General features: G+C 43.6%; 2 protein-coding genes across 3 annotated transcripts in view; one reads left to right on the top strand and one right to left on the bottom strand.

Moving 5' to 3' along the window:
* The window catches only part of LOC137304424 (complement C3-like), a 94,211-nt gene extending 71,864 nt beyond the window's left edge, over positions 1-22,347 (top strand). The window contains exons 30-41 of the mRNA XM_067973017.1: positions 320-478; positions 2,304-2,363; positions 3,626-3,716; positions 6,207-6,258; positions 8,402-8,489; positions 9,400-9,489; positions 12,689-12,794; positions 13,308-13,397; positions 15,217-15,306; positions 18,118-18,201; positions 20,010-20,136; positions 21,803-22,347. Coding sequence (XP_067829118.1) covers positions 320-478; positions 2,304-2,363; positions 3,626-3,716; positions 6,207-6,258; positions 8,402-8,489; positions 9,400-9,489; positions 12,689-12,794; positions 13,308-13,397; positions 15,217-15,306; positions 18,118-18,201; positions 20,010-20,136; positions 21,803-21,944 — 1,179 coding nt within the window. The 3' untranslated portion in view covers positions 21,945-22,347. The remainder of the gene's footprint in view (positions 1-319; positions 479-2,303; positions 2,364-3,625; positions 3,717-6,206; positions 6,259-8,401; positions 8,490-9,399; positions 9,490-12,688; positions 12,795-13,307; positions 13,398-15,216; positions 15,307-18,117; positions 18,202-20,009; positions 20,137-21,802) is intronic.
* Positions 22,348-33,213: 10,866 nt separating this feature from the next.
* Positions 33,214-69,937, bottom strand: LOC137304423 (nuclear receptor subfamily 5 group A member 2-like). Of its 2 annotated transcripts, XM_067973015.1 has the most exons (7): positions 69,701-69,937; positions 59,436-59,551; positions 53,963-54,104; positions 51,487-52,139; positions 38,545-38,664; positions 37,230-37,377; positions 33,214-35,004 (listed from the first exon to the last, which is right to left on the bottom strand). In XM_067973015.1, exons 1-7 carry the CDS (start codon positions 69,774-69,776, stop codon positions 34,760-34,762), a joined length of 1,500 nt encoding a protein of 499 aa, XP_067829116.1. In that variant the 5' UTR covers positions 69,777-69,937; the 3' UTR covers positions 33,214-34,759. The 2 variants fall into 2 exon arrangements, with proteins under 2 accessions (XP_067829116.1, XP_067829117.1); XM_067973016.1 differs by lacking the exon at positions 59,436-59,551 and having other exon boundaries at positions 69,701-69,788.
* Positions 69,938-72,089: the final 2,152 nt, after the last annotated feature.

Raw genomic sequence — 72,089 nt, 5'->3', positions numbered from 1 at the left:
AAAACAAATTAAAATAATTATTTAGAAACTAAATCACTCACACTAATTTCCAGACTCAATTGTTTTTTTGTTAAATTTGCACTTTTTAGAATTTTTCCCTCCACTCTCAAGTTGAAGCTTGAAGTAGCTGTGGAATTGCTACGAGTTTTTCTGAAATTTCTCGATTGTTCTCACAGGACTTCAGTTGAAACCCCCAAAAGAAATTGATTACACATTCTTATTTCATTTACAAGCAAGTTTGGTTCATGTTTCGTGTTTAGTCTGAAAATTCGACTTGCTTCTCAAATATGCTTAACAATAACTTTTTTTTTTTCCCTAGGCGACAATGGTTGGCTTACAAGCTCTAGCTGATTACATGACCGCAATTCCCCCAATTAAAGATGTTGACTTAGAAGTCCTTCTAAGCATTCCTGGTCGATCCAGACCTATTCCTTGGCATTTCGATTCAACAAATATGTATATAGCAAGATCAGAAAAGGTTAGTTATTATTTAAGTTTGAAAGTTTATTTTAAAGTGTTTTTTTAGATGTGTCCCTACTGTATCTATTCCCACTTCCTATTATTCTTGACCATAAATTTTGTTGGATGATGTAAATAATAATTTGTCGCTGTTTGTCAGTGCAATTTTCTGCGTCACCAACCTGCAGAAGTGAATTCCACATCTCGTTATTTTTCCATGTGAATCGTAAATCGCCCTTGGTTATGCTGCCTAGGGTAATGTAAGGTTTACTTCTGTCATAAGGTGGGTGCTCTATGCTAACGATTTCACAAGTGTCCAGTTCCATTCACAACTCCTCCAATAATGAAGCAGTCCATGCCAACTTACACCAACAGCCAGGCTGGAGTTGACAAACGGCAAGTAATGTTTGCGCCATGAATGCCAGTCAATGACCATCTCCAACAAGAAAAATCCCAGTATCAGCCCCTGACCTTCTATGGCACCACTATTGCTGAGTCCTCACCGTCAACATCTTAAGTGGTTAGCATTGGCCAGAAGCTTATAACTGGACTAGCCATATCAACCCTTTGGCTACAAAGCAGGGCAGAGACTGGATGCCCTGCCACAAGTGGTTCACCTCCTGACCTTTCAAAGCCTCACCACTATCTACAAGGCTCACGTCAAGATGGAATAGTCACAGAAAATGCTGGAAACGCTCAGCAGGTCGGGCAGCATCTGTGGAGAGAGAAACAGAGTCGACGTTTCAGGTCGATGACCTTTCGTCAGAACGGGAAGAAGTTATAGAGATTTAATAGTTTATAAGCAAGTACAGAGCCAGGGAAAAAGAGGAAAGAACAAAGTGGAAGGCCCGTAAGAAGGTGGAGGGGCAGGAGTGATTAAATAACAAAAGGGATGATGGTGCAAGGCAAAAGGTAATGGGACAAACAAAGAAACAAAAGATGGGTCCAGAGGAGATGTAAATGGCAACAGCAGAACCATTACCGGCACCTGCTGACTGAGAAAATGGGAGCACTGGTTGTGATCTGAAGTTGTTGAACTAATTGTTGAGTCCGGAAGGTTGTAAAGTTCCTAATTGTGTTCCTTGAGCTTGTGTTGAGCTTCATTGGAACAGTGTAGGAGGCCAAGGATAGAGAAGTGGGAGTGGGATGGAGAATTAAAGTGGCAAGCAACCGAAAGCTCAGGGTCATGCTTGCGGACTGAACGGAGATGTTTAGCAAAGCGATCACCCAATCTGGCGTGGAATGCTCACATTCGCCTCAATGGTTGCAGCCGCAACAACACTCGAGAAGCTGAGTGTCCAGGACATCGCACTTTGCTTGTTTGGCACCGCTGCCACTGGACTCATCATCCACCCCCCTCCATTACTGGTGCACTGTGGCTGCAATATGCATTATCTACAGAACGTATTGCAGCAACTCACTCAAGTTACTTTGGCAGTAGCTCCAGGCCCCGCGACTTCCACCACTGAGAGGAATATGAGCAGCAAAGTCATGGGAACACCATTACCTCCAAGTTACACTCAATCCTGACTTGGACATATCAACGTATGATCACCATCACTGCAGCATTGGAAGAGAAGCCCCCCCCGCTACCCCCGCACCCCTACCGAGAAGCCCCCCCCGCTACCCCCGCACCCCTACCTTGTCACCCACATCCTGAGAACAAAAAAATGAAAATCACCAGATGGCTTTGTTGTTTTTTTTCTCATTTTTATGATGCTTGAATGTTACAAAATGAAGCCACTCTCATATTGCACTTGTTTTATAATCTTTTCCTGAGTTTTTGTTATATTACATTGGTGTTACATAAGGTTACTGGCTAATCTGTGCTGTCTATATTTCAGATCAATGCTGATCAAAAGTTCAATGTGACAGCAACTGGAAAAGGACAAGGAACACTAAAAGTAAGCGTTGGTTCCAAGTACTTATTGTTCCAATGCTGTAAGCAGAATTCAGTCAACCATCTACTGATCACTTGAATCATTGCAGATAAAGTATTAAATTGTGTCATTGTTACAAGGTTAACCACCTACAGAACAGAATAAGAAGCTCCATCAGAACTACATGGAATGGACAGCACAGAAACAGGCCATTCGGCTCAACTGGTCTATCCCGGTGTTTATGCTCCACATGAGCCTCCTCCCACCCCTCTTCTTCTCACCCTATCAGCATATTCTTCTATTCCTTTCTCCCTCATGTGTTTATCTAGCTTCTCCTTAAATGCATCTATACTAGTCGCCTCAACTACTCCTTGTGTTAGCGAGTTCCACATTCTCACCACTCTCTGGGTAAAGAAGTTTCTCCTGAATAACCCTGTTGGATTCATTAGTGACTATTTTATATTTATGACCTCTTTTTTTCTCCCCCACAAGTGGAAACATCTTCTCTACTTCTACCCCATTGAACCCCTTAATAATTTTAAAGACCTCTATTAGGTCACCCCTCAGCTTTCTTTTTTTTAGAGAAATGAGTCCCAGCCTGTTTAGCCTTTCCTGATAATTATATCCTCTCAGTTCTGGTATCATCCTTGTGAATCTTTTTTGTACCTTCTCCAATGCCTCTATATCCTTTCTATAATATGGAAACCAGAGCTAAGACCAACCATCCCATTTCCTGCTGAAAATTATTGTATTACCAAAAAATCATATCTAACATAGTTATCAGTATAGTCTCAATTGGCAAAAGCATAATGCAGAAAAGCCTCAAACTACATGGAACTTATACAGGAGCTTTTGCTTTTGGAGGAAACTCAGTCTGTTTCAGAAGTGTTACATCTTTTGCATCATACAAAATGCAGCGAAACAAGTGGACACTTGCAAAAGATAATGATGTAAGGTGAATACAATATGCTTTCTCCTATTCATAGAATGATACAGCACAGAAAGAGGCCATTTGGCCCATCTTGCCTGTGCTGGCTCTTTGAAAGAACCCTCCAATGAGTTCCACTCCCCTGCCCTTTCCCCATATCCCTGCAAATTTTTCCCCTTCGAGTATTTATCCAATTCCCTTTTGAAAGTTACTATTGAATCTGCTTCCACCGCCCTTTCAGGCAGCGATCATAATAACTCTCTAGGTAAAAAAAATTCTCCTCTGCTGGTATTTTTCCCATTATTTTCATGTGTATTGATTTTGATAAGTAATCTCTACTTGTGTTTTAACTATATAGGTTCTAACAAGTTATCATACTTTGTTGTCTGACAAAGCCAAGGAGTGCAAGAAATTCAATTTAGATATAACTGTTGAAGAGGTCCCTCAAGGTGAGCGGTACACAAAATATCCAGGGAGCATTATTTCTCATTGATAAGCTTCTCATAGTTACTTATAGCACAGCAAGCTCTGCAATACAACCACGAACAAGAATCATTCTTGCATTTCTTTTTGTTTAAAGAAACATGACGGGAAATTTTAGCCTCGCTCAGTAGGCAGTTAAAATAGCATCGGGGTCCTGTCTGAGTGATGGGAAGGGAATTCCAGAGTGCAGCTGCATGACAATTGGGTAACAGGGATCAGGCTGCTAGGTCTAACCCTGCAACCCATTGGCCTCTCCTCTCCATTGTCTTAATTCCACATTTGAAATTATTCCATTTCCAAGATCGAGAGTATGTTGCCCCTCTTTGACCATTCTGCAGCCTTTTCCGTCCTTTAGCCCCTCCCCTCACTGCTAACCCCCTCTCTTCATTCTACTGCTACCATGTCCCCTCTCCTGAGCAAAATCTCATAAGAGACGTTTGTTTCCCTTGCTCTAAAATTGAGAGCATGACACACGTACCAATTTTAGATGTTTCACTTTATTCCAACTCCACTAGTTATTTATCTGGTGTTGAGATTCAGTGATAAAACCAAGTTGAAATGTTCTGTTAAAAGAGCCAAGTTTAGATGTTTCACATTATTCTAACATTTATTTTATTCCTAAACATCTACAATTATATTAAACCATCCAATATACAATTTTGTCTGTTTTTAAAATGAATTTCAGTTTCTATATAATTTCTTTCTACCAGTTACTTTATTTTATACTAATCTCTTTTTGCCAGCATTCCTTTTATTCTGAACAACATGTAAAATATATTACCAAAATAATACATTCTCCATTGCACTACATAATCCTATTATGCTTGTTGAGCAATGTATCTTTCAGCTTCTGGTAATCAATTCCCTGGGCGATTTATGAGTGCTCTACATTGTTTTGGGTGGACGGATCAGGACTGCAGTGGGAGATGACAGGTTTTGGGGGGGTGGGTGAGCGGATGGGTGGGGGTGGTAGATCGAGTATTGGGCAGGAGATGGCGGATTTGGAATTTGATCATTCAGGACCTGGCTCTTTAAACACCTGCAACGTCCTCCCAGAACATTTCAACTTGGTTTTATCGCTGAATCTCAACACCAGATAAATAACTAGTGGAGTAGGAATGGGAATTTTAAACTTCAAAAGAAAAGGTTTGCAGGAGTGTGAAAAGAAAGGTATCAGCCTTGGTTCAGTGGTGGAACTCTTGCCTCTAAGACAGAAAGTTTACTTGAGGTCAGGTGGTCCTGTTTGGCTGAGTATGAAGATGAGATTTGGTATGGAGCTAAAAATCCTAGACGTTGACAAGTAGTTTAAGCCCCACTCCAGAGACTTGAGCACATAATCTATACTGACACACCAATGCAGTACTGAGGGAGTGCTGCACTGTCGGAAGTGGCGTCTTTCGGATGCGACGTTAAACCAAGTCTGCCCTCTCAGGTGAACGTGACAGGTGCAGAAAATAATCAAGAAGGCAAATGGAATGTTGGCCTTTATATCTAGAGGACTAGAGTACAAGGGGGCAGAAGTTATGCTGCAGCTATACAAAACCCTGGTTAGACCGCACCTGGAGTGCTGTGAGCAGTTCTGGGCACCGCACCTTCGGAAAGACATATTGGCCTTGGAGGGGGTGCAGCGTAAGTTTACTAGAATGATACCCGGACTTCAAGGGTTAAGTTACGAGGAGAGATTACACAAATTGGGGTTGTATTCTCTAGAGTTTCGAAGGTTAAGGGGTGATCTGATCGAAGTTTATGAGATATTAAGGGGAACAGATAGGGTGGATAGAGAGAAACTATTTCCGCTGGTTGGGGATTTTAGGAGTGGGGGCACAGTCTAAAAATTAGAGCCAGACCTTTCAGGAGCGAGATTAGAAAACATTTCTACACACAAAGGGTGGTAGAAGTTTGGAACTCTGTTCCGCAAACGGCAATTGATAGAAGCTCAATTGCTAAATTTAAATGTGAGATAGATAGCTTTTTGGCAACCAAAGGTATTAAGGGATATGGGCCAAAGGCAGGTATATGGAGTTAGTTCACAGATCAGCCATGCTCTTATCAAATGGCGGAGCAGTCACGAGGGGCTGAATGGCCTACTCCTGTTCCTATGTTCTTATGTTCCTAACCCATGGCCCACTTTTCAAAGAGGAACAGGGGAGTTCTCCTGATGTCCTGGCCAACATTTATCCCTAAACCAACTCCTAAGAATGGCTGACCTGGTCATTTATTTCATTGCTGTTTGTGGGACCTTGCTGTGCCCAAATTGGCTGCTGCGTTTCCTACATTACAACAGTGACTACACTTCAAAAGTAGTTCATTGGCGATAAAGCGCTTTGGGATGTCCAGAGGTCGTGGAAGGCATGCTATAAATGCAAGTTCTTTATCTTTTATGCACGTCAGAATATATAATTGTGAACTAAAGTGTTTATGATTGCAATAACTAATCTTGTTTTGCATTGTTACAGCCATTCGACCAAAAGACACTTTTAATTCTATCAAGCTAATTATCTGTGCAAGGTAAGTAGCTCAAATTTCAATAATTTTTGAGGTTCATTTGTTATCTGATATCATCAAGGTAATTGGTTTAGAGAGGTTGCTGAGTGTGAGCTGAGAGGGAACATAATTAACATGCACATTTGAAAGCTTGGATTAATGTTTATTCAGCCCTTTCAAGTTGTCAGCTGAATCATTCCTAATAATATCTGCATTCAGTATTCAAGTAAGAAGATTAAAAATATCTACTGAAATAGAAAGCAAATTAAAAAGCTGCTGAAGTTCATGCTAATCCTCTGTAAGTGTTTGGGAGCAGAGATGGTGTACAATTAAACTCTCTCCCCTGCATACTCACCTCTAACAAGTGCGAGGAGCTCATGGATTTCTTTGTCACTAAGATTGAGGCCATCCATTTAGCTGGCTCTGCTAGTTTCCCTCCTTCCCCTTGCCCACCAAGACATACCTCCCATGGTCCTAGCCCTGAACTCGCACCGTTCTCTAGTTCCTCTCCTTTCTCCTTTCATGCCCTTTCTGAGCTCATCTTTCCCTGTGAGATCTATCTGCTACCTTGACCTCCCATTCTCATTAAACTGCTGACCACCGAACTTACTTTCCTGGTTCCCATGTTAGCTGACATTGTAAATGGTTCCCTCTCCTCAGGTAATGGCCTGAGGAGAGGGAACCATTTACAATGTCAGGGCCCTTTAAAACTGCCATCATCACCCCTCTCAAAAAAAACTACCCTTGACCCCTCTGTTCTTGCAAGCAACTGCCCCATTTCCAAACTCCCTTTCCCCTCCAAAGTCCTTGATTGTGTTGTTGCTTCTGAAATTTAGGCCCATCTTTCCTGCAGCTCCATGTTTGAATTGCCCCAGTCAGCTTCCCACTCTTGCCACTGCACTGAAACAGCTTTAATTAAAGTCAGGAATGATATCCTCAGTGACCGTAACCATTGTGCATTTTCCTCCTTGACCTCTTTGTAGCCTTTGACACAATTGACCACACCATCCTCCTCCAATGCCTCTCTTCCATCGTCCAGTTCACAGGGAATGCCTTCGCTTAGTTCCACCCTTACCTGTCCAATTGTAATCAGAGCATCTCCTGCAATGGCTTCTCCTCGAGTCCCTGCACCATTATCTCTGGAGTCCCCCAAGGATCTGTCCTTGGTCCCCTCCTGTTCCTCATCTCCATGCTGCCACTTGGCGACATCATCCGAAGACGTGGAGTCCATTTTGATCCAACCCACCCAACAGGAAACTGTGCAGGTGTGCAGTTAAAGTCATCTGGGTGACTTACCCGCCGATGTCTCACATGGATCCCTCCATCATCAATTTTAACCTGTTCTTCTGAGCCGGTGAGGTCCTACTTTAAATATGCAGATCAGGGTCTGATGATGTATTCGGCCCCTTACCGTGATTTTAACTCTGACTTGAGCAGGGAAGCTGCCGCGGCTTTCCCATCAACGAAAGTCAAACTAGGGGATTGGAAGAAGAGGCCGTTCAACGTAAGTGTTTTTTACTTTCCTTTGTGGCTCCTTCGGGCCCCAAAAGAAAAGCTTAGACCGTCCTGGAACCCCTGTCCCCATTTTTACCTGAGTTCCAGGAGGCAGCCTAGGGCCGTTCAAATTTTCACAGGCTGGCAGCCACTCGGCCGGCAGCATATTAATATTAATATTGCTGAGGCCTCGTTCTGCTGCGGGCAGGCGGGAATCCACCTGAAACGTGAGGTCTCCCAATTAAAATTCCCCTATGGAGTCAGCTTCCACATGTACGCTGATGACCCTCATCTCAACCTCACCACCACCTCTCTTGACTCCGTCGCACTGCTTGCCTGACGTCCATGGGGTAATACTGCCCGTTTTGTGGAACAGCCCAAGGCAAATGTTTACCCCTCAGTCTTTTTATCTCCAAATGGAAGTTACTTTTTCTGTCAATGAGAATGCAAAAAATATGATTATGGTATTATTCAGCTTTAAAGAAATGACATTAAGGCAATTTTGTTGCCAAAAGGAATGTTTTTAAAGGTCAGAGTGAATAATTAGCTGAGGAAGTGAATGCAGATGTGTTTCACAATATGCATACTTCACTTAGTAAAAGCTCACAAGATGGGATGGTTGTAGTTTTCTTGCTACTTTTGTAAGTAAACTGTAATAACTTGCTGTTTACAGATATCTTGACCAAGCAGATTCCTCAATGGTCATTGTAGATATTTCTATGCTGACAGGATTTTCTCCAGATTTACAAGATCTTGAATTGGTAAGACATCTTCTTCAATAAGAAAGACTTGCATTTATAGAGCAACTGTATCATGTCTGAGAAATATCTCAAAGTCCTTCACTCACAATGCATTACCTTGAGGTAACATGGAGCTGTTACGTAACCAGCTACTTGCACACAGCAGGATCTCTCACAACCAACGAGGTGAATCATAGAATCATACAGCACAGAAGGAGGCCATTCAACCCATTGTGTCTGTGCCAGCTCTTTGAAAGAGCTATCCAGTTAGCCTCACTCCCCTGCTCTTTCCCCAGAGCCTTGCAGATTTTTTGCTTTTCAAGTATTTATCCAATTCCCTTTTGAAAGTTACTATTGAATTGCTTCTACCACCCTTGAATGACCAATTAGTCTGTTTTTGGTGGTGTTGGTTGAGGGAGGAATGTTCAGTTGATCATGGCTCCAAATGCAAGGCTAGGAAAATATTTTCAGTCATGGCTGAATCCAGTTTGGCTATCCCATTGGAGAGCACTGACCTTAAGAAGTTCCATGCCCTCTCTAGTGGCAGAGGCATGCTTCCTCACCTGACATTAAAATAGAGCAGTGGTAGGTTGACAACTATATCTCTTGAAAGTTCAATTAGTAGTCAACATGTGATCACAGTATCACTTTTCTATCTGGTACTAAAATCTGAGAAGAAACTCTCCTTACACTGGTAAGCGAATATTAAAAATGCAACGAGCAATTTTCTGTCGACAGGTTTCATAGTACAAGGTTGGCCATTGATCCAAACTCTGTGGGTGCCCGAGTCATTGGTGGCTGCTTGGTTGGTCAACCGCATTCAGCTCTTTTACAATATAACGAACCCTCTGAAGATTTTGAGACATTCTATATGTAGCATTTGCCATTACTTGGCCCAACATCACCTAACATAAACCTGCTTTGTTTCCAGATTTCAAAAGGTGTAGACAAGTTTATATCAAAATTTGAACTAGACAAGGCATTATCAGTCAGAGGATCACTCATCATTTATTTGAATTCGGTAAGAAGTGCCTATATTTTTGACAATTATAAGATATAAAAAAGTCTTGTATTTATATAATGCCTTTCATGACCACAGGACGTCCCAAAGCGCTTTACAGCCAACAAAATACTTTTGAAGTGTAGTCACTGTTGTAATCACAGCAGCCAATTTGCGCACAGCAAGATCCCACACACCCATGATAATGACCAGATAATCTGTTTTAGTGATGTTGGTTGAGGGATAAATGTTGGCCAGGACACCAGGGAGAACTCCCCTGCTCTACTTCGAATAGTGCAATGGGATCTTTTACATCCACCTGAGAGGGTAGACGGGGCCTCAGTTTAATATCTCATGCGAAAGACGACACACTCCCACATTGCAGCACTCCCTCAGATGCTGTGCTGGAGTGTCGGCTTAGATTTTGTGCTCGAGTCTCATCGAGTGGGGCTTGAACTCATGACCTTCTGATTCAGAGGTGAGAGTGCTACCAACTGAGCCACAGTTGACACTATCCTAACTAGCTATACTCATTAAAGACTAATTATTTAAGGTTACCCAAATGGTGGCCATACACCAACATCATTATATAGCTACATCATTAAATAAATTAGCTACATCATTAAATAAATTTAAAACAGAAATAGACAGTTTCCTAGAAGTAAAGGGAATTAGGGGTTACGGGGAGCGGGCAGGAAATTGGACATGAATTTAGATTTGAGGTTAGGATCAGATCAGCCATGATCTTATTGAATGGCGGAGCAGGCTCGAGGGGCCGATTGGCCTACTCCTGCTCCTATTTCTTATGTTCTCATGTTCTTAACATGGACACTCTTTTCTAGACAACTGGACTGATGTGTTACACTTGGGGACAGAATGCGTGTTGAAAGTTTTAATGGTGGATTTGTTAGATCTGACTTTCTCTTTTTTTTTAGCACGTGGCAAAGCTCAGTGCCAGTTGATAAGTGCGTGAGGGAACTTGAAAGTTATTTTTTGGTCCACAGTGTCGTTTCTGCACACAGGTGGACTAGCTGAATGAAAATGGTACCGCAAAGGTTTTCAGGTGCCCCAATTCCTGGAAAACCAGCAACAGCTTCTTGAGATGTGCTGACAGTTTTCGGGTCACTATTGCCAGTCTGTTCATCACATCACATCACAGAATGTGGTCGAAATTACTCAATTTGGGTTTGCCTGGGATCAGCCGTTTCTCATTAATTTTTTTTTATTCGTTCATGGGATGTGGGCGCCGCTGGCGAGGCCCGCATTTATTGCCCATCCCTAATTGCCCTTGAGAAGGTGGTGGTGAGCCGCCTTCTTGAACCACTGCAGTCCGTGTGGTGACGGTTCTCCCACAGTGTTGTTAGGAAGGGAGTTCCAGGATTTTGACCCAGCGACGATGAAGGAACGGCGATGTATTTCCAAGTCGGGATGGCGTGTGACTTGGAGGGGAACGTGCAGGTGGTGTTGTTCCCATGTGCCTGCTGCTCTTCTCCTTCTAGGTGGTAGAGGTCGCGGGTTTGGGAGGTGCTGTCGAAGAAGCCTTGGCAAAACAGTTTCACAGATAGAACTAATCCTTTAGTGACCCACACCATACTGTGGCAACGGTACATCAGCAGGGAGGGTTGAATGAAAATATGGTCAAAAAATAGAACCAATCGTTGCAATCAGAGGTTGCATCCGACAGAAATTTACCTCATTTAAGTTATTAATAGCAGTGAGGTTTGAAGTTTACAATAAATTGAAGGCATATATTTATTATTTCTAAATTTCTGCTGCTCCTTCCTTTCATTGCAGTGCTCCATTAATGATGTCATGGGTTAGTGGGGCGGATTTTAACTGCCAGCGGATTTTTAGTGGGAAAGTGCTGATTTCAGTTAGGTTCCCGTGTGCCTGACCGCAACAGAAAGAAGCCACAATGATTTTGATCACTGGGCCTCATTACGGTACCACCGGCTCCCCGCTCAACTTCTTGCCAGTCTGAAACTCGGTTACCCCATGGCTGGCTGCCCGCCAGCACTCGGGTAAGTACGGAGGCCAGTGTCCCAGGGGCCACTACTGCTTCTTCTGACCCCAGAAAGGAAAGTAGAAATCTTAACGTGAATGGCCTCTCCTGCTCCCAATCCTCTTCTCACTTGACTTTACCTGACTGGAAGGCCACAGCGGTTTCACTGCTCAGGTCGGAGTTAAAATCGCGGTCGGGACCCAATGATGTTATAGGATCCTGAAGCGCATATTTTAAAGAAGGACCCTACGGGCAGGTGCCCTTGCTGCCTGCTCAGAAGAGCAGGTTAAAATTTAAATATGGTGGGGCGTTGGTGGGTGAGTCACCCGGTCAATTTTAGTTGCTTACCTACCTGGTTTCCGCTGGGCAGTAGGCTTAAAATTGACTCCAATCTTAACTCTGCTCCTTACATTATTAATCCAACTTGTCACATCATCCAATAGATCAATCAATTTGGATTGAGGCGAGCAACGTAATTTTGGCAATATTAATATGTAAACATTGTTCATTCGTTTTAAACTGGTCAATGCGAGAGGCTTCATTACTCAGTAATAAGATTCTTTTGACATAGACTATCCACGTCAAACAATCCCTAAACAGCCTAAGCAAACGCAGAGCAAATTTCCCTGCTCCAGCACCTTAAGAAAGCCGCACTAGTGTATTTAACCTTTCCCGCACTAGCTGTTCTCATGGCCTTGCCGAGGAAAAGTGCTAACTTATGCCAAATGATGCTGTGAATTTGTTTCCGCCAGAAGTGGGGTTGAGACTGTTAAACAGCATTTCACTTATAAAACGACCGAGAAAGACATGTTCATCCCATCCAACTTCGCTAAATTCAAACCCAACCCCAAAGGGAAAAAGACAAAGAGTCCTACCACCTAATGCCTGAACTAATGAGTTTTAACTTTTCCTCACTAGATTTTAAGAAGTCTTCTAAATTTAATTTGAAAGTGGGATTTACTTCACATTGAGCTAATCATTTATTTTTTCATGTCGAAGACTTGTACATCTCATTCATGCCTGTGAGATTTTTTTTTTGTCTTTGACACTTCTGAAGCAACCACCTTATTGAGTATCTTGAGGTGAGTTCTATCTCCTAGAGTGCTGTACCCATTTCTTTATATCTCACAGATGCAAATTAATCCTTTTAGCTAATCTGTAACTGATCAATTTTGTTCTGATATTTACGCTTTGATTATTCTTTCAAATTGCAAACAGGTTTCTCATGTAGAAGATACTTGTTTTGGATTTAAAGTACATCAGTCCTTCAAAGTTGGACTTGTCCAACCAGCATCTGTCAAGATTTATGAATATTACGATACAGGTGAGACAGTCTTGCTGATTTAGTTTGACTTCTCTTGGGAATATAAGATGAGAAAGAAAAAGTGTTGCTTGAAAATCATGTGACATGAGGAAAATCAGTGCAGTGGGCACAGGATAGCCCTAGGAAAGATATGAATTAAAGATTTATAAAATAATAATAATCATGTTCAAGTGTAAAGCTTAAAATAATTATTGACTTGACAACATAACAAAACATTGGTAAATACTCAAAGGGGATGGATCTCCTTAATGTATTCATTGCCACGATTAGTATTTTAATTTGGTAATTTTTTTCTGCTCGTGGACAGTTAACATAACAAACAGTAATTTCTGGGCTAATATTACAAAATGCTTCATTCTCTGTCAAACTCGATTATTCCTGAATGGAAAACTGAAGACATTTTTTAGCAAGTCAGATTTCAATGTTTTAATAAATCGTGCTGAAATTGTTTATATTGCTTGTCTTACTATATATCTATTATATTCACGTAATTTTTTTGTTTTCTACATACAGAAAACAGTTGCACTAAATTCTACCATGTCAACGAAAGCAGCATTATGCTTACCAAAATCTGTCAAGGTGAAGTATGCAGATGTGCAGAAGGTAAGATTCAGTTATAAGTTTTATATGGATATATTTTTCATTTAATGCACTCTGCGATTCTTTCACTTATTATGTTTGGGATAAAATCTAAGTTAAAATGATCAAGTAGTGCTATGATTTCCAATCATAATGGGGTGAAGTCCCATTGAATGCTGACATCAGCTGATTCACAACTACAAATCTCCATGATTTTGTTACCCGCACAAACTTGACAAAGTAATTTTGATAGCACAGAAAATGCATACCATTATTAATAATTTTATATAAATATCAGTTTAACGGTAGCCAATCTATATAGGTGATTTTGCATTGCTGCGCTTCTAGTGGTGAGCTCCGCTTGCAGGGAGCATGTGATGGAGATAGGGCTACAAGGTTCTTTGACTCACATTCTCTGTGAGCATGGTTTCCTGCTTGGAGCATAAAGGCACTCATAATATAAAACCATTGGTCTCAGTGTGCATCTTGTCCATCGCTTAAATTTCATATTCATAAAACAGCAGCGAGGCCACAGTAGAAGATGTAGAGACATGAGAACAATGTATAGATCGAGTTTGTGACAACAATGAAATAAACATTAGTAAAATAAAGGCAACAAACCAAATAGTTGTCAGTATTTCAGCCACCAACTTTCTTCATTTAAGCCTAGCACTTATTACTGGAAGTAAAATTTGTAACATAATAAAGATGTAAAAAGTTACAAATTGTACAAGAAGATGATCAAACAGCCGTAAAGTAGCATTTTTGGGTCCTGTGCCTGTTTAAAAAATTTATGCTCTTAGTACATGGAGAATCCCAGACCCATAAATGTTAGCTAAAAAGACTCAAACCAGCAGGCGACAGCATCTATGCATATAACTTCAGGAATTTTAAAAGTACTGATTTCAAAACTGACCACTTGTAGAATTTATCAGGACTCGTTTATAAGCTGTACTTTCTCCTCAACTCTGGTGTATCTAAGAATGAAACCTCCCACTGAAACTATTTCTCAGACTGTAAAAGTAACCAGAATTTGTTTTGTTCGTATAAAACATCAAGAGTAAAGCATGAATGTTTCAACTTTTTCTGATGTAGTTCTCCTGGAAAAAAACAATGTAGCTTAACAAATTTGAAGTCAAAATTTCAAAGTGGTATCTTTATACCTTGTAAAAATATATTCTAAATGCTTTTGACAACTGCATTTTATTTACATTTATGCATTGAATTCAAAAATGATTGTTCATCCGAACAGTCAGCAAGTTCTGATGAACGCTGTATTGTTATTCATGATTAGAGGGAGGTTTTGAATAAAAGTCCTGAATTTAGAAATGTTTTACTGAAAGGTTCTGCTTAAATACACCATTACAAAGATATTAAAGAATAAACTGTGCAAATAGAACAGGGTGAAGTTTTATCTCTTGGGTATATCAACAACAACTTTAGCAAGAATTAAAGTAAGACGCAAAGGAGAGAAAAAATCTATTTTATAATCATGAAAGTAAGTAAGAAAAGGGGAAGGTTTTGAGGAAAGGGAAAATAAATTAAGTATTTGGTTAAGTAATTGCAAATTTACCATAGAAGAAAAAATAATTATATTGATTCTAAGAGGATTTGGGGAGGGAGCAACTAAGTTGCTTGTAACTAAACCAAAAACCAGATACATTATTCGTAAATACGATTAGGAGTACTTTCTTGTATTACTAATAGCTCATCAAGGCAAAGAGCAAAGGAAGTTGAACATTTAGAGGGTTTCCACTTTCAATTTAAAGAATTGTCTCAAAAATTTAAACTGGCACACACAGTTATTTCAGAAATCAAATTCTCTTTCTTTCTCCATTTGTAGGAAGCTGCATATCAGTCAAGAACCTGTCTGACAAACCTATCTCTCCTGATCAGCGAGAGGAAAAGTCATGTGCCCCTGGAATTGATTACGGTAAATTCATCATTATTACAAAACTAAACAGTCCTTTTGACTGATCCCTGAAAGTGCTTGATACGAACCCACACATATTTTATCTGTAAAAGCCATTCATTCATAGTGTTGATTGATACATATCATCTGTACCAATGAAATTCTGTGAAATGTTAGATTAGTTGAATCAAAAAGGTATGCTTACAATTATGATTTGAAATGGTCAAAACTAATCTTAATGATTCTTGTTAAACACCTTTTTGCAAGGGGGGTGTTATTTTCTGGTTTCTCCTCTTCCACATTCTCTCCATGGGCCATAAACCGTATGCAACTCAAGAGGATAAGCAAGTACCGTGTTTCTACACATCTGCAAATGCCACTTTTGATTTCGTACTGTGATACAGCACAGAAGGAGGCCGTTCGGCCCATCGTGCCTGTACTGGCTCTTTGGTGGAGCTATCCAATTAGTTCCACTCCCCTGCTCTTTCTTCGTAGTCCTATATATATATAAAAAAAAATCCTTTCAAGTATTTATCCAATTCCCTTTTGAAAATTACTATTGAATCTGCTTCCACCGCCCTTTCACTCAGTGCGTTCCAGATCATAACAACTCGCTGCTTAAAAAAATGTTTCCTCATGTCACCTCTGGTTCTTTTGCCAATCACCTTAAATCTATGTCCACTGGTTACCGACCCTTCCGCCAATGGGAGCAGTTTCTCATTTACTCTATCAAAACCTCTCATAATTTTGAACACCTCTATCAAATTTCCCCTTAACCTTCTCTGCTCTAAGGAGAACAATCCCAGCTTCTCCAGTCTCTCCACATAATTGAAGTCCCTCATCCCTGGAACCATTCCAGTAAATCTCCTCTGCACCCTTTCCAAGGCCTTGACATCCTTCCTAAAGTGTGGTGCCCAGAATTGAACACAATACTCCAGCTGAGGCCTAACCAGTGTTTTATAAAGGGTTTAGCATAACTTCCTTGCTTTTGTACTCTATTAATAAAATCAACGATCCCATGGGGTAGAGTTTCCACTTGATTTGTGCTGGTTTTAAATGCTGGGCATATTCGAGAATACTTCCCCTCCCAGTCTGAAAAACAACCGTTCGCCACCAGTCTCTGCTTTCTGTCCCTTAGCCAATTTTGTATCCACGCTGGATTTGTTTAATAGAATATACACAAGAATGGCCCCTGCTAACCAGCTTTCCCTCCTTTTTGGGAAGTATTTGCTTTTTTGATCTGTGCCTATCACAGCTGAAATAGGGAGCCTACCATGTGGGGAGCAGGAGCACCAGGCTGGATGCTGCTATTCTGGTACAGCCCAGTCTTGGAATGTTGTTACGATGCCACTTCCTCTGCCATAGTTAGGGTTGCCAACCCACCCGGATTGTCCGGGAGTCTCCCGGAATTGAGGGTTGATTTCCCGGGCACCACTGTGAGCAACTCGGGAAAAAACATTGCAATGTTAACGGCAGAGAAACAGCTCCATCCCTGGGGTGAAACGTATCTACAGCATTCCAGCCCCAGGGATAGAGCCATTTCTCCGACGCTTTGGATGCTGGGAAAGGAGCCCCACCCCCCCATTCTACGAAAGCTGTTTCTTTCACAAAACCCACTGCCGTCTCGCGCTGACCTGCATGAACTGGCACTCAAGTGCGTGCGGACAGCAAGAGGGGCCACACTTTCCTTCCCCAGTGCCAGGATGAGCCCCACCTGGCTGTCTTTCAGATTCTTTGAGAGTTGGCATGCTTCTCCTTACTTGGAGAGGTAACTCTTTATGTATTCTTCAGTAACTATTTTACGTAAAATAGCACTGCAATATATGCAGTTGCTAACTAGTTGCACCCAGAATTCTGTCTACGATAGTCTTAGAAAATAGGAGCAGGAGTCGGCCATTCGGCCCTTCGAGCCTGCTCCGCCATTCGATATGATCAAGGCTGATCCTCTATCTCAACACCATATTCCTGCTCTCTCCCCATACCCCTTGATGCCTTTTGTGTCTAGAAATCCACAATTGACCGCCATGTTTGCTTTAAAGTAAAATTATGGGAGAATCAGTATTTTGTTGTCAATTGGGAAAAATGACTTAAAGACAGAACTTGAATCTATATACGATAGTACCTCAACATGTCCTCAGGCTAAATCCCAAAGTGTTTTACATCCAATTAATTACTTTTTGAAGTGTAGTGGCTTAATGTTATGATGAGTGCTGCTGCATCTTGGCATTTGGAGTAGGTTTTTTTTGTTATATTTTCCTACTCAATCGTTAAAATAGAAACATTTCCCCTCCACCAAGTCTCAAGACTTGCTGCCTGAAAAGTGACTACAGTGAGATCTCACTTGTTCTTTACTTAAGAGCAATTAGACTTTCTGGCTTCAAGCGAGCACAGCTTTACCATTGCAGCAGAATAATACAAGATGCATTTTATGCAGCAACCTGACCCTTATAAACCCATCGGTGAATCATCTGAGATACTGTGAGCAGCACTACAGCACATCTGCCAGCGTTTTTGGAGCAGCTTTGAAACATGTCTGTAAAAGTGATGTGCCACACTTAAAAAAAAAAGACTTTTTTTTTTACAAAAGTCAGTATGACCTCTGATTTACCCAAAAACCTGCTATGAGCAACCAGCCTCTGACCTGAGGAAGCCATAGCAATTACAATTAAACTTACCTGGATTTATCTACTTAGAGCAGTGGCCTTCGAGGCTTATACCTGGTTAGCAGCTAAACGTCGCGACTGTGCTCCACTCCTGTTAGCAAAGCCACCGCGTGTATGGTGCTGATAATACACAATCAACAATATTTAACACATATTTTATTCCTTCTAGTTTACAAAATAACATTTATTAACAAAGACAAGAAAGACAATTACCTGTACTACAGAATGAAAATTCTGACTGTGATAAAACAAGGTGAGTTATTTTCATACTTCTTGAACCCTGGCGCTATAAAGAAAGCAAAGTATCAGTAAATTGAATAATTTACGTTTATAAGGATTGAGCAAAATAATGTTCCTTTTTATTGTTGCATATTACTCATGAAGGAGGCATACAAAATATTACGTAGTATAGAAAAGCCTGATCCTGAACATTATTTCAAGTTAAACTATAGCTTTAGGACAACGCGCCAGACAAGTGCCAGGCAATGACCATCTCCAACAAGAGAGAGTCTAACCACCTCCCCTTGACATTCAACGGCATTACCATCGCCGAGTCCCCCACCATCAACATCCTGGGGGTCACCATTGACCAGAATCTTAACTGGACCAGCCATATAAATACTGTGGCTACAAGAACAGGTCAGAGGCTGGGTATTCTGCGGCGAGTGACTCACCTCCTGACTCCCCAAAGCCTTTCCACCATCTACAAGGCACAAGTCAGGAGTGTGATGGAATACTCTCCACTTGCTTGGATGAGTGCAGCTCCAACAACACTCAAGAAGCTCAACATCATCCAGGACAAAGCAGCCCGCTTGATTGGCACCCCATCCACCACCCAAAACATTCACTCCCTTCACCACTGGCGCACTGCGGCTGCAGTGTGTACCATCCACAGGATGCACTGCAGCAACTTGCCAAGGCTTCTTCGACAGCACCTCCCAAACCCGCGACCTCTACCACCTAGAAGGACAAGAGCAGCAGGCACATGGCACCTGCACGTTCCCCTCCAAGTCACACACCATCCCGACTTGGAAATATATCGCCGTTCCTTCATCGTCGCTGGGTCAAAATCCTGGAACTCCCTTCCTAACAGCACTGTGGGAGAATCTTCACCACATGGACTGCAGTGGTTCAAGGAGGCGGCTCACCACCACCTTCTCAAGGGCAATCAGGGATGGGCAATAAATGCCGGCCTCGCCAGCGATGCCCACATCCCATGAATGAATAAAAAAAAACAACAACTTGCATTTATATGCATAGCCAATAAAGGAACCTTACCAAAGACCCAGGGTTCGAAATTCAGATCTTGCCCCAAACGCACTTCCATTGTAAGTGCTGAAGGTGGGACAGGAAAATGTGGTGGAATCTGGTTCTGGCAGGATTCCACCTCACTCAAAGGAGGCTGGGATATTATGGTGGGTGAACCTTCTGATACCCAACCCCGCCCGCCCCCCTCTCCACATCAAGTGAGTGTGGCTGGGGTAGTTCCCGGCCTTTCCTGGGAAATTCTGCCTCGTCCGCCTCAATAGGCTAAAGAAAACCTATGCCTGCGGGTGCAGGCTCTGTATGGGCCTTACAAAGGTCTCAAAATAAAGGAGCGAGCAGGCCATCAATCCCTGAGAGGATTGACTGCCTTCCGAAGATGGCCTCAACAGCTACTTTAGGAGCAGTAGAGTCTAGTCACTCTGGTGGACAAGGGGTGTCCTATAGGCAAATTCCACTTTAGCAACATGGATGGAATTGTGTTTTACAATTATTATAGGGTGTCAGGAACCAGTACAACTGGGGAGGTGTGAACACCTGTGATAAACGGCTTATTTCCTGGTCTAGCTGTCCCAAACTCTGGAACAAACGCACAAAAAGGTTAAAGTACACATGCATGCTCCGTGAGATCACAGGCCCACAGGTCCACTACTCATGTTTTATTTACTAATTAGAACTGTAATTAGCCACATCTGGATTCCCAATTCACCACGTGTCTGGTGGCTAACGTTTGGGACAACATTGAACTATGGTACATCAGAGTAATCTTCCATCTGACACTGTGGATGTTGTTTTTAGGAAGCGATGAAGTTGAAGAGGGACAAGAAAGACTACTAATCACCCACAGCAACTGTGGAGATAAATTTGACGTGGCCTTGAACGAGAATTATCTAATAATGGGGGAGGGATCAGATCTGGACAAAAAGTAAGTTGTAAATTCAGAACTGATTTTATTCTTTTGTATGGTTTCCTGCATTCTCATACAATTGAAATGTTGTTAGTATACCAGAGAAACAAACTTAGAAAATGAAACAGTTTTTAAAAGGCTCATGATATTGTAATCTAAAGAAACTGGCTGTCTAATTCATGATGAGAGATGGAAAATCGGCTGTGCAATCTGGACAACAGTTTAGAACTCAGTAGCACATAATGTTCACGTCACTCACTCTTGTTGCCTGTGGGCTTGGCGGACAGATTCCCATCAGCTCCAAAATGTTCACCTTCCTCTGTAGTAGCACTTTTTTTTGTTGGAGGGGCAGTTCTCACACTTGTTTCAGACATTAGGTACCTTTTTACTTAAAAGGGAGGAGAAAGTTATGTGCGTAGATTATTAGAAAGAAGAAAGAACTTGCATTTCTATAGAGCCTTTCACAATCTCAGGACGTCCCAAACTGCTTTACAGCCAATGAAGTACTTGTGAAGTGTAGTCACTGTTGTAATGTAGGAAACGCGGCAGCCAATTTGCGCACAGCAAGATCCCACAAACAGCAATGAGATAAATAACCAGATAATCAGTTTTAGTAATGTTGGTTGAGGGATAAATTATTACATTTCACTTCGTATAACAATTTGAGATCATGGAAAACCATAATGCCCGTTTTCAGTCTTCAATCCCAGAATAACCTAAACTATTCCATGATTTTTGGAAATGTTAACTATCACATTTCAGTAAAACATTTTGTAATTTTAGAAATAGTCACTAGCTATCGCAAAAGTTCTTGTTAATTTAGAAAATATTTAGAAAGTATTCATTATTAGTGTTCCTGTGAGTTTTCTTCCTCATAAGTGATACATTTTGGGAGCAGGAATGAGGAGAGGCAATATAAACTGAAGGGTATAATTTTAAAGGGGGTGCAGGAACAGACAGACCTGAGGGTTTTCATACACAAATCTTTGAAGGTGGAAGGACAAGTTGAGAAGGCTGTTAAAAAAGCAGATGGAATCCTTGGCTTCATAAATAGAGGCACAGAGTACAAAAGCAAGGAAGATATACTTTAAAAAACACTGCTTATGCCTCAGCTGGAGTATTGTGTTCAATTCTGGGCACCGCACTTCGGAAGGATGTCATGGCCTTGGAGAGGGTGCAGAGGCGATTTACTAGAATGGTACCAGGGATGAGGGACGTTGGCAATGTGGAGAGACTGGAGAAGCTGGGATTATTCTCCTTAGAGCAGAGAAGGTTAAGGGGAGATTTAATAGAGGTGTTCCAAAATTATGACAGGTTTTGATAGAGTAAATAAGGAGAAACTGTTTCCACTGGCAGGAGGGTCGGTAACCAGAGGACACAGATTTAGGGTAATTGGCAAAAGAACCAGAGGGGAGTTGAGCAGAAATGTTTTTTACGCAGCGAGTTGTTATGATCTGGAATGCGCTGCCTGAAAGGGCGGTGGAAGCAGATTCAATAGTAACTTTGAAAAGGGAATGAGATAAATACTTGAAAAGGAGACACCTGCAGGGCTATGGGGAAAGGGCAGGGAGAGTGGGACTAATTGGGTAGCTCTTTCAAAGAGCCGGCACAGGCACGATGGGACGAACGGCCTCCTTCTGTGCTGTAAGATTCAACGGGTAATCACTAAATCTCTCAATTTCAGATTATCCTACGTGATTGGAGGAGAAACCTGGATGGAATGGTGGCCAAATGACGTTGCGTGCCAACAACGCCCCAACAGCAGACTCTGTCAAGACTTAGCGATGTTTTCCGAAAACCTAATGATTCACGGCTGTGGCACTTGATTATTTTATAGCATGACGAAAGTTGGTAAACATTATTTGCATATAAAATAAATAAAGCTTTATAATCAAGTATAAAACGATGTGGAAACTTATTACCTCTGCAAAATTTTTTTGCAGGAAAAATATAGAGTAACATTGCATACAGTGAAACCTGGTTTAAGGATCACTTCTGTATCATGACATCTGATGTTAATCCCAATGAGGCTAATGACTAGATCAGCTGTCTATAAAGGATACAGAAAGTGAGTCCCAAAGATAGTTTTCAGAGATGAGCTCTTCTGACTAATAATTACAGCATTGACAAGGTTGTATTTCTGGCGCAGTATTTACTTGACTTCATATTTCCGCTGATGTTTTTGTATTGCAGTATGATTACAGTCAATAAAAAGATGCTGAAAAAACATTTTGTCTCACTGTTTGAAATTTATAGTGCTGTCAAGTAATTCCATGCAGATTGACAATCGTTATCTGACACCTCTTTGATTACCAGCCCAAACTCCCAGTGCTCTTTAACGTTTGCTAGACATATGTCCTATATTTCCCTGTTAATCTGGCTGTTTTCCCTCTATTGTTGTGTATGCACAAGTGAGGGTGTATAAGGAAGAACTTATAATGACGAAATGGCTTCCATCGTTGTGTGCACACAGGGAAAAATGCACAAGGATATGTAGGGTAAATTTGTACAAAACATTTTCAAGGTTGGGCCTCGTTTTAATATTCACGGCGGGCTGAGGCAGGAAATCCAGCAACTCATCTCCGAGCAGCATTTTCTGACTAAGAAGTGGGGGAAGACGACCCTGTGGGAGGGCCACTGAAGGTTGGGCATCAGGTAGCTCAATTTTCGTGGGGCCAGGAGGAGCACGAAAATTACTGTTTTTTAAAAAAAACCCTACCTGCCCTGGGAGCGGCTCCCAGCAGTCCCTTTAAGGACTGTTGGATTGGTCACTCTATATCCAGTGCCCATTGGTACTCACAAATTGCATCAGGGTCCAATGAAGTCAAAGGACCCCGATTTGCCTATTTCCGCCCATCTGAAGACCCCAATCAAAATGGCGGCGGGCAGAACGATGGAGGGGAAGAAGCGGTAAGTTCTGCGCTCCAATTTTGAGTGTTATTCTGGCCCGAGAATGAGGATGAAATTTGGGGCCATGATGTATGGAGTGTCTGTGCTGTGGTCAGGAGGATAGTGGCAATGTACTCGCACATTTAATGGTGAGTTTTACCTCTCGCTAGACGCGAGATTTCCAAAAGGGGTTTGATAACGTTTTATATAAAGGACTATTGCTATTCACCTAATGTTCAATGCCAAGCACCTTATCCTGCACGTCAGTTCCAGGTTAGGTGCTACACTCTCGCCTCTGACTCAGAAGGTTGTGGGTTCAAGTCCCACTCCAAAGACTTGAGCACAAAATCTACGCCGACACTTCAGTGCAGCATTGAGGGAGTGCTGCCCTGTCGGAGGTGCTGTCTTTTGGATGAGACGTTAAACTGAGGTCCGTCTGCCCTCTCAAGTCGGGGTAAAAGATCCCATGGCACTATTCAAAGAAGAGCAGGGGAGTTATTACCGATGTCCTGGCCAATATGTATCCTTCAACCAACATCAATTAAAAAACAGATGATCTGGTCATTATCTCCTTGCTGTTTGTGGGATCTTGCTATGCGCAAATTGGCTGCCATGTTTCCTTTACAACAGTGACTACACTTCAAAAGTACTTCATTGGCTGTAAAGTGCTTTGGGGTGTCCTGAGGTAACGAAAGGTGCTGTATATGTTATTTCTCTTTAGGTAGTCATGAAGCTGCCATGGTGTTTTTATCATGTGATAATCCACCATATCAACCCTCATGATTGAGAGCGATGTATCAGGATGGTTGATTATCAGGAATATTTCCTGCAGTAATGGCTTACGATGCAGTAAGGCTTTTGCAGACAGAGGAGGGCTACAGATTTAACGAGGCCCATCCCACTACAAGAAGCGTCATACGTATAGGAATTTAAGGCACCTGGATAAATCTGGTGGAGTCCTGCAAAACAGCCCAGCCAGAGTGTCAAGAACCACTGTAGCTTGCTGCATGCTACGTAATGTCGCAGTGAAGAAAGGCTTCCTGCTTTTGGAAGCTGAAGGCAATGAAGATGAAGAGGGGGTGATAGGCCCTCCCTCCCACAGTGTGAGGAGGGCGCACAGGAAGGAGAGGACGTGGATCAGAACAACCAGTAGCCAGAGAAAGGAGAGCACAACTGCGTTCAATAAATAAATGTTGACTCACCAAAAAACAGCTGTCTGTTCTCCCCTGCCACCCTCACAATGCCCCTGACTCTCAAAAGACTGGCAAGGTCAACCCAGAGGGCATTTTACAACTGGAGGTTGGACCATCTTTGAAAACATCCAACCGGACCTGATCCATCATTCTCAGAGGGCTGGCCTGTCGAGCATCTTCAGAAGACGGCATTTTTTGCAGGGTTTATCACAAATACCCGTTTGGAACTCCTCAGGCCTCGAAAATTGGGTTGCATTTTGTCACTTACCTCTGAATTTTGTGCATCAGAATAGGATTGAGGTCAGCTGTGGGGGATAAAATAGTCTGTCAACACTTAATGTCAAGGCTGATGTGAGTAATGTCTACTTGAGTGAAACCAAGCAGCATTGGCAGATCTGTACTCCAACAGAAATTGGCACCATCAGAGAAGGAAAAGAGGGGAGAATATGGATGAGCAGGAAAAAAAAAATCTTTTCTCGCCCAAACGGTCATGCGTGAGCCAATGTAATGAGTTTCAGATAGTTATTCAGCAATTTAGGGCAGTAATGTAGATCACACTTATCCTGTTCTCCTTCGAAAACCCACAATTTTCAGCAGGAGTCACCGGCCGGCAATCAGGAGCCCTGACTAATTTTTTAAAATTTCAAAATGTACTTTGTTTCATAAAATTTAAAGATACCACAATTCCAAGGCAATACAATTCCAAAACAATACACAATTCGATTCCAATATTACAATTTAAACACAGTACAAATCTTCAAATACATTCTGTACAATACAAGGTGGGGTGGCCTTACACGGTGGCCTTTCCCCATAGAGCCTTTGTGTAGGTCGCACCTCGCCTCAGTGCGTCCCGCAGCACGAACTCCTGGACCTTGGAGTGCGCCAGTCGGCAACACTCGGTCGTGGACAGCTCCTTCAGCTGGAAGACCAGCAGGTTTCGGGTGGACCAAAGGGCCTCCTTCACCGTGTTGATGGTCTTCCAGCCGCAGGTGATGTCTGTCTCGGTGTACGTCCCGGGGTACAGCCCCTAGAGCACGGCGTCCTGTGTTACCCAACGGTTGGGGATGAACCGGGACAGATACCAATGCATCTCTCTCCACACCCTCTGTGATCTTTCCCTGCCTCCAATTGTACCTTCCCCCTGCTCTCACTGATCAGCGAACTGAGCACGGATCATGTGGTTAGTGTGGGTCACTACCACATCTTTGGTAGTGCATTTAATCACAGGGCCAAAAGGGAGAAACCTCCCCACCCCCCAACATGTCATGGCTTTGGTTTGTATCTAGAGTGCCATGATTTTATTAACATTTATTTCTTTATAAATCTTGTATTTTCTGCTAAGATGCAGCTTGACCACTGGATGGTGCTAAACTACAGGGAATGCATCGTAGATTCAGACATAAACAGAGGAATTGCTTCATGGATGTGTGGGACATGGCACTTATCCATCAGGTCTTTTTAGTTGAGTAAAGACAGTACAATTAAACTCTATAGTTGGGTCTGCCTGTTGGTTGTGTATTGTATTCAACTACTTGATTTATCTCATCTCCTAGAGGTTTAATTTAGGAACAGGGGTAGGCCATTCAGCCCCTCGAGCCTGTTCCGCCATTCACTTGGCTGATGTGCATCTTGACTCCACTTACCTGCCTTGGTTCCATATCCTTTAATACCCTTACCTAATGAAAATCTATCAATCTCAGTTTTGAAATTTTCAATTGACCCCCCAGGAACAGTTTTTTTTTGGGGGAGAGAGTTCCAGATTTCCACTACCTTTTGTGTGAAGAAGTGTTTCCTGACATCACCCCTGAACGGCCTAGCTCTAATTTTAAGATTCTGCCCCCTTCTTCTGAACTCCCCCCCCCCACCAGAAGAAGTAATTTACCTCTATCTACCTATCAAAGCCTTTAATCGTCTTAAACACCTCAATTAGATCACCTCTTAATCTTCTACACTCAAGGGAATATTAGCAACTGTGTTAGAATAACATACAATGGGATTTTACATGAACACATGTAAACAGCCCATGAGTTGCCAATACACAGTTAATAAATATGTTTTTTCATATACAAGGTGGCAACAGAGTTGACAGAAATTCCAGAAACTTGCTCCACAGGGCCACTTAGTGCCCAAAGCCTGTAACTACACTGTGATAGTTGACATGGCAAAATTGTAGGTTGAATATCGGGATACTACTTTTGCCGGCCAGAATGGAGATGATTGGGTAATTTCCCCCGTCGATCACACCTGGAGACCGCACTGCGGTAATTGACTGGGAGTGATTTTAAGCACATAATTTGTATGTAACTATCCTCCACTCACTGCATTTTGTTGGAGAAATCACCCTGCTTTTATCGGGAGACGTTGCTGTAGTTTTAGTCATGCGCTGTGGTTGCTGTAGTTCGTAGAGACTCTTTTTACATAGACTCTCTAGCCTGTTTCTGTGAGCCCTGCCGTAAGTCCTGCCCTGCCTCCAACTCATTAGCTGACACAGAGGTGTCAATAGACACTCTGAAAATTGAATGGGAAATGTTGACATAGCAATTTACAATGGTGAATGTTGATGCAAAGTGTGATGAAAAATTGTGACAACAGGAAGTATGGTGTGTGGACCCAAGAACGGGTGGGTTGGGGGCGGGTGGGAGTTGAAAATAGTTGTTTTTTGAGTCACGGCCGCAACCCTGCTTTATTTCCGGTTTTAACATCGGTGTGTAAAAGTACAGGCTTCCCACTGGGAAATGCAAAGTCCGAAAATTTTGCGGTTGCCACCCACAACTATTTTCAACTCCCACCCCCTCCCAACCCACCCATTCTTGGGGTTTAAAATCACCCCCAAAATGTGCATCATACATAAATTAATATTTACATCTTATAAATCTTATGTGTCCAGTCTAGTTGGTGCTCTGCACTATGGTCCATTCTTAATAAAGCTTTCTGATGTGTGTTTAATTAGTATCATGGCTATAAACATAAAAACAAGTAAAAATAATAATACTTTCAAAACATTACAAAACGTTAACAAAGTAATAACATTGAGGCAGCTTATCGTGGATTAAGGATTTAACTTACAAGTAAAAGAGAGACAGGAGTTAAAACAATGAGTACACTTTGCTTTGGAATAAAGATAGTTCAGTGAAAAATGTCTTTCATGGGTGTTGTCCCATGGAGGAACAATGCAGCCCATTGTACAAAATATCATTTGTGACTGCAAGGCATAAATATGGGGCATTTTTAATAGCAAATGTGGCTGAACACTTCTGATTTGCTTGTTATTTCAGGAACTGTGCTGCTCCTGGTCACTTCAAAGTGAGGGAGTTTAACAATTGAATAGTGTCAGGAGGAGATGACCTTTGGTTTCTGGTCTCAAACATTTGCCTGGCCAACCAATGCAAATGGCCCATTGCAAAAATAGCCTCCTGAATTCTGGTATTAGTGCAACACGGAGGATGAAAAATATAACAAAAAAACAGAATTTCTAGGTAGATAATACTTGCATTTTTCATGCCAAAATGTCCAAAAGACATCATACAATAGATTATTTTTGAAGTATACTGTTATGCAGACAATTACAACAGCCATTCTGCACCAACAACGTCAGACAGATAGTAACGAGGTGAATGACTATTTAGTCTTTTTGGTTGTGTTCACTGAAGGAGGAATGTTGGCCAAGACACAGAGAGCTCCCCGTTCTTCAAATAGTACCAGAGGACCTTTGACGTCCACCTGGACCATCAGAACAGACAGACAAAGCCTCAGTTTAACATCTCATCTCCTTCAGTACTGGGCTGCAGTACAAGCCTAGATTATGGGCTCAAACCCTGGTATAAGGCTTAGCGTCATAATCTTCTGACCCAGATGGAAGAGTGCTACCAAATCATCTAAGATGGCATACGTTGACATGGTGGTTAATAGCTGTTAATGTTTAGCCTGTGCCTGATATATATTTTTTTGGGCCCTGAAACATTGCAATATAAAATGGAGGGATGGGAGATGGGGCTTATAATCCTTCAAAGGCTGAGTTACTGATCTCAATTGTACCAATGTGCGGTGTGGAGAGTAGATATCAAATACTTTCCAAAAGAAAGGGAATGAAAATCAAAAAAGAGTCACCCCGTGTGCCCCTGTGCGCTCTAAGTGGTTGGTTAAGGAATGACGTTGACTGGGCCTAGGATCAAGTTGTACGGTCATCCTTTCACAAGATAATTACAGAAGAGGAAGGCCATTTAGCCCATTTTAATTCACCCATCGAGAGATCCAAATATCCCTCCCCATTGTAGCATCCAATTATTTCTTTTTTGCCACTGTTACCCTATCTGGAAGTTTATTCCTCCTGATGATTTGGGGGTGGTTTTAACTTTTGGTGCTAGTTCCATTGTCTTCAGTGGAAAGGGTGTGTATGGGTGGTCCATCCGACATTGCCTGCTTTACGCCTTCGCCAAAGTGCCCGCATTGTATGAAGAAAACTTTCCTGATACCAGTGCTAAAATGACCTTTTACAAATCAGAGTGGAGGGGTCGAGGGAAGTGGTGGTGAGGTAGAGCTGGGTGTCGTCAGCGGACATGTGGAACTTGATGTTGTGCTTTCGGATGATGTCGCCGAGGGGCAGCATGTAGATGAGAAACAGGAGGGGGTCAAGGATAGATCCTCGGGGGACTCCAGAGGTAACGGTGCGGGAGTGGGGAAGAGAAGACATTGCAAGAGATTCTCTGGCTACGACTGATAGATAAGAATGGAACCAGGTGAGAGCAGTCCCACCCAGCTGGACGATTCCGTTCTTGCTCCTGAGCACTAGTTGTTGATGTAAACTTCATTGTATACTATTTTAGCGGTTAGCTTGTCTAAAACAAACAGGGTAATGATTCCTTTGAGATATGATGCTCAAAGGAATTTTATGTGAGCACATCAAACAGTATGCTTCAAGAGGGAATTAGACAACTAAATTGGTAATCACAGTCAAGGAAGCCACCAGAGAGTCCAGGCTGTGAAATGGAATAATATTGCATTGATACATTAGGGGATTCTCTTTTAAGTTTAGAATTAAAGCATGTGGAATATTTCAGCTCAGAAACAGGCCATTCAGCCCATCAAGTTAGTATCGGTATTTTTCTCCACATGAGCCAACAAGTGTAATCCCAATCTCTTGCTTGATCACCATAGCCTTTAATATTCCACTTTTTAAAAGCAGTAACCCAATTCTCTTCTTAAAAGAAATTATGGACACTGCTCCAAGAATGGATTGTGGTAGAAAATTTCACATTCTAACCACCTCCAGTGGAAAGAAAGAATCTATAATTATTCCCCTTTTCATAACCCTTCGTAATCCAGCCGAGCTCGATCGGCATATCCTAGCATGGTGGTCTTGTTCCTGGACTAATAATTCAGAAAGCAAATCCCACCATGGCAGTTTGAGAATTTGAACTCAGTGATTAAAAAATAAAAACTAGAAATAAAAAGCTCTCAGTTTTACTCTCAGTGCTATTTATTCTCAGTTTTAACACAGATATTTAAAGAGGTTTAAAGCCCGCATTCTAAAAGTGTAGGGAGCAATTTGGTGCGAGTGTGTTAAGCATCTGTACGCAGATCGTAATTTCCATCACATCAAGATGGGGAAGAAATGTCCTGGTTGCCAGTGTGTAGCAACATTGTAAATACGGTCCCCGCCACTTACACTGTCCACGTATAACACAGGCAGTCACCTATAGGGGGCAAATGGTGCTAAATTTGCCAATACCGTCAGAGTTAATTACAAAGGCACCGCTCATATTAAGCACGATGACTATTTCGGGCAGTTCAGTAAGTACTTACCCTTGTACTTAACGATTTAAAAAACTCTGCTGATTTCAGGCAAAGTCGGGTCTTCAATCAGCTGTTCGCACCTGGTTAAAGTTACCTTAGTGACGAGATTCTGGATGCAACTGCTAACAATTAGGAGAGGCAGTTGCTCAATGGAGATCTCCTGTTTTTAAGAAAATATGTTGGTTACTTACCTTTTTGGTTGTAGCGTCCACTGTGAATAGTCGTTAACACCAACATGCCCACAATGAGCGGTGGGGGCTCTATTCTCATGGAGTACTCCTCTGGTCAGAACTTCTAGCTAAATTTAAAAGCCCTTCATTAAAAACTCACTTAGAATAGAAATTGAAATAACGAACAAAAAAGAACACATTTACGATGTTACTACGCATAGAAAAGAGAGCCATTTATCCCCAAATGTGTGCTTTACCTGATGCTAAGAATGTCTGTGGGATGAGGCAATGCCTGTCTCAACATACCTAATTAATTTGTTCTCAGGACGTGGGCAACACTGGCAAGGCCAGTTTTATTGCCCATTCCTAGTTGACTTGAGAAGGTGGTGGTGGGCCTCTTAATTGTTTTTACAACTGAGTGGCTTGCTAGGCCACTTGTAGGAAGAGCCAACCACTTAGTGTGGGACTGTTACATGTAGGCCAGACCAGTTAGGGGCGTTAGGTTTCCCTTTGCCAAGGAACATTGGTGAACCAGTTGGGTTTTTATGGCAATCCAGAAACTTTCATGGTCACGTTTTTCTGGTGCCAGCCCACAAACTACCAGATTTACTCAATTTCGATTATTAAATTCAATTTCCCAAATTAATTTTAAACTCATGACCTCTGGGATGCTAGTTCAGTACCATTGCTAATCCACTACCATAACCATTGGGATGCTAATTCAGTACCATTGCTAATCCACTACCATAACCATTACACAACTGTAACCCTAAACTGGTGCTGACTAGTCTGGGTTGAGCATGGTGGAAGATATGTCAATCAATACTTACAGGGAATGAAGCAACTGCTTATTCCAGCTTCTCCATCCCAAATACATTGCCGCATTGATCCCGAGTACATTGCCCGGCTGATGAATGATCGCCACAAGAGACCTGACAACAGAGTGCTGCCCCAAATAGAGTCAGATGGAAACAATTTGTGATTGCATGCAGCCAATTTATGATAATATTTTCCAAATTGGTGTTGTTCCTACAGCTAAAGGGAAGTCAGCTTTCTACCAAATTACAGATGTCAAATGCATTACGATGAAGAACAAATCCATTCGGATCCATTTGCTGTTCAATTTGTGCATCATTTTTAGGTCAGCTTGTCGTCTGTCATCTGGACAAAATTCTATTTCTTTAGATGAATTGCATTTCCATCGGCTTGGTTCTGGATATCAAAAAGCTTTTATAATGTTGCTAGACACCAATTTATGTGCTTGCTGCTTATGACTGATTTTGAAAATACTTTATTTGTGTATTTAATTTTTAGCTTTTGGTGAATTTTTGCGCGTCTTAAGATGAAGGATGCCAGTCCTGAGGAACAAAACATTTCTTCCCTTAGGACATACAGGGTTAGAATCAGATAGTCCTAGGTTAAGTACAACCTAGATAGATGGACAGCCAAGTACCTCCTCTGCCCCTAAGTCGCAGAAGAACACCTTGTATTGTGACTATATGAATCTTCCCATTCCCCACACCTGCCGTCAACCCCCGTTGAGCAAGAATTCCCAATTTACTACCAAATTGGCCTGGATTCAATATCAAACCATAACAGTCAGACAAAGGAGAACAGTCTCAAAACTAGCAAAAGATGAATTTTAGACTGATGTCAGGAAATTCTGCACACAAAGTGCGACCAATACATGGAATGGACATCTGGGTAGCGCAGTTGAGGCAAAAACTTCGGAATCTTTTAGGAAACAGTGGGATGCTGTGATGAGGGGGGTCTAGGTTCCTTCTGGATGGATGAGTCAAGAGGGGCCAAATGACCTTCCTCATCTGTACCCATCTTGTGATACCAATTCAAGTAGATTTTCAGGTCTTGGTAAACCCTGCGCTCCAGTTTTCGGACGCAATCAAATTTCTGGGCCAATATGTTTCACAATGCTGCGAGTTTTGATAATGTAGGTCACAGCAGGTTATTTAAATTGGACAGTGAGCACAGAATTACAGGACACACATACGAAATCAGCAAACAATGAGCAAGGTTGGGCAACATTCCCTCCTGGCACAGAACAGACTCTCAGCAAAAGTAGTTGATGGTTTGTTGATTATCTCCATCAGAGAGAGTCGGATAAATAGGTGGTTAAGAATGGGACTGATAGCTGTGAAGGCAAAGCTAGAAACAGGTGGTCAAATGCTGTGTGGAACCGCAAAGCATATCTGGGGCCATAAAACGTAGGCGCATAACTGATAGAGTTGAAATTCTGGAAGGATGAGCTCAAATGGGCCAAAGTTCACAGGATAGATTCCGACGAAGAAGGCCCTTTGACCCATTTGTGCTCATCCTTCCAGAACATCAACTCATGCTCCTCAAATTCCTGGTCCCAGCAGAATCTGAGGGGAGTACGCTGGAGTTCTGGTAGCTTAACCTTCAAGCAACGACTTGCATTAATATAGAACCTTTCATGACCCCAGGATGTGCCAAAGTGCTTCACGGCCAGTTAGGTACTTGATGTGCAATCATTGTTGTAATGTAGGGAAAAATGGCAGCCAATTTGCACACAGCATGGTCCCACAAACAGCAAAGAGATAAATGACCAGGTAATCTATTTTTTAGTGGTGCTGGTTGTGGGATAAATATTAGTCATGGGATCTTTTGCATCCATATTTAATATTTTTTCCCCTCAGTGACATGCCCAAAGATTTCACATCTAAGATTAAAACTACACCATGAGGTGAATCTTAAGGCTTAAACCTATAATGATATATCAGTTTGAAGATGAGAGTTTCGGGGATATCCCTTTAATAACAGTAAGTGCTGTGTCAATACTGTAATTAGTCAACCAGTTAGATCCAGATTCAAGTCAGTTAATCTGCAAGAGTTTGTAAATTAGCAGGAGGGGTTGACTGATGTATGTAAAGTTGCATAAACTTTAATAAGTCTATTCTTTTATCATTCAGATATTGGATCAACATAAGAACAAAGCGGGAGTCATATCTGAGGCAGAGACTCCAGCATTCAAGGCTAAACAAGCAGTACTCATTAACAGAGGCAAATCATTGTTGAAAATGGTGTCAACTAACTTTATTTTTTTAACATAAATGTGAATTACAGATCACAATCTCGGAATGCCAGCACTATGGTGATATACCACAATGATAGGGATTGTCGTGGGATTCATTTGAAAATTCTTTTGTAAATTTACAAAATTATTGGACTAAAACAGAATTTTCTCAGTTCCGACGCATATGCTCAGAGGCCCTCGTACATCTGGGAACTCTGCGTCCAAACAACAAGTACATGCCCATTCAGGTGACAGAAGTCCATTCCTATAATACTGTGGGAAACTCTCTTGAATTATTACATAACTTTTTCAATCTTTGATCCAATGTGCAGAGGGATGTTAACAGACTCTCTTACCCTGTCCCTATTTTATTGCAAACATTAAGTGCTCCCCTCTTTGAGAGACAGCTGCTTTTGTGGATTTGTGATTGTCAAACTTTTCTTTGCTTTCAAAGCCAGATCCCACATTGACTTTGGATTTTCTTTTTACAATTTCCTCTCCTCCTCTTCTTAAGGTGCTGTCTCTTACAGGAGTACAGTTTCCACAGTCATGGCAACCCTGACCTAAGAGGCTATTCTTCATGTGTGAACTGGGACAGTGAATGTCAGCTGACTGTTTGACCATAGGGGCATTAACCCGATTCTGTTCTCAATCAACAAACACCTGCTGCCCCAGCTCAGATCAGTTCACTTAACATAGAATGGGTATAAAAATCAGACACCTTCTGTTCTGTACCAAACTGTGCAATGCATTCACTTACAAGCCATGTTGGGTCATATCCAATGGTTCTGTTGGCTATTTGGGTCATTCCTCAATCCTCTGAGCTGTTGGTACCAGCGATGCTGCCTTATGACACCCCTTTCAGGCTCTGCGTTAGTTCGGTGAGGAAGAGGCGACCTACAATTGTGTGTAGCCGGTAGTCTTTGATGCTTGTAGGCACTCATAATGCTGATCACCGTCTTTCTCATTTTGTTGGGACGGTCAATATATTTTGATCTCCTTCTACCAGACCCTCCTCATCTACGAGTGCCCATTTCCAACAGAGGAAATTGTGACTCAGAGTAAGTGCGGAATTATTACCATTTGTCTCAGCTTTGTAATTGGCACATTGCGAATATGTTGACCCCAATGATTGTACCACCGTGTCAAACCATTCACAAACTTGAATTTTCCTGCTTTGACCTAGGGACTTTGATAAATGAATTGAACAGCGTCAATTTAAAGTAAAACCGTCCAATAGTGGATCATGTTTTCCATTGGGTCCAATTCTCAGTCGAACATGTGATACTTAGAATGGTTCCACTAAAAATAGGCTCCAAAAGAAAACATAGTCCATTCTAAAAAAGGCCGTATTTATTTGTTATTTCGCCTGCTGTCGTGTGTTCCAGCAAGTGTCCTTCCTTTCTCTCTCGCTGTAAATGTGCAAATCTCATTCTATCTATGTACTCCTGCAATCTTCAGATTTTTGAGGATCTTGAAACCTTTGGTCCCAAGCCAAAACATTGAGCGTGCCGGCCTCATAAACGGTCTACGTTTTCCAATTAGACGTGCTTAGCGTGGAGCATTTCAATCAACAGGTTGTTGCAAGGCACGTCTCCGTTCAAGTGCTTGAGGTAGAGGTACTCCTCAGCCTGCATGCTGATGGCACGGATCTCAGGTAGCCGCAGGAGAAGTTGTCCAAACTGGTCGGCCTGTTGTGGGAAGCACATGGTGTAGTCCATCAGGGCCCTGTTTACTTTCTCCTGGATGCTCTCCACAAAGTGGCGGTTTTCCAGATTCTTCACATCTGTGGAAGGAAAGAAAAATTGACCTGACAACTCAACAAACTGGATGTCGACGCGCAGCGTTGATTGGGCAATCTCACTCATAAAGGAGATAGGAATAAGGATTGAAGGAAGTGAAAGTAACACACAAGGGACTCGTGAGGTATCAGTTAATAATTGACGAACAAAATGCCGAGGAAGTTCGGCTCTGCGTCTAGTTCTATCTCATTCTATGACACACAAAAAAAAAGACGCATTTATATAATACAACTGTGTGAGAAAAATGTTCTCCCTCTCTCCTTGTGGACGGAACACATTAAAACAATAGTGCAAATTCAATAGCTAAATTGCTATTAAAATGTTGGCAAAGCCAGCATGGGGATGTCTCAGTTTGAGCACTTTGGGTGGCATCCTTAACGTTTAAAAAAAGAATGACACGTTTTGAGTATTTCCCAATTTATCAGGCTCTATAGTGGGGTGCCAGGTTCATTCATTTTATGGGAATGGTTGGAGATGGATGATCACATGGGGCAATGGTACCTCCTTATGGTACGTCTGGCTAGACCACTGGGTTCGCTGTGTTAACAGTCTGCTTAAAGAACAATTAAAGTTTTTTCTTTGTTTTGTTTTAGTTTCTGTTGGCTACTCGTTGTGTTTCAGCAAACATCCAGCAGAAATCGTCGCAGGTAGAGATACCTCCACCTCAAGCATTCTGCTCATCCAAGGAGTTCACCCCCTTGCAACACAATGTGAATGTCTCTTCCCTTCCTTCACATCCATGATCATCCATCTCTCTCAATCAGGGTCTTTAACATCTTTTAAACCTGGCCAAAATTTATCCCTCAACCAGCATCACTAAGACAGATTATCTGGTCAATATCACATTGATGTTTGTGGGACCTAACTGTAAACTGAGGTGGATAGCGAACTGACTAGTGTGACCGATCTCGAGCTGAATTATGTAAAAATGTAAATAGTTTTTTAAAAAAACAAAATAAAAAGATATGTCGTGACAGTGACTCCTGATGCACTGGTTGCATTTTCAAGTTCTGGAATTTCATGGTGCTCAAATATTCCTCTCCTGCCTCTTTTTTTTTTAATAGTGATTGGCTGCCATGTTTTCTACGCTAAACTCTGGAATTCCCTCCCTAAACCTGCATCTCTGCCTCTCTCTCCTCCTTTAAGACGCTCCTTAAAACCTACCTTTTTGACCAAGCTTTTGGTCACCTGTCCTAATATCTCCTAGTGTGGCAAATTTTGTTTGATAATCGCTCCTGTGTAGGGCCTTGGGACGATTTACTACGTTAAAGGCGCTATATAAATGCAGGTCGTTGTTGTTACTCCATTGGCTGTAAAGTGCTATGGGACGTCCTGAGGTCATGAAAGGCGCTATAAAAAAAATGCAAGTCTTTCTTTCTTTCATTAGCTACCTTCAGGTGCGAGCACTATAATGGGTCCATTTGCAAAGACCACAGGTTGGCATATCATGGGCCCAGTCTGTGCTTTTCCACCCATTGAAAGCACCCAATCATGGAATCCTCCTTATTAACTCTTGCCCTTTACTTGATATGCCTCCCTCCCCTTTTTGTTTTGGCCTGTCCCCAGCTTGGCCACGTGCTCCAACCAAAAGGCCCACCTCGAATTTTATCCGATTTTTCTCTTTTGGAGGTTGACTGGACCTGTTGCTTATTTCCTGTGGGTTGTGTTTTATAGCTCTTAATCTTGCTCCGTAAGCCAACACTACGGAGCTGCAGATTTACTTCATTATCCTGAGCTGAAAAGGCTAAATCACCAGGTCCTAAGGTTGCCAACTCTGGTTGGATATATTCCTGGAGGTTTCATCACATGATCTGCTGCCTGCAGCCGTCCCGCCCCCACACTCCTGCCATTGGTCGCCCGACACGTCCGTCCTCCATTCCCATGGCCATTCCGAAAAGTGAATGGACTTTTCTTCATCCGATTGGATGATTCTTGACTGTCAGTCAAACATCATTTTCTCCCCATGTTTGATATTTTTATATCTAATAAACAAAACTGTTAAAAGAAAATATTTGAAAAGCACAATTTTTTTTAATGCCCCTATGATTTTTCTCCCCCGGGTTTTGCTCGCAGCAGTGTCCTGGAGATTAGTCTTTAATTCCTGGAGACTCCAGGCCAATCCTGGAGGGTTGGCAACCCTACCAGATCTCAAGGCCATTGGAAACTGGCTGAACAAAAGGAAATCTCTCATCAAATTTTCATGGCTTACCAGGGCTGAAGAGCACCAAGAACTTCAGACAGACAAACTCATGCCGGTCAGTCTGCAGCGAGCGAAGCTTGGTCACCAGTTCCTGCGTGCGGGTCACCAGGTTATTCAACATGGCTCCTGATTGTGAAGCGATGGTGGGAAGATCAATCTGAGAGGAGAGGGACATTAGTTCATCACTGCAGAAATGTTGTACAAGCATAAAAGTAACAATTCTGGCCTCTTGCCCATCCCCGATTTTAATCGCTGCACCATTGGCGGCCGTGCCTTCGACTGCCCAGGCCCCAAGCTCTGGAATTCCCTCCCTAAACCTCTCCACCTCTCTACCTCTCTCTCCTCCGTTAAGACGCTCCTTAAAACATACCGTCACCTGTCCTACTATCTCCTTATGTGGCTCGGTGTCAAATTTTGATTGATAATCGCTCCTGTGAATCACCTTGCGACATTTTACTACGTTAAGGTCGCCATATAAATGCAAGTTATAAAACTATCCTTTCTACGCTGGGAAAACTGAACTTCTACCCTGTCCCTGGTACAATGCCAGTCTTTAGAATCTGCCCTTTCAATTGGCTGGAAAGTCAGTCTTCGAAACTTGTTTTCGGCCAATGAAAACCCCTTTTGTAAAGTTGAGAGTGGGGTAGACAACCCAAAGAATAAAGGGAAATGAATGGTTTGAAAACTAGAGGAAAAATTAGAACAGGGAATATTAGAAATAATAAAAAAATTTAAAATAACAGAAGGACAGAGAGTAGGAATGAATTACATAGAATGTACAGCACAAAAACAGGACATTTGGCCTAACTGGTCTCTGCCGGTGTTTATGCTCCACACGAGCCTTCTCCCTTCTTACTTCATCTCTCCCTATCAGCATATCCTTCTATTCCTTTCTCCCTCGTGTGTTTATCTAGCTTCCCCTTAAATGCATCTCTGCTATTCGCCTCAACTACTCCTTGTGGTAGCGAGTTCCACATTCTAACCACTCTCTGGGTAAAGAAGTTTCTCCTGAATTCCCTATTGGATTTATTCGGGACTATCTTATATTCATAACCCCTAGTTTTGGACTCCCCCACAAGTGGAAACATCTTCTCTAAGTCTACCCTATTGAACCCTTTCATAATCGTAAAGACATCTATCTAGAGAAAAGAGTTTCTGCCGATTTTCCATCAAAATTATGACAATCAGGAGAACCTTGACGCATGTTCAACCTCATAAAGGTTTAAACAAGCTATATTTGACACTAATTGAGCAATCTTACTTGGAGATGGCTGGCCACAATGAATAAAAACTGAGTTTGCAGCCCAAAGAGAGTCACATTTACCTGTTGCCCGGTTACCAGAAGGATACTTGAATCCTTCCCATGAGCCACCTGTCTGTAGATATGATCCATTACCAGAAGTTCACTCCAGCAGTTCTGGAGAAGTTTCATCTGATCATCAACCTGTTAAGCACAGAGCAAACAAAGAACCGTCAAAATCAGTTTCGAGATCTTGGTTGGGATTTTCTGTTTCAATGTTCCTGGTGCACCCTGGAGTGTGTATCAGGAAATTGCACCTCCCCCCCAACCTGTGTCTTTCTGACCACGAAAATTACTGAGAGGAGCGTCACAGGCCGGATGTGTTCAATCTCCAGATACGTCCACACAGAATGCACCAGGGACTCTGAAGTGGAATATCCCAGGCGGGCATTGCCTTAATTAGAGATGAACATTGCAACTGTTATTACCAGTAAGGTTATATCTCTCTAAAGTCAACTCTTTTGATATCCTGGAATTTTAGTTGTTCTTGCATCTTTTTCCTACAATTCTCCATCTGCAAATACATTACATCAATACTCTCCAGTCATTAGACCAGGTCAGGCCAGCCAATGTAAAAGTAAATGGATTTCTTTCACAAAATAATTTTGGGGGTACAGTCTATGAGTAATGTGAGACATGATGTGTGGTGAGTGTAACAGGCTCGGGAGGAACAAGACACTTTGGACCTCTGGTCCCCAAAGCTCTCCACCACTGGGGGTTTTGCTCGCCTCATGTCTGGGTCTGTTGTAGACTCACTGATAGAGATTGATTGCTATGATTAGTCAACAGTTCCATTATCATTGTATCATGTGAGTACCAGGATGGTAGAAGGTGAACTTGATGGACCCTGGTCTTTTTTCATCTAGTAATTCCTATGTTCCTAAGTAGTCAGTTCTATCTCACAGCCGAGCCATCAAGACACTTATAGGTATGTTTTCTGCTTTTGGTTCTAGAGTATTAATATTTTTTGGGTTATTATATTACTCCAGGTGAAATCTGGCCCCAGGTGGTTGTGCATGACAGGTCTTTTCTCTTCCTATCCAAGATGGAGATAACCATGGTCTGAAAATACCCAGTGTGGTAACTTGCTGGGAATCAGTGAACAGTACAGATAAGATGTGGCTAAATTTAAATATCAGTCAAGTCTAGGATTTGAAGTTTGCCCCTCTGAATGGCAGACCAACAATCTATTGCAAGAGCTTTTGGACAAGTTGAAGAACTCATTGGGGCCGATTTTGATGTGACCTTTATCATAGGGCTGGAGGAGGGTGTAGTGAGTGCTCCACCTGTGTTGTACTGTGCAATCTGTGTTCTACCGTGCAATCTGTGTTGTATAGTGCAATCTGTGTTGTGCTGTGCAATCTGTGTTGTATAGTGCAATCTGTGTTGTGCTGTGCAATCTGTGTTGTATAGTGCAATCTGTGTTGTGCTGTGCAATCTGTGTTGTATAGTGCAATCTGTGTTGTATAGTGCAATCTGTGTTGTGCTGTGCAATCTGTGTTGTATAGTGCAATCTGTGTTGTGCTGTGCAATCTGTGTTGTATAGTGCAATCTGTGTTGTGCTGTGCAATCTGTGTTGTATAGTGCAATCTGTGTTGTATAGTGCAATCTGTGTTGTGCTGTGCAATCTGTGTTGTATAGTGCAATCTGTGTTGTGCTGTGCAATCTGTGTTGTGCTGTGCAATCTGTGTTGTATAGTGCAATCTGTGTTGTGCTGTGCAATCTGTGTTGTGCTGTGCAATCTGTGTTGTATAGTGCAATCTGTGTTGTGCTGTGCAATCTGTGTTCTACCGTGCAATCTGTGTTGTGCTGTGCAATCTGTGTTCTACCGTGCAATCTGTGTTGTGCTGTGCAATCTGTGTTGTGCTGTGCAATCTGTGTTGTACTGTGTAATCTGTGTTGTGCTGTGCAATCTGTGTTGTACTGTGTAATCTGTGTTGTACTGTGTAATCTGTGTTGTGCTGTGCAATCTGTGTTGTACTGTGTAATCTGTGTTGTACTGTGTAATCTGTGTTGTGCTGTGCAATCTGTGTTGTACTGTGTAATCTGTGTTGTGCTGTGCAATCTGTGTTGTACTGTGTAATCTGTGTTGTACTGTGTAATCTGTGTTGTACTGTGTAATCTGTGTTGTACTGTGTAATCTGTGTTGTGCTGTGCAATCTGTGTTGTGCTGTGTAATCTGTGTTGTACTGTGTAATCTGTGTTGTGCTGTGCAATCTGTGTTGTGCTGTGTAATCTGTGTTGTGCTGTGCAATCTGTGTTGTACTGTGTAATCTGTGTTGTGCTGTACAATCTGTGTTGTACTGTGTAATCTGTGTTGTGCTGTGCAATCTGTGTTGTACTGTGTAATCTGTGTTGTGCTGTGCAATCTGTGTTGTACTGTGTAATCTGTGTTGTACTGTGTAATCTGTGTTGTACTGTGTAATCTGTGTTGTGCTGTGCAATCTGTGTTGTACTGTGTAATCTGTGTTGTACTGTGTAATCTGTGTTGTACTGTGTAATCTGTGTTGTACTGTGTAATCTGTGTTGTGCTGTGCAATCTGTGTTGTGCTGTGTAATCTGTGTTGTACTGTGTAATCTGTGTTGTGCTGTGCAATCTGTGTTGTGCTGTGTAATCTGTGTTGTGCTGTGCAATCTGTGTTGTACTGTGTAATCTGTGTTGTGCTGTACAATCTGTGTTGTACTGTGTAATCTGTGTTGTGCTGTGCAATCTGTGTTGTACTGTGTAATCTGTGTTGTGCTGTGCAATCTGTGTTGTACTGTGTAATCTGTGTTGTGCTGTGCAATCTGTGTTGTACTGTGTAATCTGTGTTGTACACTGCAATCTGTGTTGTACTGTGTAATCTGTGTTGTACCGTGCAATGTGTGTTGTACTGTGTAATCTGTGTTGTACACTGCAATCTGTGTTGTACTGTGTAATCTGTGTTGTACTGTGTAATCTGTGTTGTACCGTGCAATCTCTGTTGTGCTGTGTAATCTGTGTTGTGCTGTGCAATCTGTGTTGTACTGTGTAATCTGTGTTGTACTGTGTAATCTCATCGCAACATATAAAATTCCAACAGGACTAGACAGACTAGATGCAGGGAGGATGTTCCCGATGGCTGGGGAGTCCAGAACCAGGGGTCACAGTCTCAGGATACGGGGTAGGCCATTTAGAACCGAGATGAGGAGAAATTTCTTCACTCAGAGGGTGGTGAACCTGTGGAATTCTCTACCACAGAAGGCAGTGGAGGCCAAGTCATTAGATGTATTCAAGAAGGAGATAGATATATTTCTTAATGCTAAAGGGATCAAGGGATATGGGGAAAAAGCAGGAACAGGGTACTGAGTTAGACGATCAGCCATGATCATTTTGAATGGCGGAGCAGGCCCGAAGGGCCGAATGGCCTACTCTTGCTCCTATTTTGTATGATTCTATTATTCTATGATCTGAGATGTACTGTGCAATCTGTGTTGTACTTTGCAATCTGTGTTGTACTGTGCAATCTGTGTTGTACTGTGCAATCTATCTTGTACTTTGCAATCTGCGATGGGCAATGGAACTCGGAAACTATGTAAAGATTGGACACATTTGTTAAAAACAGGAACTGTATAAAAGATAAAACAACTGTTAAATTTATGATTTTAGATTCTCCGATAACAGGAGCCACACAGTCAAGCTGATGGACACGTCCATGACAATCATCATCCTCCTTCTCTGCAATTGTCCAAGTACCAACTAAACTCATCGGGATCTATTTTGTGACTTTTGGGCAACGGATTGGCGGAGTGCGTTGGAGGGCCGCCCATTCCAGTGGCGAAGAAGCCCCATCCCCATGATTATGAGGCTCTGGCAGGCAAGCTGCAGGGCGTTAAACAAGCCTCCCGCGGTGCAGCGCGATGGATTGAGGCCTCAAGATCGGGCTGAGGTGGCAAGGTGAGTTAGGAGTGGGGGCCGCAATCGCGGAGGGTGGGAGTCCTGTGACGGCAGCGACCCAGATTATTTATTACGGGCCTCTTCGGTTCCATCACCAGTGGACCCTAAAAGGGCAGTCAGGACCCTACTTACGTCATTGGACCCCGAGTTCCTTATTGAAAGGGGCCTATCACTTGAAATAGGCGGGCACTTTGGGCGCCTGGCGGGAGGCGCCTTTCAAAATGGTGCCGACTGCATCGTTGGTGTTAACGGGGACGGTAAGGCTCTCGACACCGTTTTGAGGCTGTTACCACCCCGTTAACGCCAGGCGAAGGCGCTCAAAATCGACCCCCCCACCACCATCCACGGACCGCAGCGGTTCAATAAGGCGGCTCATCACCACCTTCTCGAGGGCAATTAGGGACGGGCAATAAATGCCGGCCTTGCCAGCAACGCCCACATCCCATGAACGAATATAAAAAAAAATCCTGTCAGGATACTGCACTTGACTATTGGCATATACCATCCATTTTGCTAAAATAGTTCTGATGGGCCCGCGTCGCTGTATATGTAGGAGCAAATTAAAATGATGCATTGGAGCTCTCTCAAAAGCCTAGTGGGCAAAGGCATTACTAAGCTAGACGGACCAGAAGGTTCCAGGTTGGAACCGCTCCCCCTGAGCTTTTGTTGAGTTGGCCAATCACAGTTAGGGCAGCAGTAGTGGTGGGGAGGGGCTACAATATGCCTCAGCACCCCCTCATCCCCAGCCCCCGACAAACCAGGCTGCAGAGGGGAAATAAAATCAGAAGGAATTCCCACGTCACATCATGATCGAGTGACCCCTGTTGGAAAGTGCACACTGCGAAGGGACAGGACTGAGTGTGACCGTGTGTGCCTTCCGTAGGAAAATAGCAGGCCCTCAGCGCTTGAAATGATGTCAGGAGATACCAACATACCTTTCTTCCACTGTGAGGACAAAGGCAATTTTAACACCTCTCAGAACAGTGAAGAAGTTTCATACAAATGTTTGCACTATGGTACCCCACAGCCTGATTTGAAGGCCTCGCTGCTTAGATTGACACGAGTCGCTCAGATCAGGTACCCAAAGACCGCCGGTGGAATTGAACCCTGGCAAAGGTCGGCGTCTTCAGGGCGAGTGAGGAAAAGCAAACGATCCATTGAAATGTGATGCTTGTTGTGTTTGAGACTGGCGGAGGGAGGGGGAGGAGTGGAGTCGGGGAAGCAGGATGAGATGCTGAATGATTTATTGCAGGGGTTTTTTCCTGTATGACTCTCCCTGGATTTGTAAGGAAGTGAGAGCCACGTTCTGATATCAAAACACGAACACGTCCTATCAGGAAAACGTGGGCATTTTCCTGTCATTTTCTGCTCTCAACTTGATGCGTTTCCACCATCCTGTTTAACAATATCTCTTAGATAACACATTCAGTCCATAAAAGGGACCAAAATAGTTTGATTTGACTTATTAGGACACTGCCTGTAAACATGCCATTAATGTGCTAGTGTGTAACAGGTCGGCAGCACTTAGCAACTGGAAAACAATACATTAGTGACTGAACTGTAGCAAATACTAGTGTAAAAATGATGACTATAAATCATTCAGCACCTTGTCCTGTTTCTCCAACTCCTCTCCTCCACCCCCAACTAAAGACTACAAACATTCTGTTTAAGATAACAGTTATCAAAGCCAAGCTAAATGTTAACACACGTAGGGACACTCTCCGTGATGTATTATCACTGTGGGCTTTGGGCACTTTCTGTGATGGACTGGGGTTCATTTCTAGAAGGATAGAATTGAAAAGCAGAGAGGTTAGGTTAGACTTGTATAGAACCTTGGTTAGACCACACTTGGAGCACTGTGCACAGTTCTGGCCTCCATATTATAAAAAGGATATAGAGGCACTGGAGAAGGTGCAAAAAAGATCTACAAGGATGATACTAGAACTGGGAGGTTGTACTATCAGGAAAGACTGAGCAGGCTGGGGCTCTGTTCTCTAGCAAAGAGAAGACTGAGTGGTGACCTGATAGAGGTCTTCAGAATTATGAAGGGGTTTGATAGGGTGGACGTAGAGAAAATGTTTCCACTTGTTGGGGAGACCAGAACTAGGGGTCATAAATATAAGATAGTCACTAATAAATCCAGTAATGAATTCTGGTGAAACTTCTTTACCCAGTGGGTGGTGAGAATGTGGAACTTGCTCCCACAAGGAGCAGTTGAGGCGAATAGCCTGGATGCGTTTAAAGGAAAGGTAGAAAAACGCATGAGGAGAAAGGAATAGAAGAATATGCTGATAGGGTGAGATGAAGTAAGGCGGGAGGAGGCTCGTGTGGAGCATAAACTCCAGAATGGACCAGTTGGGCCGAATGGCCAGTTTCTGTTGTGTTATTCCTATGGACTGGACGATACATGTTACTGAGCATGAGCAATCTCTACGATTCATTAGTTAACCCAAATTTAGAATATTAGATCCAGTTTGGGTCACCATTCCTTACAGACGATGAAAAAAAACAGACAAGGTTATTTTTACGGTTTATCGTATGGGTGTCCAAACACAATGGGGGTGGGAATTTGATTTTGTTGCACCTGTTTTCTGGGCGGAAAACGGGGGCACAGAGGTCCAATTTAAGGGGCCAACCTCCTTCACCTGAACAGTGTCGGACACACGTCTGACGCCATATTGGTCCCGGTGCTGTGGAGGCCTCCCTGGCGCCAGCCCAAAACAGGCATTAGGCCCCTTGAATATGCTAATAAGGAGCCTAACCCTAGGTTTAGGATCCATTGCTGAAATTGTTTGTCCCGAGCAGAGCAGGATTCGGGCCTTCTCTGCTCAGGATTATTTGGTTTACATGCGGCCTGACCGACGGTCCTTAAAGAGACTGTTGGGGGCCGTCATCGAAAAGGTAAGTGTTTTTACAACTATTTACCTTAATGTGGAGCTGGGAGGAGCAGGAGTGCTCGACCCAGCTCCTTAGCAGAACTAAGAGCCCTTTTCAGCCCCCCGCTCGGGTCACCTCCCGATTGCCTTACCCTCCTCCTCCCAGGACCTACCTGAGGGCCCCACTATCCATCCTCGCTCTGCCGGCACGGTGCCTGTGGACACACTGTACGTGTCCACAGCTCGCCCGTCTTAACAAAATGATGCCCGAGGCTCAGTATCGATCGGGCTTCGGGCCTATCTGTTCTGGCGCAGGGATTGTTCCCTGCGCCCAGTCTCCACCAGCCTGCCAGCGCAAACCAAATTCTACCCCTTTGTCTTCATGGAACACTTAGGCGTTCACCGTGGAGCCTTGAGGACCACAGAAAAAAATTTGCATAAAGTCACTGTGCCACGGAATAAGGAGATACAAGTTTGAACTCAAGGTTCCTCATCCGTTGAGTCTCAGATGGCTTGTTGAGAGCAATTATCAAACTATGAACTATTTGTCCTCTAATGGCTTCCATGGGATTCACTGCGGATCTATGGGGTTCACTGGGGATCTATGGGGTTCACTGGGGATCTATGGGGTTCACGGGGGATCTATGGGCATTCACTGGGGATCTATGGGGTTCACTGGGGATCTATGGGGTTCACTGCGGATCCATGGGATTCACTGGGGATCTATGGGGTTCACTGGGATCTATGGGATTCACTGGGGATCTATGAGCATTCACTGGGGATCTATGGGGTTCACTGAGGATCTATGGGGTTCGCTGGGGATCTATGGTGTTCACTGAGGATCTATGGGGTTCATTGGGGATCTATGAGATTCACTGGGGATCTATGGGCATTCACTGGGGATCTATGGGCATTCACTGGGGATCTATGGGGTTCACTGGGGATCTATGGGTTTCAGTGGGAACCCACAGTAATAGAGAGTCCATCTTGCGGAAGTGGTTGTCTAGGTAGCATTGCGATAGGTCATCCAAAATGTAAACACGTCTTAATTTAAAGAATAATCCTACACTGCATCAAATTGAGTGTTGTGAAAAATGTACTGAGGAATATTCTTCCTCTTAAATGCGAGGTCGCATTGGGATTAGCATTCTCTTCACTAACGTCTCCCTGTGTCCTCTGCAAACTGGCTTCAACCTTGCGTAGACTGTGGCTACCTGGCACTGTGCTGTTCCTCCCTTTTCGTTACAGGAAGGAAACAGTTCACAGCAACGACTGACGCCATGTGGGAGATGAAACAAGATCTGAAGTCAGATCAAAGCACTGACTGTCTGATTTAGAGCATCCACCCCTGCTGACCAGGATGTCCCTTGTCTGGGATTATGTCACTGATGTTGTTGACAGCACTTTTTTTTTTACTTTGCCTGTTTCTGCGTGACTTGCTGTCCGCACTTCACTCTTAAAATTGTTGCAGTTCACTGCTGAACTTTTCCGAAATCTTCTGCGTTAATTAAATCGTTTCAATCTTATTTTCTCCGTCTCAAATTCCTGTCTCTCACATGTCATTCCCTCCTCAGTCTCAAGTGGAAACCAACTCCAACTTGCTGCCATTCTCTCCTGAAGCTATTGACTCAGGCTGGGTTTCGTTTCCACTGGTGATGGTCACACTGCAGGAGAACGGCCAACATGTGAGCCCAGAGAGTGAGGGCCAACAGGTTACCTTATCATGGGGTTTGGGTGCATCTCAGCCAACCTCAATCCTGTCCTCACACAAGCTCGTTCCATCAGGAGCCACTGAACTGGAGTGGGAACTTTGCCTGATTTCTTCTTCCTCCTGGCACTGAGGCCAACTGGAGTACACTCCCCAACTCCGCAAAGATTGTGGGTCAAACCTGGTCCTTTCTGGTTTGTTTGGCTCCATTACACATTGGGCAGCACATTTCCCAATGGAGCTAACGGGAACTAATTTGCTCTTTTATTTCTCGCTGCAGGAGTAACTTTGATGGAGAAATTCCTCTTGATATTTTAACCCTGGGCTGCACGGCTCGATCTCAGAGGGCCGATCACGCCCGAGGATTCTGGCGACAGAAGAATCCGGGGCCAGATGTGCCCCATTGAAGTAAGAATTACAAATTTGTGAAGGCTTCCTTGTAGCCCAGGAGGAGCAGGAGTGCTCCTCTGAGCCCCACAAGGAACCTTTGGGCCTCCCCTGACCAGGCCTCCTTTCCCCTTTCCACGACCGTGATCGTCTAGGACCCCCCCTCCCCCCCCTCAGTTGATTAGCTGAGTTCGTGTTGCTGGCGGAAAGCTCGCGATTTCCCAATGCGCAGCAGTCAGTCAAATCCTCAGGACATCTCAAAGCTCTTCACAGCCAATGAATCAATTTCAAAACGTAGTCACTGTTGTAACCTGGGCAAATGCGGCAGCCATTTTACACACAGCAAGATCCCACAAAAAGCAATGAGATGGATGGCTGGCTGGTTAACCTTTTTTTTTTGGTGGTGTTGGTTGAGGGATAAATTTGGGCCACTCCTCTGCTGTTCTTCGAATGGTCCCATGGGATCTTTTACATTCACCTGAGCAGGTGGACAGGCTCCAAGTTTAATGTCTCATCCAAAAGACGGATGTGGCTCCCTCATCCACACCCTCAATGTCAGCCTAGATTTTGCACTCAAGTCTCTGGAGTGGAACTTGAACCCATGGTCTTCTGACTCAGAGGCGAGAAGTGCTACCACTGAGCCACGGCTGACATAAAATAGAATTCCAAACTTCTGTTTGCTAAATCCAGTCAAAACCATCCTAACGTTTGTAAGGAACGTTCAGAGACAATCAGAAATTTAGGTGGGTGAAGGAGGAGAGAATCAAATTGTTGCACTTTCCTTTTCGTCATGTTTTCCCCAATTTTTTTCCCCAGGTCCTCTCCTGAAGGTGCTTATAGTGGCTGGGAGGATGGTCCCCTGGGCACAGGTTCCCTCTGGTACCCTCAGCCATTCTTCAGGTGCGAGCCCGGACAGCCAGTAACGGCATGCTAATCGACAACAGGGAGGCATCACAGCGGAGCTCTATCCTGCCTCCGCTCAAAATCCGCACTTTCTGGAAGGGGAGTGAGTGATTGGAGAGCACTCTGAAGATCAGGCTGATTTCTCACCTTTCCTAGACTTTTGGCAGGTGAGACAGATCAGGTATCTTGGAACAAACTGGGGAATCAGGCGTTGGAACCTTCCTGGTCTGGACGTCTCAGTGCTGCGACAAGTGGACAACTCACCCGACTGAGTCGGCGGGGGAGCTGGGCCTGCCTTCCCTCACAAGATGTACTTAAGGGGAAGACTTTGAGTAGCAGCTCTTGGGCTGTAACAGAGCCGGCCTGGGCCGAAGGGATTCCCTTTCCTCAGAGAAAAAAAAATCCATCCTGTTTACTTGGATTGTCAGGGCAGTTCCTGAGAGCAAAAGTGCCCTCGTGCGATGGCGAACGCCGATTCAGCAAACAAAGTACTTTCTTCCTGTTACAGAACGCATCCGCCCTTCATCCCCAACCCACAGCTGCTACTTCCTCACTTCCAAACAAAGCAATGGTGTGCAGGCCGCTGATTTGTTTTGTTTTGTTTCGTTAAGGATATTGGTGTCAGGAATACCTGGCTTTGCAACAACAACAACAACAACAACTCGCATTTATGTAGCGCCTTTCACGTTGGTAAAACGCGCTTCACAGGAGCGATTATCAGACCAAATTTGACACCGAGCCGCATAAGGAGATATTAGGACAGGTGACCGAAAACACGGTCAAAGAGGTAGGTTATAAAGAGCGTCTTAAAGGAGGAGAGAGAGGCGGAGAGGTCGAAGATCGTGGGGGGAGAGGGGAAGATCGGGGGGGTGGAGAGATCAGAGAGGGACATCGGGGGGGAGAGAGGAGGAGATTGGAGAGGGACATCAGATGAGAGAGGGACACTGGAGAGGGACATCGAGGGTGGGGGGGGAGAGGGACATTGGAGAGGGACATCGGGGGGGAGAGGGACATCGGAGGGGGGCGAGGGACATCGGGTGGGCGGGGGTCATCGGAGAGGAAGACATTGGGGATTGGGGAGAGAGGGGGACATCGGACATCGGAGCAGGGTGGAAAGGTAGGTTTATTTTGCTTTTTAACTTTGTGCAATGGTTTTTTATTTAATTTATTTTGTTTATTTTTGCCTGCTCCGGCCCTGGTTTCACCAGGTGTGAATCGGAAGCCATGGGAAAGCCGCCCAGGTAAGTTTCAACTATCTACTAGGTCAGAAATAAAGTACCTTAAGTACCTCAATGAGGTACATTTGTTTCTTTAACGATCATCCCGCCGGCTTTAATTGCCGATGAGACTTTTGGATTTGTGAAGCCCGCGGGGAACTCGGAGGTCGGCGGGTTGAAGCCGGCGTCTGAACCCGCTCGGGACTCTTGCCATTTTCGCAGCCCCCCCCAGCCCCCAACGCACCCGCAATTTTGATTCTAAAATTGAGCGTTTAGGGAGGGAATTCCAGAGCTGAGGGTCTGGGCAGCTGAAGGCACGGCCGCCAATGGTGGAGCGATGAAAATCGGGGATGCCCAAGAGGCCAGAATTGGAGGAGCGCAGAGATCTCGGTGGTTTGTCGGGCTGGAGGAGGTTACAGAGAGATAGAGAGGGGGCGAAGCCATGGAGGGAATTGAAAACAAGGATGAGATATAAAAAACTTTGCAAGCCAGAAATACTTGGTGTGAAGGAGATGCCGGCTCAGTGCCAGCTAATATAATGGCAGATTGTGAGACTGCCTCAATATCAGATAATAATAGTTAAAATAGAGGTGCTGAATGTGATGTTCACTCTTTAAGAATACTTGTTATAAATTATTGTACTCTTCACCTTTTTAAATCAAAGAGTCAAATAATGTGTGGAGGCGCAGAAAGTGACTTTAGCCAGGAGACAACATCTTAACATTGGAATCTAAATTATCTACCTCATTTTCACTTGGACAGCGCATATGTGGCGATCAAAGCAGATGTTCTGTCAATTTAATGATACGTTGATCTTTAGATATTGGGTTATAAATGTAAGTTACAGCTATAATACAGGCTTTAATTATCACTTTGGCTCAAAACTCTCCCCTCTGTGTCAAAAAGTTGTAGGCTCAATGCCTAATTCAGGTACAGAATCTCAGCTGACACTTTAGTGAGGGGGTACTGAGTTAGATTTCAGATGACCACGGCACATCTCCCCGTCCAGGCTGCGCAAACGGCCCCGTGACACTATTCAAAGATGAGCAGCAATTCCTCCCCACACTTGTCCCTCAACCAACGCCATCAAAAAACACATTAACTGGTCATTCATCTTCCTGGCTGTTTCTGGGATCTTGCTGTGTGCAGACTGGCCTGCTGCATTCTATGTATCAGCAATTCATAAAATTAATTCATTAGTTGTAAAGTGCTTTGGGACATTCTGAGGGCATGAAAGGTGTTTTATGAATATAAGTTCATTCTTTCTTCCTTTCTCTCACTTACTTCCTCCGTCCTTCTTGCTCTCCCCTCTATTCTAGAAGTTTCCTGCCTGTCCTCCCTCATGAAACGAGCAAAAACGAGATTATAAAGAAAATGGACTAATCACCTTCCATACCCCTCAGAACTCCACTTATTAATATTATGAAAAAAGCGAGTGATTTGTTGGTTGCAGGAACTAATTTATCTTCAGATCTGCTCATTTTTGCTGTCTCCAGGACCTTTTGTACAAAATGGCGGTACTCGGGCAGCAGACTGCGCCACACACGGTAAGCGCAAAAAAAATCGCGTGATTCGTCGCGGGATGTCACACGCACTCTGTCGCGCGCGCACCGTGCCAAATCACTCGCTGAAATTATGAATCATAATGGGGTGTGTTGCAAACACCCAGCGCGTCTGGCAGTCGGTGACATCGAGAAATGGCTCGAACTTCACTCTTGTGGCTTGTGATGTGATTTGGACCCCTGGATGTGTTTCTGAATTATAACGCACCCCGGCCTGCGTGTTATCCTGGACAAAGTGTAGCCAGGGAGAGAAGGGCCTGAAGGTGCTTACTCAAGATTCCAGAACCTGAGTTATGAACATTTTTGGTGCGTTATCAAAATTGATGAAGGGACAGCCTAACTGGCTACCAATATTAAGGTCATAAAATTCATTCCTTTCCTTAGAGTATTGCATTACCTTCAGTTCCTTGAAGTATATACTGCTTCTGGCCCATTCCACCAAGGAGAATAAGGTTTGGTCAGCCATTTTACACATGATTCCAAACGTGTTAAGCCTCTCGTGCTTCCCTCTCGTGGTCTGTTCCTGCTGCAGGTAATTTAAGATCTTTGCCCGGACCTGTGCCTCGTCTGGTTCGCACTTCACCAACTCCTGTATCAACTGCGGCACGGCGGCGGATGAACCGGGCCTGTAGGCCTCGATGTATGGGTTGCCGAGCAATGGCTCGGGGGAGCCCGGGTAGCTGGGGTCCATGTACTCTGACTTGACGTGACAGTTAGGGAAAGGGCTGCACAGCTGGTACCCTGGCACGGCGCCATGTACCGCGATGGACATGTTGACCGGAGAAGCGCCAATCAGGTTGCTCTCGTAGTCTCCGGCGGTCGACAAGCCGCTGTAGCTCAAGGATAAGCATTTGGACGCTGAGTGTACGCTCTCGCTGGCGATGGGTGCGGGCAGGTCCGTCGATACGCTTTGCATTACGTAAGAGGTAGGGTCCAGCTTAATTGCGTTACCATGAATTAAAGCTTTCTTCTGCTGCTTTAACGCCCGGTCTTGCTTGTACAACGGTCCAAATTTATTCCGGCCTCCACGCATGCGATCCGCTCGTACAGCTGTCAAAAGAAACAAATAAAATTGGGTTTATAACTATTGACCAGCTTGTCTGAGAGCAGGGAAACATGAGCATGTATGAGTATTTTGTACATGTATGTTCGGGATGGGGCGGGCACTAATGTTTTATAAATGTTTCCAACTCTGAATTGCATCTTTCCTTTCTCTCTTTGCCCGGTGGCTCTGATTTGTGGTGGAGCCCAGTTCTTAAGGGATGTGGCCCTCTTCAAATCATAGGGAGATCTCTCCCTTCCGCTATCTCGCCGAAAAGAGGCCAATTCTTATGTACGAGCCCAAATATTGAATGTACTGGGGAATTTCACCACTGAGCCTTGTCCAGTCCTCGCCTGACGCCCGTACACACATGATCCCAATGGGAAGCCACGATGACAAGAAACTCAGGATGGAGACTATCAAAGGTTGCAATGGTGAGAGGGAGGCTGGACATTACAGGCGAGGGAGGAATCATCTCTCACAGGACAAGCGCTTTCTTCCATCTTGTCCCAGAGTACGAGAGATATGAGAGAAGAGCCTCTCTAGACAGGGATAGATTTCACACCTACACGTGTCTATTTATCTGTATGTGCATATGTCTAAACGTAAGTGTGTTTTTGCATCGCCTAAAGTTTTAGGCAGATGTTGTTCTTGTACATATGAAGCCATCCTGTGTCCCAACAAACCATTGTTCCATATTCAGCAAATTGCAGTTGATATTTGTTTCATTGCACACTACGACCACAGGTAATCACCAGCAGTTAACCAAGGGCCCTGTCTATTCACTTAGTTTAGTGGGTAACTCTTGGATCGAAGTCCTCCTCATGATAACCTAACACTCAGCTCTTCCAGTGGCTTAGCGCGTTTACCCAGAAAGTTGCCGAGCCATGCGGACAAAGACGGTCTAAGGGTCGATCCCTCGTCTGTGCCGAGTTAGCTGATCTCAGCCAGGATAATGGGAAGGGATACAACAATTGGCCTCAGTGCCCTCGGTTAAGGAGACGAGAACTGGCCAGAGTTCCCATTCTTGACCACAATCAATTAGCCCAATTTGGAAAGGGTGTGCGTGCTCTTCAGGTGAGGCAGGATGAAGTGTGAAAGTAAAATAGCCCACAAACATCACTGTTAGTGCTGGCATATGATCAGTGACCAGTTATGCAAGGTACTGGAGGGTGATCAGTGCCCGTGGATCCATTTCCCAACAAGGAGTCAGGAGGAAAGGTGCAAGAATTGGTCAAAAAAGAAGGAAAGATTTTTTTAAAAACTGAAAGGCCGCAGCTGGATCAATGAGCATTAGGAGGAAAAAAAGTTTCTGGTGGGACTCTTTACTGATGGACATTACCCAGATTTCTCTTTCAGGTGCTGAATGACCTGTGACGCATGTTCCCAGTATTTGCTCTTAAGAAAAGATATTTACCTTATGTTCAAAACCCATCATGGCCTCGCCCCCTCCCTATCTCTTTAACCTCCTCCAGCCCTACAACTCCCCTACAACTCTGCGTTCCCCCAATTCTGGCCTCTTGCGCATCCCTGATTTCCATCGCTCCACCATTGGCGGCCGTGCCTTCAGCTGCCTAGAGCCTGAGCTCTGGAATTCCCTCCCTAAACCTCTCCGCCTCTCTCTCCTCCTTTAAGATGCTTCTTAAAACCTACCTCTTTGACTAAGCTTTTGGTCACCTGTCCTAATATCTGCTTATGTGGCTCGGTGTCAAATTTGGTCTGATAATCGCTCCTGTGAAGCGCCTTGGGACGTTTTACTATGTTAAAGGCGCTATATAGATGTAAGTTGTCGCTTTGTAAAAAAAAAAGTGAATATGAAATATATAATTACCTTCCAGCTTCATTCCAACAGTCAAACACTTCTGGAATCGACAGTAAGGACATCGTTTCCTCTGGGTTTTGTCAATCTGACAGTTCTGGTTTTCTACACAGGTGTAGCGTTTGTTATTCTGAACAGTGCGTTTAAAAAAGCCCTAAAATAGAAGCATACACATGGCTTCTTAATTTAGTTAATCAATAACACTTCCTCTGAGAAGTGGCAAGGCAGCTGTCTACACAAGGCAGATACCAGACCAGGAAGTGGTGCTCTGACCTCTTACTTCCAGTGTGAGGTCAGTCGGAGATTTCAACTGTTTCCACAAGGCCATTTAGAGTAGCGTTGCTGTTTTAGTCTATGATGTAATTATTGTTTGAGCTTGTGTAGAACACCAGTTCGGCCCCACTCTGCGCAGCCCTGTAGAACAATTAGGACAGGTTGACTTTGGAGAGGGTACAGAGGAGTGTAGGGCACTGTAGTGGATATGGTGCTGGACTAAACAAACCATGAGATCAAATCCCACCTGAGCCGGTTGTGAATTCTATAAATCCGACAATTTCTGGATAGCACCAGGAAAAAAAAATGAGGAGGAAAGCTGACAGATTGCAGTAAAAACTCAACTGGTTCACTAACGTCCTAAGAGAAGGGAATCACCCACCTCCTACCCAGTCTGGCCTACACGTGACTCCAGTCCCACACTACATAGTTGACTCTTAATGCCTTCTGAAAGCAGGCGGGGCATAGGTTTGTCTCGGACGGTAATGCAAAAACGGGCAGTAACGGATCGACAGGCTGTTTTGCATTCAGTCGATTCTCTTTTCCATTGACTTCAACGGGTGGGCAGCGCGCTCTCGCCCAGGACAAGGTTGATACCCCAGGGTCTTAATGTCTTTGGTGCGCTCATTACCAATATCGCACCATGAGCTTTGAACTCTGACGTGCATTCTACAAAGGGAGGGAAGATCCATCAGTGAGTCACCGTGGGCCATGCTCGATGCATCGCGTGGAGCCAGCTATTGTTCCATGGATTAAGAGCGTCGCATAACTCGAGATGACTCTGTTAATCTTTACCAAGTGGCCATGTTTTAGTGTCTGCCTCCTTGCTCCGCAGCAGCTGTCAGTCAACCCCCACATTGAGAGACCAGTTTCCACTGGTTATTTACACAGACTAATGAACACGGTGTCCTTTTGAACTCTAGTTAACAACGATCATTATCACCGCACAGGGAACTTTAACCAGAGAAGCAGATGACAACCCTTCATCTTTGTCTCTTGGCCGTTAATTGGGCTGTTGATGTGGGTTTGGAATGTTTATTCTCCTCAGTAATTCGAATGTGGTTCGACGGCCATGAATAACGAAATTTGCCCTGCGTTACTGACACCGCAACTTCTGCGATCTCCATCTTTTGCCATTAGCAAAACAGCAGACAACTTCGAAGGTCATACGCCCAGTAATTCGATTGCACTGCGCCCGTTTATCGGGCGAAAAATGGGCACTGCAGGTCCCAATATGGCGCACATTCGTACCATGCCAAAAGTGTGCCGCGCGCCATATTGGTTAGGGCGCCTTGTAGTCGTCCAGGGTGCCCGCCAGAAACTGCGTTAAGCCCGTTGCTTATGCAAATTGGGGGCCTAACTAACCCCTGTTTCAGGCCCCTTTGTGAAATTCGTTTGCGAATGAACGCAGTATGTTGTTGTTGTTAAGATCTTACTTGATGCAGTGGCTGAATTTTTTGAAGTTATGACATATTGTTGGAACGAAGCAAAGAGAGGTTGAGTCTTGCCAGTATCTGGTGCTATACCTGACCCGGGACTGCTTGATACTGGCACTGGATGCCAAAAAGGGGAACGAGTGTCCATTTCTCAGGACTGGAATCCCTATACTCTCGGGAGTTTAGAAGAATGAGCGGTGATCTCATTGAAACATGTAAGATTCTGAAGGGGCTTGAAAGGGTGGATGTTGAGAGGTTGTTTCCCCTGGCTGGAGAGTCTAGAACTAGGGGGCATAGTGGCAGGATAAGGGGTCGGCCATTTAAAACTGAAATGAGGAGGAATTTCTTCACACAGAGGATTGTGAATCTTTGGAATTCTCTACCCCAGAGGGCTGTGGATGCTCAGTCATTGAGTATATTCAAGGCTGAGATCGATAGATTTTTGGACTCTAGGGGAATCAAGAGATACGGGGATCGGGCGGGAAAGTGGAGTTGAGGTTGAAGATCAGCCATGATCTGATTGAATGGCGGAGCAGGCTCGAGGGGCCGTATGGCCTACTCCTGCTCCTATTTCTTATGTTCTTGCTAAAATAAGTACAAAACATTTTTTTTTAATCCCTTCATAACTAATGAGTACGTCTGATACAGACTTCTTGTCATAGTTTTCTCATTACAGCAAGACCCACAAGAAAGGAAGATCCTGTTTATAAAGAACATTGTTTGACAGTCTCATTTCTCCCCCCCTCTATGTTAATTTGTCAATATACAAATCCTGTTTAGACCGCAAAAACTCTCTTAAAGCAGATTGTTGCTGGATGTGACAAAGTTTGTCACTCCTGCTGGCATCCTTCCCCCCAGCAAACGAGTGATGACCTCGTAGGGGTGGATCCTAAAGTGACTGCATTTCTATAAGAGTGCAAAGAGCATTGTAAGGAAGGGAGAAGGGTTAATGTGTCTTATCTAATTATAAGTGCACTACCTGTCAACTTTCCTTTTTATAAATTACTATGTCCACAATTATAATGGAAACTGCCTATGTAAACTTCTCACCCTGTAATTACCCCCCTTTGGTGTTTTCATTTTAGAAATTTCCAGACATCCCCCCAATATCAAAACTGGAAGGATGAAACCCAATTTACTCTCTCTCTGTGGACACATCTCTTCAGCTGTCGCTGAGCCCTGGAACCCAACATGTCAGGGACTGGACCACACGACCAAATGAGAAAAGCTGTCTGGTCCCGTAGCAGTCAGTAAATAGCCACTCTCGCCTCTGAGTCAGGAGGTTGTGGGTACCAGGCCCCACTCTAGGGACGTGAGCATAAAATCTAAGCTGCAGCTCCCAGTGCAAGTACTGAGGGAGGGATGCGTCATTCGGATGAGACATTAAACCGAGGCCACGTCTGCCCTCTCAGGTGGACGTAGGAGATACCGCGGCACTATTTCAAAGAAGAGCAGGGGAGATCTCCACCGTTTATCACCTTGCGGTTTGTGGGATCTTGCTGTGCGCAAATTGGCCGCCATGTTCCCTGCATTGCAACACTGACCACACTTCAAAAGTACTTAATTGGCCGTAAAGTGTTTTGGGGCTTCCTGAGGTTGTGAGAGGTGCTATACCAATGCAAGTAGCTTTCTTTTCTGTATGTTTCATTGATTCTTCTGTCTAACACTTACTGCCGTCAATTTACAGAAATTATGTTCCGTAATTCTAATAAGAAAGTTAAAAGCCGGGGAGCTCCTTACACTCGGGGATTTAATCTCTGGTACAGCAGGGATTGAGATCTGTGACCATTATTATCTTGCCCAGGGTATTATTAAGGGACAAGGTTTTTTTTTTATTCGTTCATGGGATGTGGGCATCGCTGGCGAGGCCGGTAATTATTGCCCATCCCTTAGGTTAACACACAAGACTGCCTTATACCCTCACAAGAGGTGAGACGACAAACCGAGCCCCTGTCTACCTGCTCAGGCGGACGTAAAAGATCCCATGACACTAGTTAAAGAACGGGAGTTCTTCCCGGTGCCCTGGCCAACATTCCTCCCTCAATCAACATCACCAAAGAAAACCTGATTAAACTGCGCGTTCTCATTTGCTGCCTGCAGGAGTCTGCTGTATATACATTAGTCACCACATTTTCCTACACAACAGCAACTAGACTTCGAAAGTAATTAATTGTTCTTGAAGTGCTTTGGGACATCTTGGGGATTTGATAAGGCGCTATATAAATGCAAGTTCTTTTTTAAAAACAAAGGCTCCTGCATTCTGATACATCAGCCTAATTAGCGTATTTTATTGACTTTTTCCAGAAACATTAATGTTCCTACATAATTACCTATGTAATCAACATAATGAAGTATTATCTATTTTCTTGCTCTATGATAGAATAAAGAAGGAGAAATTGTTTCCACTGGCAGGAGGGTCGGTAAGCAGTGGATTTAAGGTAATTGGGAGAAGAGCCAGAGGGGAGATGAGGAGGAATTTTTCTTGCCCAGCGAGTTGTTGTGATCTGGAATGCGCTGCCTGAAAGGGTGGTGGAAGCAGATTCAACAGTAACTTTCAAAAGGGAATTGGATAAATACTTGAAAGGGAGAAGTTTACAGGGCTATGGGAAAAGAGCAGGGGAGTGGGACTAATTGGATAGCTCTTTCACAGAGCCGGCACAGGCACGATGGGCCGAATGGCTCTCAACTTTAGCTGTTAAGAGAACAACATTTATAGGGAAAATCGCTGCTGTTTCTGCTAGGGATGGGCTGTAAACTGCCTTAACATCAAGTTTAATGAAGATACTTTCATGATGGAATGGTGTTTTCTCAATGCATTTCATCACACGATAATTAATAGACGAGAAAGGCCATTCGGCCCCTCTTAATCCATCCATCCAGAAAGATCTTACCATTCCCTGATTGTTTCTTAAATGACTCCAGGGTTTTTGCCTCCATAACTCTTTCTGTTATGTGAAGAAGAATTTCCTGATATCAGTCCTGAAATTACCTTTTATTAGTTTGAACCTATGTGTCCCATATTTACAAAATATCCATAATAGCTTTCCTCACCAGTTTTCGGGGGAAGGCGCACCTATCATAGAACGTGCTGGAAGCCTCCAGGAATGTTTTGCGGATGTGTCAAATTCCCACACGCAGTGTAACAGTTGCAATGTATATGGTTAAGCACAAGACATCTTGTTTGTGCCCAAAGGAACATTGTGATCTAGAAAAACTAGAGGCTTGTTACAAATTCCTTCGGTATTCATGGGGCGGAGGATTTGCTAAAAATAACTGAATAAACAGTCAACTTTGTTACATGAAGCTCCATTTCTATCAACTGTTTCACAAAGATGCCCTTGTAGCAATATCTCATTGTAGTAACTTTTATTGCCAGTGTTTTCCCACTTTTAAGTAATAATATTTACACTTATTTTCACATCGAAACGTCTCCTCTCCTCTCTTGGAAGTCATTGGCTTCTGCTGGGGGCATGGTTCCGCGGACACAATATCCCTCTAGTACGTCTCCTTGTATGTTCATTTTTCATGTGCGACTCTGGACTATTTGACCTTGGGAGGCATCGCAGCCGATCCCAAGTGTTGACACATTACAACAAGAGTCATTGGATAGTGACCAGCGGTGGGAACTCTGGCTGATTTCTACTCTCCTTAGCCTAAGGACATTGGGGTCCATTGATTCAGTGCACAGATTGAACCCGGGTTGCTTCTCGTCCCTGATGGTACCTTTAGTTTCATCTCAAGTGAAAAAACCCTAATTGGCTTCGAACATTTCATACCTTGCAACTTTCGCAAGTCAGAAGGCCGTAGTGGTATCCCGAGACTTTGTCTTCACAAATCGGACATAATTCCTCATATACAGCCTCAAATGGGAACTCCATTTTAACCTGGGGATCTAGGATTCAAAGCAACAGAGCATTATTGATTTCTTCATCTTACACAGAAGGAATTCTTTCCTCTGTTGAAGTCTCATCCCTCGCTTCTTCCTCGAGCCAATGCATTGTGAGCCCTACAGTGTTGCTGAAACAACTAGTGTTAACACAGTTGTAACTGGTAGAGTTTTGTAAAACAAAACAAAGAGTGAGGAGAAATCGATAGTTTGTAATGCCTTCAACTGGTAACAGATAATCTGCCTTCTACATTCAAGATTTGCAATCAGCAACTAGCCTCCAATTTTGGTCCCCGATTTACCCCTTATCTCTCCTTTCCAGAATCATATTGGGGAATAGTTGCTTAGATGCCTGCAACCCTCCAGCGCGCAACCATGTGGAAATTTTTCCATGTATAAGCCTGGACCATGCTATTTGACCATGAAATTAGGGATGTTACAGCTTCAAGTGATGGGTACAGTAGCCTAGTGGATATAGTACTGGACCTGCAGCCTAGCAATGCTGAGTTCCAATGCAATCATGGCAGAAGGAGCAAGAGTGTAGGACTGTGCATTTGAGGAATAAGAGAAGAAAATTCAAAGCAGCAATGACTATAAAAGTATTGTTAAAGTGCAGAAAGATAAGAAAAGCTCCAACAGAGAGAGATTGGAAACCAGAGGTGATATTTATCAGCTGACTGTATAAAATGGCTGATACATTTTTCTGCAGTTCACCATCCAAGATGATGGGGAGTGAATTTCCCCAACTCTGTCAGCGTAACTTCGACGAAAACTGTTTACGCACATCAATGGGGTTTTTGCCGAAGTTACACCGGTGGAGCAGGAGAAAGCCTGAGGAAATTCACCCCTGACATTGTTGAAAAGCTATCGTTTGTGAGGTTTACTTTATTCAGATACCTGTCACGTCAAATGTGATGGCTACACCTAATAAATCTTCGTTCAGGTTGTCCTTTCCCCCCCATGTCCCTGCAGAAGCTCTATAATAAACATACTGGCCACTAGCAAATGATCTTGCATGGCCTGGGTTGAACTGCCCTCCAGTCTTATTGTCCATCCCTTCACCCCTACAGGGAGAAGCCTTAGCTCTGCTCAGCAATGCTCCTTGAGATCTCCATCTGAGGAACCTACCTCATGGTCAACCCGGGCTCTGCGGGACCAACACACCCACCAAATTCAGTTCACTTCAGACGTGGGCCTCATGTCTTCATTAACGTCACGTACTGAGCAGGGATCAGGGAACTGTTTCTCTTGGCGGGAGGGTCGGTAACTAGAGGACACAGGTTTATGATAATTGGCGAGTTGTGATGATTTGGAATGCGCTGCCTGAAAGGGCAGTGGAAGCAGATTCAATAGTAACTTTCAAAAGGGAATCGGATAAATACTTGAAAAGGAAAAATTTGCAGGGCTGTGGGGAAAGAGCAGGGGGGAGTGGGTCTAATTGGATAGTTTTTTCAAAGAGCCGGAATGGGCACAATGGGCCAAATGGCCTGCTTCTGTGCTGTAAAATTCTATGAACTCCTCCCCGAATCAAAGTGTACCAAACAATCCTAAGAGGGAAAAATGACTGAGACATAATCGGCACAATTTTAATATGTCGGTGGGAAGAGTCCAGGGGTGGGTGGGTGGGGGGTGCGATTTGCAGGTGCCAATCCCGGAAGGGAAGTAGGTGGGTCGCAACCCTAATGAGGCCAATCAAAGGCAGGCTGCCGACATTCGAGGGTGGGGGGTGTGGTGGGGAGAAAGAGAGAGAGAGATCTCATCGGCCGTTGGGAGAGAGATTGGGAGACAAAGGTCAGCGATGGGGAGGAGGCATCGGACATCGGTGGTGGAGAGGGTACAGGTACATTATTTGTAAGGTACGTTTATTTATTTTTTTTACAATGGGGAATGCAATTTAACTTAATTTATTTAGTTTATTTTTCACTAATCTGGCCCTTCCTGCCTGGTTTCACCAGGCGTGAATCGGAAGCCGTGGGAAAGCCGCCCAGGTAATGTTAAAGTCTTTTTAACTATCCACCACACAAAAAGTAAACTACCTTAAGTACCTCGATGAGGTACACTTGCTCCTTTAATTATCAGCCCGCCGGCTTCAATTGCCGGCGGGACTTCTGGGTTCGGGAACGGGGCGCGCGCCCGGATGACTCTGGGTCATGCGCGTTCCTCAACATGTTGGAGCCGGGATTTCTGGCCGCTCCAAAAAAAAAAAAACCACGACTTTCTTTGTCTCCCGCCCCCAACGCACCCGGACTCTGCTTTTAACATCGAGCCCAATGGCTCCCTCTAGGTGACACATGTTCCTCTTTACAAACACGTAGACAAATCTCAGAAATATCTCTAAACTATTATTGCCAATCTGTCTTTTCAATGACCGTGATAAGCCTGAAACAGGATGGCTGTACAAGGCTTGCTAGTACTTTTGAACCCACTTATAGCAAACTGAGATATAGTGAAACCAACTGATAGTGAAAGAATGCTGTGCTATTTTCCCCTTTACTCAATACTGAACACAACTCCTTTTGAAGTGACGTTAATGACTACGACAGCTTAAAATCTAAGTGATAATCTTCCAATATTTAGCCAGTGAGGAGCAGTGAGATGTGAATGTAAATGAACACTTCTGAGCAGAAGTTTCCCTCTCAGCTTTTCGCGTTTTACTATTTTCTTAAGATGCATTTGCACCGAGACAAATAGGATTAGTAACAAGCCTGTTACCATGTTCATAGGAAATTCCTTCAGCCACTATTTTAACGGAGGTTTTAAACCCTTTTATTTTAAAGAGATTGAAACAGAAGATAGGGCGATTTCATGTGGACGTGTTAACATTAATGTCGCACAGCATGATTTCAACATGGAATGAACATTGGTGGACATCTCAGAGATATATACAAGCAGGAAGTGTATGGAACAAGAAGGGGGGGAAGGAGGGAGGCAAAATCAAAGGGGTAGATTTTTAGGGGGCGTTTAAAGCTGTAGAGGAGAGGAGTATTAAGGAGAGGCATTTTCGGAGAAGATTCCAAAAGGCAGGGGTGTAGTGGGTGAAAGATCATCATGTGATGGCGGAGAGGAGGGAGCAGCGAAGGAACACTCAGCGGAATGGAGGGTCCGAGCCGGAAGGTAAAGGGTCATTTCCAAGATTTCCGCCATGCAGCCTCCGACTAAATGGTGAAAAAACCGTGCGCAATGTAGGCCCGAATCGCCATGTGCTACTAGTCAGCGAGGCATCGCACCAGTACATGAAGTCAGATAATCATCCCCTAGATTTTATTTTAACATGACTACATTGCTTTAATTAAACTTTCTGAAATTCCTGGTAACCTACCAGCACATGGAGGCAAATGAGATACTTAACAGGATGGAGAAGGAACAGGGGAAGCAGGTTCAAGGTTGTGAAGGGCAAGGTTAGGACAGATACCAGGAAGTATTTCTTTATTCGGAGGGTAATTAACAGCTGGAACAAGGGCGATTAAGATCAAGGTGTGGAGATGCCGGTGATGGACTGGGGTTGACAAATGTAAGGAATCTTACAACACCAGGTTATAGTCCAACAGTTTTATTTGAAAATCACAAGCTTTCGGAGGCTTTCTCCTTCGTCAGGTGAGTGCAAGGGCGGTTAAGATCAAGGTGTGCCTCCGAAAGCTTGTGATTTTCAAATAAAACTGTTGGACTATAAGCGGGTTAAGATCAAGACACTGGACTCATTTAAAAAACAGCTCAATGGTGCAGTGGGAAGACAGTTGGGCTGATAACCTGGATAGTTACCCTTGTGTGTTTTTGCAAGGTCCTCAGTTACCTGTATTTGTTTTAACATCACGGTCTGGCTTTTCCCAGTGGGTCTTTCACTCTGATCTTGATTTTGCCTGCTCTTGATCTCAGTCTCTTAGCCTGTTGGACTCTCTGTTTCTCAGCCTACTGTACTCTCAGTCTCTAAGCCTGCCCTGTCTCTCAGCCTGCTGCCTTAGCTCTCAATCTGCTGTGCACTACGTCTTCTCTCTATCTGCTGCTCAGAGTACCTCTGCCTCTCTGATTCCTATTCTTCCCTTTTCATTGTCTCTGTAACTCGGACAGTCTCTGGTTCAGATGGAACCTTCACATGCTGATTAACAATTGATTTCAGTGTGTTTAGGCTCACTTTGTTTTCCTGTTTGGCTGCCTGACAGTTTTAATATATAAAAAAATATTTCTTATCTATGTTTTGTGCAACTTTCATCAGAGCTGTCAACAATAGGGAAATGTATTTAATTGAGAACACACGGGTCGAAGCCACTTAAGCATGAGTCTAGAAATGACTGCTGGCAGTATCAATGAGTGCCTTTGGTTGCCTGCTATTCATTGAAGTAGCAAGCATTAACACCTGTGAAGTATTTGTATATTTGTTATATTTAATGTAAGATGTTTGACCTGCCCCTTTTGTATCACAGTGCTCTGATATTTTAATGAAGGTGTTAACCTGTTTATTTTAGGCTATGGAATTATCCTTACTCGACAAGTCTGCTCTCATCCCCTCAGCCAGATTCCCCTCAGTCACAGCGTTACTGCTGAAAGTCCCACTGCTCCCACCTGCCCTCTCTTCAAAGCCTTTCTATTCTCTGTTGGCCAATGTGAGCCCTGTGGGTGGGGGCTGGTAGGGTACTGAAGGTCTCCGATAGTCTAAGTTTGATAAAACAAACCCTTTTCCTGGTTCCCATGAGTCATAGAAATAAGTAGAAGTTACAATGCAGAAGCAGGCCATTAGACTCAACTCAACTGTGTTGGCATTTAGCAAGCAGGTAGTCATAGTCATATTTACCCAACCTGTTCCCATATCCCTTGATCACTCTTCCTTTTACCTACTTACCGAATTTAACCTTCAATATCAACATAGTTTCTGCCTCAACCAATAATCCTGGTTGCGAATTTTACATCTTCACAACTCACTCTGTAAAGAAATTTCTCTTGTTCTCTGCTATAAATCTCTTACATTTAAACTTGTTGACTCTTCATTCTTGACCCCTCAACTACTTGAAACGGCCTGATTTTCATCTCTTCACCATGGGTGACTCTGCCTTCAGCTTCCTAGGCCCTAAGCTCTGGAATTCCCTCCCTAAACCTCTCGGCCCCTCTAACTCGTTCTCCTCCTTTAAGACGCTTCTTAAATCCTACCTCTTTGACCAAGCTTTTGGTCACCTGTCCTAATATCTCCTTATACGGCTCGGTAGCAAATTTTGTTTGATAAACGCTCCTGTGAAGCGCCTTGGGACATTTTACCACATTAAAAGCGCTATATTAATGCAAGTTGTGGTTGTTTGCTTCTGTACACTCCGTCCCATCCTTTCACAATTTGAAACACATCTGCTGTCATATCGCCCCATAATCTGCGTTGTTCTAACAAACAGAGTCTGTATTAATGAGCTGTAACTGCACAATATTGAGGGGCAGCTCTACAAACTGAGACTCATATTGTTTATTGCTCGTACCCTACCTGCCGAGTATAAAATAAGTTTGGTAACATAGCCATTAAAAAATGTCATATTTCACAATAACACCATTAAAAGGACCTATAAAATTGTTTTGTGCCTTTATTAATGTTTTACGATCTCCAAAGTGTAGGATTGAAGTGGATATTTATCCCATACTGTCACACTGTCAGTTGAACGAAGTTACCAATCACACCTGAGTCTGCTGTTCCAATCAGGCGCATATTGAGCATGTGCAGTGCCATAGTGGGTTCAGCACAGAAGGAGGCCATTCGGCCCATTGTTCCTGTGCCGGCTCTTTGAAACAGTTATCCAATTAGTCCCGCTCCCCCTGCTCTTTCCCCATAGAAATTTTTTCCCTTCAAGTATTTATCCAATTCCCTTATGAAAGTTACTATTGAATCTGCTTCCACCGCCCTTTCAGGCAGCGCATTCCAGATCACAACAACTCGCTGCGTAAAATAAAATGTTTCCTCATGTCGCCCCTGGTTCTTTTGCCGATCACCTTAAATCTGTGTCCTCTGGTTACCGACCCTTCTGCCACTGGAAACAGTTTCTCCATATTTACTCTATCAAAACTGTTCATGATTTTGAACACCTCTATCAAACCTCCCCTTAACCTTCTCTGCTCTAAGGAGAACAACCCCAACTTCTCCAGTCTCTCCACATAACTGAAGTCCCTCATCCCTGGTACCATTCTAGTAAATCTCTTCTGCACCCTTTCTAAGGCCTTGACATCCTTCCTAAAGTGTGGTGCCCAGAATTGAACACAATACTCCAGCTGAGGCCTAACCTGTGTTTTATAAAAGTTCAGCATAACTTCCTTGCTTTTGTGCTCTATGCCTCAATTAATAAAGCCTAGGATGCCATATGCTTTTTTAACAACCTTCTCAACTTGTCCTGCCAACTTCAAAGATTTGTGTACATACACCCCCAGGCCTCTCTGTTCCTGCACCCCCTTTAAAATTGTAAAACAGCGTGGAGAATATCCCAGTATTGATCAGTATCATTCTATCAGAAAGTCTTTCTTCAGTCTATAACAGTATTAACCTTGCAGACTCTATATTGGCTTCAGCAACTTCAGATCATGACCACTGCTCCCATTTTTTCGGACAACAGGTTCTGTTCTGCTGTTGCCATTTACAGCTCCGCTAGTCCCATCTTTTGTTTCTTTACTTGTTCCATTACCACCCTCGTTTGCCTTGCACCATCATCCCTTTTGGCATTTAATGAGTCCCTCCCTCCCCCCCATCACAGACTTTCCCCTTTTCTCCCCGTGCCTCTCCCCCTCCTCCTTTTCCCTGGCTCTGAACTTGCTTAAAAACTGTTAAATCTCTAACTTCTTCCAGTCCTGACGAAAGGTCATCGACCTGAGACGTTATCTCTGTTTCTCCCTCCACAGATGCTGCCTGACCAGCCGAGTGTCTCCAGCATTTTCTGTGTTGACGGCATTTATTTTTTCCGAATAATTTGAAGGAAAACTGGAAGATGAATCTTTGCAACTTTTCTCAGGTAAAAAGTTCCACAAGAACTAATAATGAGTGTTTTTACCTCACACAGAGGCTGTCACAGATAGTGAGTGAGAGGAAAAAACAGAAAAAAGATTGATTAAATCACCTGTGCTTCATTTTGTTTATAATTAAAATTCAAAAATAATTACTGTTTGTGGATATATAATTAGAATTGAAAAGTGAGAATTGTTTGTAGAAAATTGCATCTTTCCTCATTCTGCAATTTTAAACATTTCTGAGTTTCTTTGTTTTTTCCAAATTATTTGAAAACGGCCTCACATTGAATTTTGAAAGTTTTTTTCACATCTAAAAGTTAAAATAAAAGTTTCACCTCTAAACTAACATTCAGTGTTCTGTTTACCTGGGGTAGAGAAGCTGCTTCAGCTACACGAGAAACTTTTATTGTGGTACCTGTCTTTTGTTTAGACTTAGAATAGGAACATAGGAACAGGAGTAGGCCATTCAGCCCCTCGTGCCTGCTCTGCCATTTGATAAGATCATGGCTGATCTGTGATCTAACTCCATATACCTGCCTTTGGCCCATATCCCTCAATACCTTTGGTTGCCAAAAAGCTATCTATCTCAGATTTAAATTTAGTAATTGAGCTAGTATCAATTGCCGTTTGAGGAAGAGAGTTCCAAACTTCTACCACCCTTTGTGTGTAGAAATGTTTTCTAATCTCGCTCCTGAAAGGTCTGGCTCTAATTTTTAGACTGTGCCCCCTGCTCCTAAAATCCCCAACCAGCGGAAATAGTTTCTCTCTATCCACCCTATCTGTTCCCCTTAATATCTTATAAACTTCGATCAGATCACCCCTTAACCTTCGAAACTCTAGAGAATACAACCCCAATTTGTGTAATCTCGCCTCGTAACTTAACCCTTGAAGTCCGGGTATCATTCTAGTAAACCTACGCTGCACTCCCTCCAAGGCCAACATGTCCTTCCGAAGGTGCGGTGCCCAGAACTGCTCACAGTACTCCAGGTGCGGTCTAATCAGGGTTTTGTATACCTCAATTCAAAATAAGCACTATTCATAGGAACATTTAATTATGAAGCTGTCCTAGCTAATTCTTTATTCAGCTGCAGTGGTTAAGGGAGTACAAGAAAGAAGTTGCATTTATAAATTTGTGCACAGCAAGGTACCACAAACAGCAAATGAATGAATGATAAGGTAATATTTTTTGTATTTTTTGCTCCCTTCACTCCACTCTCCCTACTATACATGGGAACATATGAAAATGACGGGCAGAAAAAGGCCAACTGGTCCATCAAGCCTAGCCCGCACTCATGATACCTGGAGTATCATGACTGGACACTTCCTACCTGCCCCTCCTGCAGCCATTAAATTTCCTGGGAGAGGCAATAAAATCCAGGACCAATAAAGGGAAAAAAATTCTGGAAAATTCCTCCGTCACATTTACATATCGCGCAAGCACCATTCTTGTCTCTCTGAGTGATGCTGCCAATTCTTGCTGTATAGGGTAGATAGAGAGAAACTATTTCCTCTAGTGGGGGGGAGTCCAGAACAAGGGGGCAGAACCTTAAAATTAGAGCTAGGCCGTTCAGGGGTGATGTCAGGAAGCACTTCTTCACACAAAGGGGTAACGGAAATCTGGAACTCTCCCGCCCCAAAATGGTGTTGAGGCTGGGGGTCAATTGAAAATGACAAAACTGAGATTGATAGATTTTTTGATAGGCAAGGGTATTATGGGATATGGAAAGGAGGTAGAGATCAGCCATGATTTAATTGAATGGCGGAACAGGTCGAGTGGCTGAATGGCCTCCTCCTGTTCCTATGTTCCTAATTATCGGCAGTTTTATGCTCAAACTTGTTTCGTTTAGGGCCCGTACAGGCTCCCTCCTCCTCAGCCCTCCCTCACAACAGTACCGTTTTGGGTGGGAGGTTCACTGAAGTAAGGGTGTACTGATGGGTCCCTTTATTTTAAAGTTTTTGAAATATTTCATCCCAATTGTTTTCCTTTAAAAAATTACTCGCGGGATCTGTTGCGAAATGAAGGGTTTTATCGGGAAAGAATTGTGTAAACACTTTCATAGTTCATGGTACAATATGGAGGGAATGGATCAAACGGCACTTTCAGATCTGTACACCGGAGGTCTGATAGGGGTTCTGTACAATTAGGTGGTGTTACTGATTGACAGAGCCGAGTTCAGTGCCTGGCCGGGCGCTGAGCTCAAGTGTGGTGGAGGAAGAGGGAGGGAAATGGGGCCTGGAATTAGTTGGGCACCGGGTAGGGGGTGTTGAGGGGGTGGGGGTAGGCAGGCAGACAAGGTGAGAGTTGCTGGGTCTCTTTATCAGTGGGCCTCAGGCTCTGTTCAGCCACGATTGTGTAGGCTGAAAGCAGTGGAAGTATGTCCTGTATCTCCATAGCCTTGACATTACAAAGACTATTGGCTTTCAACTTTCATTGTTTTAGAAACAGAGAGCTAAACAGAGCAAGAAATACACAGTTCGATGTACAGGATACTCAGTGCCCAGTCTCCGTGAAAGAGGGCTTCAAAACGTCAAGCTGACTGGACGATTCCCTCGTGACTTTGACACCGCGAGTCCCAAATATGGAAATAAAAATTGTATTTCGGGGGGGCGGGGGGGGAAGGGAGAAGGAGGGGAAATTTGACTAAGCTTTCCGCTCTTGACTGGTGCAAATTACAAACAGGTTGTAATGAAGTAGCCTGTCGTCACGCTGCTCCTGAAAAGTGCAAATATTTTTTAGAGACAACAGAAAAATTGGCCACAATGCTGAGTGCCGACAATATGAAAAGATTGGCTTTCGCCGTAACGCGTATTGCTACAGCAATACGATCACTGAAGTTTTATCAAACTTTTCTGCGTGGGGAGTTCCTTTACATATTGACACACTCCCAGAGACCCCTCTTCTGAAAGGAAAAAGATGCTATCATTTCTGAAAATGTGTGCTTTTTTTTTAGTATACAGCCTTATGTGTTAGTAAATTAACAAAAACAGGAATCTAAAGACAGACAGATCTCGCGGGCTACCCCATAGTCCAGAGACCCCAATTTGTAAACCTATGATTTAAAGCTTAGCCCTCAAAGAACATCAAGATGATGAATGAATTAATTTGGAATTCATGATAGTAAAATATATTTAATAGATGAAAATCTACAGGCCGTTTAGTTAGAAAAACAAGAAGAGTAATTTTACTGTACTCACTCTGTATCAACATTTGATCTGATTCCGAATGCTGAATGTACATAAAGTTGGATTCACTGTCCAGGTTTGGCAGCATAGCAGAAGGACTAAGTTCCCAGTTGCACTCTAGGCTGCACAGTTCACTGATAACACAGAGGTGCTTTGAATCTGACTATAGTGAATACCAAGGCAGCACAGTGAAACCCTCTCCACAGGAAGAGGAGGAGGAGCAAGGCCACTCAATGGACTGACATGTAGACTGGCCACTCATGGATTGTCCCATATCATCCAACGTGTTAGAGAATAAGTAACAGCAAAGGAGCTCCTTCTACTAACTAATTAACCCTGTCAGTACTTATCATGGTATTTTGCCATCAAAATTGCACGAGTTTATTTAGCAGGGTATCCTAACTGGGAAAGTAATTCATAAATAGGAGATGAAGATGTCACTGAATTTTTATTTTGGGTGAGAATTGCTTCACTGCAATAGAATAGAGGCCTGTACGATTTCTCCACATGATGCCAGCTATATCACAGTGTCAGCTGTGACACAGTGGGCGGCACTCTCGCCTCTGGGGTTCGAAGGTTGTGGGTTCAAGCCACGACCCCAGAGACTTGAGCCCACAATCTAGGTTGACCCTTAGTACAGTACCGAGGGAGTGCTGCAGTGTCAGAGGTGCCGTGTTGCAGATGAGGCGTTAAACCACGGCCCTGCCTACCCTCTTGGATGGATGTAAAGGATCACATGGCACTATTTTGAAGAAGAGTAGTTTTCCCTAATGTCCTGGTCAATGTTTATCCCTCAACCAACATCATTAAAAACAGATTATCTGATCATTTATCTCATTGCTGTTTGTGGGATCTTGCTGTGTGCAAATTGGTTGCCCCGTTTCCCACATTACAACAGTGACTACACTTCAAAAAGTAGTGGCTGTAAAGTGCTTTGGGACGTCCTGAGGTCGTGAAAGGCGCTACGTAAATGCAAGTCTTTCTTTTTCTACTTAAGCACCCCTATCACACTGCACTGCATCTCCTGTATACTCGCACTGTGTCAATGGGGGCAACAGTGTAAATGGGGGGGCAACAGTGTAAATGGGGGGGCAACAGTGTAAATGGGGGGCAACAGTGTACAAGGAGGCAACAGTGTAAATGGGAGAAACTCACAGTGTAAATGAGGGGCAACAGTGTAAATGGGGGGGCAACAGTGTAAATGGGCGAAATTCACAGTGTAAATGAGGGGCAACAGTGTAAATGGGAGAAACTCACAGTGTAAATGGGGGGATCCACAGTGTAAATGGGAGAAACTCACAGTGTAAATGAGGGGCAACAGTGTAAATGAGGGGCAACAGTGTAAATGGGGGGGATCCACAGTGTAAATGGGAGAAATTCACAGTGTAAATGAGGGGCAACAGTGTAAATGGGAGAAACTCACAGTGTAAATGAGGGGCAACAGTGTAAATAGGGGATCCACATGGAGGCAATTCACAAAAACCAATTCCATGACCCCAACAGTAGAGTCTTAGTCCACCATTTAAGCCGTGCCGCGGAACATTTTACGATGTTTAAAGGCGCTATATTAATGCAGCTTGTTGTTGTTGTTTACAATGCCGCCTGTAGGGTTGCCAACCCTCCAGGTTTGCCCTGGAGCCTTCAGGAATTGAAGATTAATCTCCAGGACACTCCTGTGAGCAAACCCGAGGAAAAAAAAATCACAGAGGCATGAGGAAAAAACAATTGCATGTTTTTTTTCATTTCCTTTGAACATTTTGTTTGTTTGTCACAAAAATACTGACGATGGAGGGGGGGGGTGGTGGGGGAGGCTGTTTGACTGGGCAGGGCGGTTAGAGTCGGGAGGTCAGGTGATAAAACCTCCAGGAATACGTCTAACCGGAGTTGGCGACCATCTGCCATAGAACCTGGGTTGACCGGAGTGCCCCTGCCGAGCGAGCTACTATCCATGTTGTGTATCGATTCCTTGCTCTGTCTGTACCCCAGATTGTTCCTGACAAACAAGGTTATAGTTATGGGCAGTTCAAAGGAGGACTGTTATCTAAAGTCTATAAACTTATCAGCAACTTTTCATTAGCTTCTGATAAGTTTATGGAACTCAGGAGATAGAATAAACATTAGAGGAGAAGCAGATCCAGAGACAAGAGCTGTGAATTTAAATTCTTGCTCTGAGATGTGCCCCATTTAGTTTTATTCCTGTTGCTCCTGGAAATGGTCAAATTAATTCAATCACAATGTAAGAGCTCCTGTGTGCAGCCAAGTTTATTTTCCATGTAGTCGGTTAACCAGTAATTTGAACAGCTCCCCTGCTGGCACAGGTGGTAAAGAGAGGACGTCATGGATGCCATACAGACCAGAAGGAGCCAGGATCCAGTGAGGTGCTGGGTGTGCTCAGTGCCCC

Source organism: Heptranchias perlo, chromosome 37, assembly GCF_035084215.1.
Source record: "Heptranchias perlo isolate sHepPer1 chromosome 37, sHepPer1.hap1, whole genome shotgun sequence".
Lineage (NCBI taxonomy): Eukaryota > Metazoa > Chordata > Chondrichthyes > Hexanchiformes > Hexanchidae > Heptranchias > Heptranchias perlo.
Note: the sequence above shows the minus strand (reverse complement) of the source record. Positions and strands in the feature narration are given on the sequence as shown.

Excerpts from the sequence above, each read along its gene's own strand:
- LOC137304423 (XM_067973015.1), bottom strand. The coding sequence starts at position 69,776 with ATGCTGCCAAACCTGGACAGTGAATCCAACTTTATGTACATTCAGCAT. Across the intron at positions 54,105-59,435 it reads TGACTTGCGAAAGTTGCAAG|GGCTTTTTTAAACGCACTGT; the intron begins GTATGAAATGTT and ends CTTCTATTTTAG. Across the intron at positions 52,140-53,962 it reads TGTTGGAATGAAGCTGGAAG|CTGTACGAGCGGATCGCATG; the intron begins GTAATTATATAT and ends TTCTTTTGACAG.